The 72,089-nt window shown below is 27.6% G+C and overlaps 3 protein-coding genes across 5 annotated transcripts; all 3 read left to right on the top strand.

The window, feature by feature from the left end:
* Positions 1-3,086: 3,086 nt before the first annotated feature.
* Positions 3,087-7,727, top strand: LOC127261734 (auxin efflux carrier component 7-like). Of its 2 annotated transcripts, none has more exons than XM_051290084.1 (5): positions 3,087-4,425; positions 4,522-4,819; positions 4,919-5,162; positions 6,928-7,004; positions 7,118-7,727. In XM_051290084.1, exons 1-5 carry the CDS (start codon positions 3,150-3,152, stop codon positions 7,182-7,184), a joined length of 1,962 nt encoding a protein of 653 aa, XP_051146041.1. In that variant the 5' UTR covers positions 3,087-3,149; the 3' UTR covers positions 7,185-7,727. The 2 variants fall into 2 exon arrangements, with proteins under 2 accessions (XP_051146041.1, XP_051146040.1); XM_051290083.1 differs by having other exon boundaries at positions 3,087-4,437.
* A 23,460-nt stretch (positions 7,728-31,187) lies between these two features.
* LOC127261679 (probable aquaporin NIP-type) lies at positions 31,188-34,628 on the top strand. The gene is made up of 5 exons (XM_051289975.1): positions 31,188-31,307; positions 32,110-32,331; positions 33,348-33,545; positions 33,970-34,031; positions 34,436-34,628. The coding sequence occupies exons 1-5, from the start codon at positions 31,188-31,190 to the stop codon at positions 34,626-34,628; spliced, it is 795 nt and encodes a 264-aa protein (XP_051145932.1).
* Positions 34,629-57,690: 23,062 nt separating this feature from the next.
* Positions 57,691-63,040, top strand: LOC127261813 (quinolinate phosphoribosyltransferase [decarboxylating] 1a). Of its 2 annotated transcripts, none has more exons than XM_051290218.1 (11): positions 57,691-57,771; positions 58,268-58,358; positions 58,453-58,595; positions 59,080-59,213; positions 59,327-59,390; positions 59,479-59,561; positions 59,714-59,797; positions 59,886-60,038; positions 62,069-62,245; positions 62,415-62,482; positions 62,632-63,039. In XM_051290218.1, the coding sequence occupies exons 2-11, from the start codon at positions 58,291-58,293 to the stop codon at positions 62,726-62,728; spliced, it is 1,071 nt and encodes a 356-aa protein (XP_051146175.1). In that variant the 5' UTR covers positions 57,691-57,771; positions 58,268-58,290; the 3' UTR covers positions 62,729-63,039. The 2 variants fall into 2 exon arrangements, with proteins under 2 accessions (XP_051146175.1, XP_051146176.1); XM_051290219.1 differs by lacking the exon at positions 57,691-57,771 and adding an exon at positions 57,790-57,992 and having other exon boundaries at positions 62,632-63,040.
* The last annotated feature ends 9,049 nt before the right edge of the window (positions 63,041-72,089 follow it).

Below are 72,089 nucleotides of genomic sequence, written 5' to 3'. Positions count from 1 at the left end.
AATGAAATGGATTAAGCTCCAAATCAATCTGGCCCATTAAACAACTTGGGCCTTAATAAAAAATTAGATAAGGGTAAAATATATAAAGCCATACAAACTCACTCACAAGACACTTGACTGAATGAAAAAAACAAAGTTGCCTTTCTTTTGGAATTTTGAAAATTTTTAAAAAATAAAAAATTAAATGTTTTGATGGAGAATCTTTTATCATAAAAAATAACTAAGACATATGATATATTTTGAAAAAATTACTATTAATAAACAGTATAAATATTTAATATATATATATGACAGCGGTTATCGTGCTGATTGAATCAAATTAAAATATATTGTCGTAAAAAAATCACCATCGACGATTTAATCAAAAAAACATGTCGGAATCGATTTGTTTTAAGGGTTCCTTGGCTTACTCGAGAAAGGATTCGGACTATCTTATATATATATATACGAATAACTAATATAAAAAAATATGTAAAAATAAAGCTGATAAAACAAAAAAGCTGGAAAAAGAAAAGAAGAAAAAAAAAAAAAAAGCTAGAATTGATTAAAATTTTCAGAAAAATATTGTACAATCTTGAAGTAAAAAAGTATAAAATAATACTTCCTCCGTCCCAAAAATATAATCCTATTGTATTGGACACGAGATTTAAGAAATATTGATATTATATTAGTAATCGATAAAATGTAAGGATAAATGACTTTTTTGCCCTTGTAAGTATATTAGTGTAAAAAGTAGTGGCAATTGTGTAATAATAATGAAAAAATAGAGATAATTTTATGGTAATATGGTTATTTATGAAAATGAGACTATTGTTTTGGAACGGACAAAAGTGGTAAACAAAACTATTGTATTGGAATTGAGGGAGTAACGAAGAAAACCATGAAATCCATGTGTTTTGATTAGGAACTTCTGGACCTTCTGCTGGGCCACGAACTTCCAAATGGTTGATTAGGAACTTCTGTCAAAAAAATATATATTTTTTTCAAAATCATTTTGATTAGGAACTTATGTCAAATGTTCAATACTGAAATTTTTGTTTAAAGTTTTTTCTAATTTTTTTATTTTTTCAACAAACAATTTGAAATACCTGAAGTCATAAATTATCTTGCTACATTAACTTGATCACTTTTACACAACAAATCTGTTTAAATTAGTAAACTTAAAAATTGAGCTTTAATATTACCCATTCAAGCCTATTTAACTTGAAACGGCTCACAATCAACGCAAATGTGTTTCCATTAAATTCAATAATAAAAATAAATAAATTAAAAGTAAGTACGATTTACTTATTTAGTAAGTTGATTGGCTCCATCTTCAACATACAGACTCTATTTATGCCGTTTAACTCAAACAATAAAATTATTATACTACTTTTATTTTAATCAACAATTCTATTTTCTACTTCAAAAAGAATATTCTTCAAATATTTTATTTTATATATTATTTTAAATCACTTTTTATATATACAATTAATATTATCCTTTTAAAAAAATTAAAAAATAAAAAATAAATAAAAGAATTAATATACAAAAATTTAATTTTTTTCTTTTAAAAAAAACCACAACTCCAAAAATAGAGTTGCTACGTTGCAATACCATTATTGGTAAATGGTGTTGCACCGTAGCATTTACACCAAATATGGGGTGGATTTGAGCGTTTCAACTTCATTTTGTGAACAAAACTCCAAATATGGAGTGTGGTTGGAGATGCCCTGAGACCAACCTTAACCGGACCACACCACACCAAGACTCACTAGTCTGAACCAATTTCTACTTTTATGAGTTTTACAATAAGTTTTTACTATTCCATATTCTTTTTTTTCTTTAAAAAAATATCACATCAAACAATAAATTACAGATAAATTTGCAAAAAAATTTCACTATGTGAATCGAAAACTTAATATTGCAATTAATTTTTTTTATATTATATTACAAATTTATTTTACATTCCAAACATCACATCAAACATTATTTTTATAATATCAAATAATTATTTAAATTCAACTTTTTACTATTAAAAATCCAAATTCAAAAATTTCTAAGGGTATGTTTCTTTTACTAAAATTTTCAGGTTTCTATTAGACTTTGCATTTTTCGAAAAAAAAAAAAATTTATACAAAATATCTCATCATACATTATATTAATACCAAATTTAAACTAAAATTTTTTCAAACTCATCAAAAGAAACGCACCCAAAACCCACAAACATACACACCTAATATTTTCGGTCCGGTCCAAACCGGCCTATTATACCCAGTGACATGGCCTACCTCAACTCATGGACCGGACCAGACCGGACCGGCCGCCCGCTTGCACACCTTCAATCCATACATATACACTTACACATGTATATGAGTATATGTATATATATAGTCGGACCGAATTTTCTGTCCCATTAACACAATCTATTTTCCTATTTTTAAAAATATATTGTGTATTGTGTATATATATACATGTATATGTATACATATTGGGTGTGTTTGTTTGGGGTTTAGATTTTGAGTTAGGATTTGAATAGTAAAAATTTTGAATTTGAATAATTGTATAATGTAATATAAATAGATGTTTATGTTATGTTTTTAATGTAAAATTAATCTTTATATAATATAAAATCCTTCAAACAAACACACTCATTATGTGTTTAGAGACAAGGGAATAAGATTTGTTTTTTGGGATGTATACGTATATGTGTATGAGTAATATGCAGACACCCCCAACACCACCCACCCCCCTCCCTTATCTCTTTTATTATCAATCAATCAATCAATCAATCCCACACACAAACTCACTCACTCTCCGATAAGTAGCAGAAGCAGTACGCTGCTCTCTCTCTCTCCTCTCTCTCTCAAGAGCTTTTCTTGCATTCTGTTTCCCAGCCTACCCCTTCTCCTCTATCCCTATCCCTATTCCTATCCTTAACCATAACCATATCCCTTCTCACCACTGCTCCTTCTGCACACACACACATATATACATACACATATACATATATATCGACATACCTTTAGTCAGTAACAGTTACATAACGGCTTTCTTCATACTTGCCTTTTCTGCCCTTGTCTGAATCCTGTCCTCCTTCTTCGTGTGCCTCTGCGACAAAATCTCAGTTTGGAATTTGATCAATTAGGGCAAGAAGAAGAAGAAGAAAGATGATTACCTGGCGCGACCTCTACTCGGTGCTTTCCGCCATGGTTCCTCTCTATGTCGCTATGATCCTCGCCTACGGCTCCGTCCGTTGGTGGAAAATCTTCACCCCCGATCAGTGCTCCGGAATCAACCGCTTCGTCGCCATTTTCGCCGTCCCGCTCCTCTCCTTCCACTTCATCTCCACCAACAACATCTACGAGATGAACTTCCGGTTCATCGCCGCCGACACTCTGCAGAAGATCATCATGCTCGTGCTCCTCGCAGTTTGGGCTAATTTAACCAGAAATGGCAGTCTCGAATGGTCAATCACCATCTTCTCACTCTCCACGCTCCCCAACACTCTGGTTATGGGAATCCCCTTGCTCATCGCCATGTACGGCGACTACGCCGGAAATCTCATGGTTCAGATCGTCGTCCTCCAATGCATCATCTGGTACACGCTCCTCCTCTTCCTCTTCGAGTACCGCGCGGCAAAAATGCTGATTATGGAGCAGTTTCCAGAAACCGCCGCCTCAATAGTGTCGTTTAAAGTCGAATCGGATGTCGTCTCCTTGGATGGACAGGATTTCCTCGAGACCGACGCGGAAATTGGAAACGACGGCAAGCTTCATGTCACTCTGAGGAAATCGAACGCCTCGCGGCGTTCGTTTCACGGTGGCTCCTTCTCCGGTATAACTCCGCGGCCGTCTAATTTGACCGGCGCTGAGATTTACAGCCTCAGTTCTTCCAGAAATCCGACTCCGAGAGGCTCTAATTTCAACCACACGGATTTCTACTCGATGATGGGGATGGGGAGATTGTCCAATTTCGGAAACTCTGATACTGGTAGGCTCTCGAATTTCAACATCGCCGATATGTTTTCGGTTCAATCTTCCAGAGGACCGACGCCGAGGCCGTCGAATTTCGAGGAAAACGCCGCTGCCGGAGCTCATATGAACAATTCTCCTCGATTCGGTTACTATCCTCCTCAGCCTGCAGCTCCGACGTCTTACCCTGCTCCGAATCCTGAAATCGCTTCTTCAATGCCGAAACCTGTGAAATCCAACCAGCAACAGCAACAAGGAAGTAACAACAAAGCGAATCACGACGCGAAGGAGCTTCACATGTTTGTTTGGAGCTCAAGCACCTCTCCGGTATCTGAAGCCGGCGGCGGAGCCGTCGCCGCCGGAGGTCTACACGTCTTCGGCGGTCCTGACTTCGGCGCTTCCGATCAATCAGGTAGGTCAGATCCAGGAGCTAAGGAAATCAGATTATTAGTCGCCGATCATACTCAAAATGGTGAGCAGAAAGGTGAAAAATGACAGAAAACTCTCTTACTCTTACCTTACATTCTGCAACTCGATTGTTCACTAATTCTTCTCCGGCGTCGAACAGCGGTTCCGCAGACGGCTTCCGCCGGCGGCGAGGAGTTCAGTTTCGGCGGTGAGGAAAAGGAGAGGGAAGGCGGTGGACCAGGCGGTGAGCTGTCGAAGCTGGGGCCGACCTCCTCCACGACGGATGTCGAACCTGCAAAATTGGGCGGAAATGGCCACGATGGTGGAGCCGGAAAACACATGCCGCCAGCTAGCGTGATGACGCGCCTCATCCTGATAATGGTGTGGCGGAAGCTTATCCGTAATCCTAACACCTACTCCAGCCTGATTGGCGTGATCTGGTCATTGGTCTCCTTCAGGTAATTGAACAAAAATCCTAAACCCTAACTCGCTCGATCTCTGAGCCATGGAATTGACTGATTCGAGGTGAATCGGCGTTCGATTGGGGTGAATTTCAGGTGGAATGTTCATATGCCTAAAATCGTGGATGGATCGATCCACATACTGTCGGATGCTGGTCTGGGAATGGCGATGTTCAGCTTGGGGCTGTTCATGGCGCTTCAGCCGAAGCTAATTGCGTGTGGGAACACGGTGGCTTCGTTCGCCATGGCGGTTAGGTTTTTGACAGGTCCTGCAGTAATGGCGGTGGCTTCCATTGCTATCGGCCTTCGCGGCAGCCTTCTTCACATTGCAATTGTGCAGGTCACTCCCTCATCCCACTCATCTTTTATTTATTTATTTTGAAAAAAAAATAATTATCATATTTTTCTTTAAAAAATATATAAAAATTATAGCAATGAAACATAAAAAAAAAAAAAAAAAAATGGTAAGATAGTCATAAAAATTGAAAAACAAAAAAAAAAATAGTAAAAGATTATGATCCATGGTTTCGTAAAAAAAAAAATATTGTTTTCTTGTATTGGAGATTTATAAGCATTTTGTTCTTTCTTATATTCCTTCTTACACGTTTTTCTAAAAATATTAATATACTACTATATTTCTTTATTATTTTTATATTCTTTATGTAATTTTTTATATCTCATAAAATTTTTTTTTTTATTTTCAACAATTTCACTGAACAAACACATCTTTCCTAAAATTCATACATATCATCATTTAAAATTTATGAAGAATGTCTTAAATACTTATATGGTTACAAAGGAAATTGTATATTTGATTAACTTTCAATCTGATAAATTATTGTTGAATTGTGCTGAATAACTTATGATATAATATCTTAATTTTTACCATTACATTTTATAATTAATACTATAATTAATATTAAAATTATTGATTTTTAACTATTTTCAAAATTTTCAAATTTCAAAAGTCTTTAAAAGTCTTTGTCTAAGTGATGAAATTCTATAATATAATTAAAAGAAAATAGTCATCGCAATTTTTAAATAAATAAAACAATATTGAGCTTATGTATAGATTTTTTTACAAAATACATAAAAAAATTCACATAATTTTTGAACTACAAAGAAAAAAAGTAGTGATCTAAGAAATTAACATAAAAAATTCACATAAGAAATTTTTGAACCACAATATTGGATGTAAGAAATTTGCCTAAATTGTTAGTTTTATAGATTCCTTGCAATTTTTAAATAAAATAATATATATATATATATATATATATTGGGCTTATGTATAGATTTTTATGAAATACATAAAAATTCACACAATTTTTAAACCGTAAAAAAAATAAATAATAATAAAAAAATTTAAAAATTATAGCAAACCATAATAGGATGTAACAAAATTAGTTTAAATTGTACTATCTTTCGTCTCTTAACAATCTATCTATTTTTCTATTTTGGTCCTTCTTGTAACAAAGTATTTACCTAACATTAAAGATATCCTTTCAATTTACAATATATTACACAAATATCATTACTTTTATGTCATTAAATACTAACAAGGGTAGTTTAGTCTTTTTACCTTTATTTCTACTACATCCTAATATAATACTAATATTTTATAAAACTCCGTGCAAAAAGTAAACGGATACATAAATAAGGGACTAAGAGAGTATTTTGTAAATGATAGTCCGATAGTGTGAGGTTATGAGTTCAAACACCCAACGTCTTTAGAGTGGTTGAGGATTCTCCGTTATACTCCCTCCGTCCCAAACACCCTGCAACACTTCTTTTTTTGGTATGTCCTAAACACCCTGCAACATTTTCAAAATAGGAAATAATTAATTATACTTAATCTCTACCCCACACTTTATCTCCTCATATCATCCAAATAAAAAAATAAAATATATATTTCTTTCTCTATCATATCACCTAATTTCTAAATTATCCTACTTAATACTATCCACCTAAAAACTCGTACCAAAAGAAAATGTTGCACCTTGTTTAGAACGGAGGGAGTATAAAATAAAAAATGTTCTCTTAATTTTGCTTTTCCTACACAAAATTTGTCTAATTTTTATAGTTATTATTATATTGTTACACCTCAGGCTGCTCTTCCACAAGGGATTGTCCCATTTGTATTTGCCAAGGAGTACAACGTTCATCCAGCCATTCTCAGCACAATGTAAGAAAATCATCTCCCACACATTTATATATATATATATATATATATTAAATCTAAATATTTAATTTCTATATGTAAAATGTAGCTAATTATCGACTTATAATACAATTCAGGGTCATCTTCGGAATGCTGATCGCCTTGCCAATCACTCTGGTTTACTACATTCTTCTTGGCTTGTAAGACCATTTTCAAACAAATTAAAGTTAATCGGAAGTCGTCGAAAACTAAGTAAATTATATATGTACGTCGGGAGAGAGGTTTCCACTGTCGGGGGCTGATCTGATCATCGATGTCGCGCTGGCTTTCGATCAAAAGCGAAAATTCAAGCCGTAGACGACGATCATCTCCCGATGATATATATATATATATACCGAGCAACGAAAGATCGAGCTCTTGTAGGAAGGAATGATGACGAAGATAACACGGCCTAGGCTCGAATATTTAAAGCGCTTGTTGTCCAGGAAGAACTCAGGGAATCGAATTGAGATTATTGTTGTAGGAATTTTTCTTTCTTGGTAATTATTATTATGTATGATATGATGAATATAATTAGCCTTTTTTTTTTTTTTTTTTTTTTTTTTATTTTTTTATTTTGTCAATTGTGATTGTTGATGTATTAATTTGTTGGTGTTTTAAGTATTGGTTAACTTTGATGTAAAACACTTTAGGGTGCATGATTATTAGTCATTGAGTTAGTGAAGGTTTTATTTTATTTTGCATGGATCTTTGATTTTTATTTTTACAGTGTCATTATATATATATATATATTGTTTAATAAAAAAAAAACTATATTTATATTTTGACGGCAGTTAGAGGGCTGACTATGATAAATATATAGTGTATTGATTTGATTAAATTAGCATATTAACATGAAGCATCTAGTATTTCATCACAAGACAGATAGCACATGATCAAGTTAGTATATTAATTTGAAATAATTAATATTTAATTACAAAACAAATGACATGCATATTATGTATTATATATAGAAACATGTATTGTATGAATTATATACTCTCTCTGTCCCATAACAAAGTATCCATTTTTTCATTTTAGTCCGTCCATAAAAAAGTATCAATTTTCTTTTTTAGTAACTGTACTATCTACCTAACATTACAAATACCCTTACAACTTACAATATATTACACAAATGTCATTGCCTTTATATCACACATACTAATAAGGTTATTTTAGTCATTTTTACTTTATTTCTACTATATCCCAATATAATACTAATATTTCTAAAACTACGTGTAAAAAACAAATGGATATTTAGTTCTGGGACGGATGAAGTATTATGTTGAAATCAATATATATTGTTCTACATAAAATTATATAATGTGCTATAGTATATTTTGTATTAACATTTGCTATATGGGTGATATATTGTATTTGTGCTTATAATCTGCTTATTATATTATTGTGTTTAAATTAGAATATATTATATGCTAAGTTTAGTTATATAATGTGAAATCGAAATATTTTAATATTTTTTTATTAATTTTTTTTATTATTATATATCTATATTTTGATAACGTGAAGAAGTTACAAATTAAGTTTGACAAGAGTAATGACAAATAAGACCTGAAAGCATCGAAAATTTGAAAATATAAACTTGAATAACGTGACGTTGGAGTATTATTTTCAATAACTAAATGATGAATAGTTTGGATATTATATTACGAAAAAAGTAGTATATTTTTGTTTACAATTGTAATGATTGAAAAATAGAAAAAAAAAATTTTAAAATTTTCAATCCCTATATATTTATATATCATGTTGAACTTAACAAATAGTAATTAGAGCAACGATTGTAGATTTTCATTTTAAAATAATATCAACTTAATATACATTCAAATAATATCAACTTAGGCAACAATAAAATCGAACATTCAACTGTACTCATAACTTAAAACAAAACACACCGTAAATGTGACTTTTTTTTTATATAAAATAAAATAAAATAAAATACATAAAAAGCAACATGGGCAATAGTATTATTGAAGAGGTTGATAGCTAGAAATAAGGAAGACAATGCAGAGGTGGTTGGCGTTTATTTCTTTCATTACAGGTCACTATCCTTAATAATCAATAATAATCAATCTATATTATAGGGTTAGGGGGGGTAGACCCACCCCACACCCACCCCGTGCATGTGATGTTTCTCATACACACACATGCATGCATGCACGCACAAATTCATTGAACATGTCATCGCCCAGCATATATGTCTTCAAATTTTAAATTGTCATTATATATATATATATATATAGATATATACACGCACGTGTTTGTTTGGATTTTACAGTGTTTTGAATTTAATACTACTTCCGTCCGACTCTAAGAGTCTCATTTATTTTTTGCGTGTTGATCTTTGAATATTAATTATTACTATATGAAAACGTAGTACAAATTATGAGAAAATGACAAAAATACTTCTATTAGTGTCTTATAATACTATTATAATAATATTTATGTAAAAAATTATACAAATATAAGAATATTTTTAATGTTAATTACAATGACGCAAAAGGTAAATGAGACTCTTAGAGCATGACGAAAAAAGTAACTTTTATAGAGAAAATAATATTGGGTTTGTGTGCCCACAATTTTCTTTTCGAATCAAAACACTAAACAAACAAACCCATGGTTATGCTATTATTCTTTTGAAAGAGTTTCGACACTAATAAAAAATCGAGTAAAAGTAAGTATTTAATACTACTTCCGTCAGCCTCTAAGGTTATTTTTACCTTTTACGTCATTTTACTGAATATTAAAAATATTTTTATATTTGTATAATTTTTTGTACGAATATTAGTATTATAAAACACTAATAAAAGTATTTTTGCATTTTTTCCCCTTAATTTGTACTATATTTTGATATAATAATTAATATTAAAAAATCAACACTCAAAAAGTAAATAGAATCTTTAAAGCTTATAGCGGGACAGAATGACTATAATATTTGGTAATTTATTTGATATATTTTAGGTATACTATTGATAAATAATATTCCCCCATCCGATCAAAATTATATTAATTCTTTTTCATTATTTTTTAAATATATAAAAACTATATATATATTTTTTTATATAATTGCATTAAATTATCTCTTAATTATAAATTTACTTTCTACTCTACTCTACTTGTTTTTTACCGACTCTTATTGTATGTAAGAAAATATAGAAGAAGACAGCGTCAAATTGGGAGAAAATTACAAAAAAGCTCTTTAATGTATATCTCATTATCACTTTTATCTTGCATTTATCTCGTTGGCAAAATATATATTACATATTTGCAAAAGTCGCTATTTATATCCTTTAGTCGCGCGTGACATTCACACCATGCGTGATCGCGTGCGGCCAAATGATATAAATAACAACTTTTGCAAGTATGTGGAATATATTTTGTCAGCGAAATAAATACAAGATAAAAATAATAATAAAATATATATATATATTATATGAGATATTTTTTGCATTTTTCCCTCAAATTGGTAGTAGAAAGACACAAATGAATCATGATATATGTGTGTTTATTTTGTGTTTTTGAATCAATGTATTTTTTATACTCCCTCCGTCTCATAACAAAGTATCCATTTTTCCATTTTAGTCTGTCTGATAACGAAGTATCTATTTTCTTTTTTAGTAATTGTACTATCTACCTAACATTACAAATACCCTTACAACTTACAATATATTACACAAATGTCATTATTTTTATATCACATACTAACAAGGTTATTTTAGTCATTTCTACTTTATTCCTATTATATCCTAATATAATACTAATATTTCTAAAACTACGTACAAAAAGCAAATGGATACTTCTTTTTGGGACGGATGAGGTATTATGTAACAAAAAAATTATATTGATAATATAAAAATATTATTTTATATTAAATTGCTAATCTTTATATATATATATATTGTATTTTTCTCATAAGTATAGAATTATGGTATCAAAATAAATTGAATAAATGCATTGTTCTAAGATTTGTATTTGAGTTTTAAGGTCGAATTAACACACTAAGGTATTTGATTTGATTATTTTGAAAAAAAAAAAATTAAATTAATAATTCAATATCAAATTAAAACTTAAAAAAATGATGATTTATTCTTCGAAGTTTGGTATCATTTTTTATTTTTTTTTTCAACGTACAACAATTTTATTTTTGTTTTATAAAAATAATTAAATTTTTTCATAAAATATTAAATTAAAATAACTATGTATATATATATATATATAACACAAGTAAATCACGTGTCCTTTAATCAAATCCTTATCCCAAGATTCATCTTTATTTTGGATATAATATTATTTTATAAGATAAACAAATCATTGACTATTAAAATAAATAAATAAATAATATTATTATCCTTTTAACTATGGGTAGGCGGGCCATCAATTAAAAGGGAAGCCTATGTCATGTACGGATCATATAGCATATCCTTCACTCTTGGATGGATGCCTAATGATAATTAATAGGATTAGTAATTTTTTATTTATGGAATAAATATATATATATATATTTTTTAAATATTGGATAGAATACTTATTCTCTACTTTCTATATATTTTTATTATTATTTTGATCAATCTTATATAATTTGTTTTTTTTTTTAAAAAAATATATATATATAATTATATACTTTAGTTATATTTATATTTTATAATTTATAATTTTTAATGTTTGAAAAATTTTAGATATTTAATTTTAAATTTATTAGATATAGATATAAATTTAGATTTAGATTTAGTTATATTTATTAGATTTAAGTTGTTTAAATTTGATCTATCGAATTTGTTTTATGGTACTTATGTATAGGCCCTTATTTTGATTGTTGAGTATATCCCACATTGAAAAATGTGTGGGATCTCCCCTACTATATAAGGTGAAGGACCACTCCACCTATCACCAATTGGTTTTAGGTTGGATGCCCGGATCCTTTCTTTACATTGATAATCTATAAAGCAATTTTTAAGATTTCTGCAAAATATTTTAATACTTAATTTTAATTAAATTATTTAGTTATTTTAATCATGCAATAAGTATTTTACTAATTCACTTATTTATTATTTGCTAATTATATTTTACCTAAATTTTAATATTAACAGTAATATGGACGAAAATGCTGGAACGGAGGGAGTATTTATTATTTTGATTCTTTAACATAAGTCTAAAGAAATGTTATTTTTTTTAATTTATAGTCGTTAAAAGTATAAGATGATACTCCCTTCGTCCCATGTAATATGGGTGTATTACTGTAGACACAAGAATTTAAGTAAAGTATAATTAGTAAGTAATTAAGAAGTGTATTAGTAAAAATAATTGTAGATTAAGATTAAGATAAGTAAATAGTTTAATTAAAATTAAGAAAATTATAAAATTTAAAATTTAAAATGCGATTAAAGTGCATAATTATATTTCCAAAAATAGAAATGACAAGTTATGTGGGACGGACGAAAATAAAAAATATGGACAAATTATGGGACGGAGGGAGTATTAAAATATTGTCATATATGCTGACATGGATACTGATGGCAGCACGTGGGATTACGAGCATAGAGCAAACTTTGGAGCAGTTCTTACAATTTATTTAGGGTGTGTTTGTTTGGGGGTTTGGATTTTGAATTGAGATTTTGAACACTAAAAATTTTGAATTTGAATAGTAGTATAATGTGATATAAATAGGTGTTGATGTGATATTTTGAATGTAAAATTTCAAATTAGTATCGTGTTGAGTTGATCCAATCTGCACATCTTATCAAGGAGACAATAAATATTTTTATATAACATAATATATAATTGTGTAATATAGAAGCATATGATGTGCAATTTATATATTGTACTATGTTGTATAAATATATTTATGTATTGTATATTGTATTATAATATACCGTCAGATATCTACGGTCTATTTTTATTAAATGTACTAACCGGATCAAAACAACATTATATTTATTTGATTCAATCACCACAAAAACTAGATCGATATACTTCATTCGTTCAACTCAAAATACTTTTTTTTTTTTTTTTCCATTTTCGTATGTTCCATTAAAAAATACTCCATCCGTCAAGCTATAAAGTATATATATTTCTATTTTGGAACGTTCAATTACAAAGTAACCATTTAATTAAATACACTACTTTTTTTTACAAATACCCTTACTTTACATCACATCAATACTTTTATACCAAAAAGTAAAGGCAAAAATGTCATTACACTACTTTTACCTACTCATTATAATTAAAATACTATTATTTCTTAAACTTCGCGCTAAAAATAAATGTATACTTCTTGCTTGGACGGATGGAGTATATTTTTCCTATTTTAGTAAAAATAATCATACACTAATACCAAAATACTCTTAACTTACCCATGAGATCCTTTGTCCCAAAAATAAAATCTATCCCCGCACACATAATGTGTATATATATTATACACACACTAATACATACACATTATGTGTGTAGGGATACGGGGATAGGGTGTGTTAATGGAACAAAAGATTCAATCTGTTTAGCTTATACTTAAATTACAAACATACTGTTACATATACAGTTATTTTATGCATATAGTCATAGAGCAAAAATGACAAATTTGTTTATATATTTTCACTAACCAATAAAATATTATTATTATTTTTAATATATTATAAAATTTGAAAAAGATACATTTGACACGGATGAATATATATATATATATATATATTTATTTATTTATTTATTTGGTGATGATATGAGATGATGGGTGGTAGTGCACGAATGGGCATATTGATCCATAACCATTTATTAATTAATCGATGATAGGGCACCAAATTTTAACTTTTAATTATTTTCAGAGGCCGTACGTATCAAAGTTCTGTTTCGTTATAAGTTTAGAGTACATATTTTCAGTACCATATTTTTAATTTTATTTTAGTTATTTTTTAATAATTTTGAAAGTTACATTTAAATTTATTGTGTTTTATAAAATAATTTATATTAATTATACAGAAATATATGTATTCTTTATTTATATTATATAAAATATTATCTTTTAAAAAATAATATCAATATTGAATATACTTTATTAAATATATATTATTTTTTTATTGGCTAAAAATTGTACAAAATTTACCTGTAGTTTCATAAAATTGCACCAAATTTTTCGTATTTTTAAAATTGCGCCAAACTCCCTCATGGTTTCATAAACTCCGCGTCTAACCACCTCGGTGGTCCTTATTTAACGGTATTTAACCTAAATGCGCCCAAACTGCGAATAAATTTTAGAATCTCAATTTCTAAACCTCTAAATTAACATATATATTTATTTTTCTTATATTTACAAACCCAAAAAATGTAAAAATAAACTCTTAAAACCTGAAAAAAAAAAAAAACTATATTTTAATATATTTACTATTTTTGAGACTAAATATAAGAAAAATGAATATATTTATAATTTTAGGGGTTTAAAAATTGAAATTCTAAAATTTATTCGCTATTTGAGCGCATTTAAGTCAAATATCATTAAATAAGGACAACCGAGGTGGTTAGACGCGAAGTTTATGAAATCATGAGGGAGTTTGACGCAGTTTTAGAAGTACATGGGATTTGGCGCAATATTATGAAACTACAAGTAGGTTTTGTGCAATTTAGCCTTTTTTATTTCACATAAAATATTTATTTTTTTCATTTTCGTTCATCCTGCATAATTTTTTTTTTTCAAAAAAATATTATACACATTAATAAAATTTTAAATTTCATAATTTGTCATTTTTAAATATTCCCTATCTACATAGACGTGTATATTTTCAATGTTTTACTAGGACGGAGGGAGTGCATTATACATGTAATCAACATATATTTATACATATCTCAACATATTTATAATACAATATATGCTATATTATAATTCAACATATATTGTACTATGTTTAAATATATCTAGTAACGGGTATGACATATGTTGATCGGGCCAAATTAACACTACGCTGACTTGGCCGGATCAACACAGTTTCCGCGGCCTCAAATAATATGCTCCCTCCGTCCCACCTAGCATGACCTACTATAGACACAAAAATTTATGATAAATAGAATAAGTAAATAATTAAAAATGTATTATTGAACATAATTATTTTATATTATAAATAATTATATATTAAGATTAAGATAACTAATTAATTTAATTAAAATTAAAAAATACTATAAATTATAAAATTTAAAATAAAATTAACTGTTTAATCATTTTTAAAAAATAAAAATAACATAAAATATAAAACGAAATAATAATATAAATACGATAAGTGGAACTGATAGTGTATTATTTAAAATTAAATTTCCCACTATAATTCTTACCTTCTAATCAAAGCACACTCAAAATTGTTACTAGCATATCTTTATATTTTTACCATTTTAGGATAATATTTTTAATAAAATATTACTCCCTCCGTCCCATAATTATAATTTGGGTTGTATTTAACATGAGATTTAAAAAATATTGATATTATATCAGTAGTGAATAAAAAGTACGGATAAAAGATTTTTTTGCTCTTGTGAATATATTAGCGTAAAAAGTAGTAGCAATTGTGTAATATTAGTGGAAAAGTACGAGTAGTTTTATAGTGATATAGTTATTTATAAAAATAAGACTATTATTTTGAAATAAACAAAAATAGTAAATAAGGCTATTGTATTGAAACAAAATGAGTATTATTTTTCAATTTATCATTAATTGAATGAATACTTTAGACCGAAAAAAATAATACGACAGTCTGGGCCAGCATAATGCCAGCTCATTATTTGAAATAATAATAATAATAATAATAATATGTTTATATACAGATAATTTGTAGAGAGTGAGTTAAAAAAATAGACAGCAGGTTACATATATGGTACAGTGCATTGTGTGTGCCTCTTCCTTCTTAGCTTGACAACAAAATTATTTAATTTATTATACTCTCTCCCTCCCATAAAAAGTATTCATTTTTCTATTTTATTCCGTTATATAACAAAGTATCTATTTCATTTTTTAGTAACTGTACTATCTATCTAACATTACAAATACCCTTACAACTTACAATATATTACACAAATGTCATTACCTTTATATCACACATACTAACAAGGTTATTTTAGTCATTTATACTTTATTCCTACTATATCTCGATATAATACTAATATTTTTAAAACTACGTACAAAAAGCAAATGGATATTCTTTTGGGACGGAAGGAGTATTCCATTTTTATTCTGTTCACAAATTAATTGAGCTTTTTTTTTATTTTTTTTTAATTTATTAAGTACTCATATCCTTTATTTTGCAATATTTAACATTGAATTAGGATAGTGATATATGTTGATTATGAGACTTTGGTAGGGAACATCAATGTCTATTCCAAGTTTGAATATATATATATATATATAGATATACCTATGAATGCATGTTAAATTTAATTTTATATGTGTAAAATTTCATTCATTTTTATATATATGACATCCATAATATATATATATATATTTACTTATTTAAAATAAAATATAGAATATTGATAATGAGTTTATTGGGCTACACTCATAGTCTACATGATACCTGTAAAGATATACTTGCAAATAAAATGAATTTTATAAATATTAATTGACATTATCACTAAAATTTGCATTTCAAATGCGGGAGATTATTCTTTTATAATAATTTATTAGAGACTATATATTATTTTGTATACATTTTTATCTATATGTATATATTTTGTAGTATTTTTTTTTTTATGAGAGAATTTGTATTCAGTCATTTTTTATTCTCTAAGTCTAAGGCATATAACGGCGCTGGGTTGGATGATTTTGCAACACCAATTTTGGTGTTACACTTCCTTTTTTTTTTTTTTTTTTTTTTTTTTAATTTTTAAAATTTATTTTTTTATTTTTCTAAATTTTTAAAAAAATTATTATAAATTATAAAAATAAAAAGTTTAAAATAATATGAAAATTTGAATATTTGAAGAATAATAGTGAAAATTAGATTTATGGTTGAAGTAAAATTACTGTAGCAACAACATGTTTAAAGTTAAAACTGCATAAATGGAGTTGATGGGTTGAAGATGGCCTAATACTATAAAATATTATCTCCGTCCCATAAAATCAGTATTACACGTCTTTTGCGTAATTATAACATTAAAAATATCTTTATATTTGTATAATTTACTTCATAAATGTTATTGTATTGTATTATAAGAAACCAATAGAGGTATTTTTGTTCTTTTATCTTGATTTGTACTACGTATTTATATAATAATAATTATTCAAAGATCAGCATACAAAAATGTCATAGTACTCTTCTTATGTGATGGGATAGTATTATTTCTATAAATTAATTTTAATGGATAATATAGGTTTTAGCCGTTCCCTTAAAATTTTAATTCTTTCGTACTTGTAGAGAAGAACACTCTTAAAAATCTCTCATTTGTTACTATCCATTCAATCCCATTTGGAAAAACAAAAACCAACTTTTAGATCTCACAAGCTAAGAATAGGATTAGTACTCAAGGGTACGAGGTTAATGTGTAATAATTCCTTAAATAACTATTATGAATAAAATACTTTAAAAACACCTTCACTTTAACAGAAAATTTTTTCATTGTTTCACGTCACATACTTCTTTAAGGATGTAAGGGAACTCGACCAACATAGGGTTTGGATTTTTCAAAGTTCTCTTACATGAATGAGATTCTTGAAATAAGTATATCAATGACGACTATGAATTTAGATGACTGAAGACAGCGACAGTGTGATACCCCAGAGTTGAGTACATATGAGTAGAATTTAAACGGAATAATTGGATTATTTATGTTAATAATATGCATACTTCTTTTTGTGAACTCATTTGAAAGAATTCTAGAGTTAAGCGTGTTTATTTTATGATAAGTTTATAATTTGTGACCATTTGAGAAGTTTTCTGGAATGTACATACGTGAATACAAAGCGCGATACAATAATAAAATATTAGAATATAACAATAATGCTACAATACATGCCAAACCTAACACAATATCTAATGTAATGTTCTTTTGTAGGTTTTACCACAAGATTTTATTATTCCGACTCTATTTTTCCTCAAAATATATCAAATCAAACAATTACTTTTCTTTTTTCATATTATACTACAAATGTGATTTACATTCAAAATATCATATCAACCTCTATTTATATCACATCAAATAACTATTCAAATTCAACTTTTTACTATTCAAAAATCCAAACCCAAAAACTAAAACTCACAAACAAATACACCCTAAAAATGCGCGATTAAAATAACAAAATATTTTCTACTTTACAAAAGACTGAAACAAAATTTCAAGTGAAAAGAACCATGGTATTTATTTTATTGCTAATATTTAATTTATAGTGTAATATATAATTAAAATAAATTTAATATATATATTTAAATATTTTTAAAACTATATCAAAGAAAACATATTCAATATAAATATTATTTTTTTAAGAATATTATTTTATATAATACAAATAAAAAATATACAGACACATAATTAATATTAATTAAGTTTATATAAAAAAATAATATATATATTTATTAATTTAGAAAAGAGATAAAAATAAAATATTATGAATAGATCCTACTTTTGAAAATTATTTGAGAAAAAATATTGGGAGTGTAGTGTTTGACCTAAAGCTAACTAAATAGATTTCATATTATTCATATTTTAGCATAAATATATAATTATTTTTTTGAAAAAAAAATATTTTAAATAAATCCATAAAATTCATTAATTAATTTCGTTTGGCAACTTGATGTATTTTAAATCTACAAAGTTAATGTGAATTTCAAATTCATCACTTTGAGTATTTTAAATACTTTTCATTACTATATGTTTTTTAAAATATTTATTACAACTCAAAAAAATAAATTTTGATTATAAAATATTTCAAATTTGAAACAATTCAAATTTATTCATTCAAAACTCACCCTCAAATCCAAATACTCTCTTGGCTCGAGTGAAAGGTATTTATTTGACTTTTGCATACAGATTTAGATATATCACTCTCTCCATCCCTAATAATTTGTCTATATCATTAGTAAGTATTAAAAAGTGTATTAATAAACCTAATTATAATATAATAAAAATAATTATGAATTAAGATTATTAAATAGTTTAATTGATATTAAGAAAATTATACATTATATAATATAAAATATGATTATAGTGTATAATTATATTTTTTTAAAAAAAAAATGACAAATTATGCGGGAGAAGCCAAAATGAAAAAAAAAAAAAAAAAAAAAACATTCTATGTGGAAAAGACGGAGTACTATTTTATAAATATGTAATGTAATAGAGTAATATATAAAATCTATTTTACTATTGGGATTAGTGAGATTAAAACAATAAGGCAATAAAGTAATAAATATGTGGTATTTAATTGGGATGTACTTTTATTAAAAATATATATAAATAGATACATTTGACTTGGAGAAATAAAAATGAAAAAATTAATACATTTGACTCCGACAAAAAGAAGTATATCAAACCAAATTGGGCCTTATGTAACTTTGTTACATTACGGGTGTGTTTGTTTGGAGGTTTGGATTTTGAGTTGAGATTTGAATATTAAAAATTTTGAATTGAAATAGTTGTACGATGTAATATAAATATGTATTAGATGTGATATTTTGAATGTAAAATTAATTTTTAGAATAATATAAAAATAAAAAATAGGTATTTGATGTGATATTTTTTGAAAGAAAATTTTGGATGAATAGTAAATTTTTGGCAAAATCCCTCAAACAAACACACCCTACATATCTTCATGTTAGCAGAAGTATTGACAAATGCACTTAATAATATTGAAGTTTTGAAAATTTTTTATAATAGTAAGAGATGGAATACAAAATAAATATTTAATGTGATATAAATAGGTGTTAGACGCAATATTTTGCATTAGAAAGAAAAACTCTTTTTATGTAATAATATTATAATGCGAAAAATAAAGTATAGTTAATTTGAAGCTTTTATTTTTATTTTTTTAAATATAATGATTAATTAATAGTATCAAAATTATTTGAACACACATATATATATATATATATATAAATAGAGCCTAATTTTTCTTTCCCAAAAATTAAACCAAATCATATGCATAGCTCGACATTCCGACAGATCATGCATTCATCTAGACGACAGAAACTAAAAGTACAACTGCCATCCAAGAATCGACATCGATCAAACATTACATACATAACATTTTTTTTTTTAAAAGTTGTAAGAAACTACGATCAATCAAAAAAAAAAAAAAAAAGTAGCATGTGCATTTTCACGTTTGTGGCCGGGGGACCAATATATATGGGCAGCGCGCTACATGCCGTCCACCACCATATGTTGCCCTTAGCCGGCACCCCGTATATAGCACGGAATTCTATTACGCGCGCGCACACACACGTGTTGTTTTAGGACATAATAGCCCACTTGTCTTGTCTCGATGAGCCGTGTCCATACCATTCCCATGTGAACCTTTTTTGGGGTTTTATTGTCGCCTTTTCTTAAAATTTTTTTTTTTGGGGATTTTTTTTTTAATTGAAAATGACGAGGCTGAAAATTTATATAATGAAATAGTGATGGATTCCTAAACATGGATCTTGATGGATCGATTGAGCTTTTTATTTAATTTTTGTGCATTATATATATATATATATATGTATGTATTTATGCATATTATTGATGGGATAGAATTCTTTCCAAGTTGATCATGTAGGGACTACTCTATAAGGCAATGTTTGGCACCAATTTTTATTTATTTATTTATTTTAAATTAATTAATTGATGGATGGATTGGAAATGAAAAGTAACACACACATACACACTTACGTATATATGGATGTTTGTATGTATATGTTTTCGAATTTAATTAACTACTCTCCCCCAAAATGTCGTCTACACACTTTAATTATTAGGACATGAAAAGTGAAATTTTTATATGTAACTTTAGAGGTCGATCGAAGTTGGATTATAAAGTCGGATTAATTAAAGCCCGGAGACTAGGAATAAGGTTAGGGTTTTATTGGTATTCGAAAATTGTAGGGTTTTAGGTTTAGTAAAAATTTTGAGCCAGACATAGATCAATTTGATTGAACTGAATTATAAATTTCATGTTCCTTTATATTGAATTATTTATCATATCAGTTGAAGATAAAAATATATATATATATATATATATTTTGGCAAAATTGTTCTGCGATTTCGAAACTCAGCGCGAACGTTCTATACATTTTAAAAATTGTATGGCGCTCACTTATAATTTCAAAAACAATGCATTAAATCCTCCTGTCATGCAAAAAAATATAAATGAGAAATTATTTTTACATCATATAAAAAATATAAAAAAAAGGTTTCATTTAATATTTTTAAAAGTATAAAAAAACGTCATACAATTATTAAAGTATACGGGAATTTACGCTGAATTTTTAAACTATATAAAATTATGAGAAATTTTGCCATACATGTTTTTTTAAAGACATGAAATAAAAATATATTGGTAGAAACTAGAAAATATATGCAAATTAATAGAGTGATTATTTATATATACACAAAACACACATGTATATATATATATATATATAAATGTCTTTCCTCCATTTATATATCTAATTTATGTATTAAATTTATTTATCTTGACAAGCTAGTATGGATCATTCCTCTAGCCCCCAAAAGCTCCAACACTTAAAAAATTCTTACTATTATTATTATTTATTTATTTATTTATTTTTTATTATTATTTATTATTATTAGATGTATGAACAAGTGGAAGTGGTCATCTGGGCATGCAATTGAATGGATGAATAATTGATGAATCCGTGAGTTAGATGAAAATAAATACAAGAAAACAAGTCTATATATATATAGATACATATTTATGTATGTATAGAATGAAAGAGAAGTCATGCTCAGTGTAGGGTGAACCACGGACACTCCCTGCATCCTGCTTTCTCTCTTGGGACCGCCTTTATATCTATATCTATATCTATATCTATATTTTTTTAAATCAAAATTAATATTAATATACTCTCTCCGTCCCATATTTAGTGTCTTTCACAGTGGACACCAGAAGGTAAAATAAGTATAATTAATAAATAATTAAAAATATATTAATTAAAATAATTAATTTATAATATAAATTATTATAAATTAAAATTAAAATAATTAATTATTTTAATTAAAATTAAAAATTTTAAAATAAAATTAAAATGAATAACCATTTTTTTTAAAAAAAATAAAAAATAATATAAGATGTGTAACGGGCAAAACCGATAATATGAATATGATAATAAGACGGAGGGAATAAAATATATATATATATATATAATTAAATTAAAAGGCTAAGGCTAAGGCTGGCCCCGCCCACACTAAAAAAGACGGGCTTTTGCTGCATGTTTCCATTCTCAAAATAAATAAATTAAATATAATAAAAATAATAATAATAATAATAATAATAATAATAAATATAATTAATAATAATGCAGCTTTCCTGGAATTTCATTTTAATTTGGTATATGCATCTTTCGTTTGGGGCCCACACCATCCATTGATCCCACTTTCTTCCCTTTTTCTCATCTCCTCTCTCAGCTTTTTTTTTTTTATTTAATTTTCCCCCTTTTTTTACTATATATATATATATATATATTTTTTGAGGATGATAATTTTATTTTATTTTTTGAATTTTTGTTATGTATTATTACACCTTATTTTACGATATAAAAATTCAAAGTTAACACTTCCCCTCATATTGTATGAGTATCCGTAATAATTACATTTTTTTATTACATCTCTCTCGTTATTTTTTTTATAATAAAATATATTATCTCTATTGAAAAATACAGTTAATACTCATTTATTACTTTTATTTAAAATTCATTATTTCTATAAATATATATATATATTTAATTAATTAAAATTTTAAAATTTAAATTTATCAATAATTTCTTTATACAAATTCAGATTTATTTTAAAAAATCAAGACTCATCTACGTATTTTTCAATAATTTTTTTTATATATCTAATTTTAATATTTAAGATTTTTAAAAATTTTTATATTCAATCTCTTTCAACTAGTTCTTTAACAAAACTATTGGAAACAAAAAGTTATTCTGGCAATATATTGATTCGAGTTTATTTCAACCATTCAGATTTTTAAATTTCACTAATTTTATAAATTCGAATAATTTTAATATTTCATAATATAAAATTTTATATAATATTATTATATAAATTAATATTTTAAATATATAATATAATATCACATAATAAATATTATTTATATATTATTAGATAATAAAAATATATAAAAAAATAAATTATTATGATGAATTTTATAAAATTGTAAAGGCATTAGATAAAAAAATAATGATGTTATAATGGGTGTTAAAAGAAATAATTTGAATGTTGATGTGGATATGATGTGAAAGAAAGATAAAAAATGTATTTCAGCAAAGACAGTGACGGTAACGGATACTGTAAGATGAATATATGTTACATATGAATTTTGCATATGAATATGACAAAACACAAATAATACTCCCTCCGTCCACAAATTAATGTCCTACTTTCTTGTTTGGGACATCCAACAACTATTGTCCTATTTCTTTTTTTTAAACACAAATTTATATTTTTATCCTTTATTCATTTATTACTTTTCATTTCTACCATACAATCAAGGGCAAATTTGTCAATTCATAACAAAAAAAAAATCACCTAAAAAATCGTAAAAATATACTTTAAAACAATAAAAACTGAATGAAAAGAGTATTATAATAAATTAATTATCATCTCGACTAAAAATACTACATTTAAAAAATACATTGTTTAAAGGTGACTTCTCATAACATACATTATTTATTTTTTATTTATTTATATAGTATAGAGTAACCAACAAAATATATAATTTTCATTTACAAAATCCCACATTGAAACTAAAAAATAAAAAATCACCAATTAAGCAAATGTACAGGTAGGACAGGTGGTCCATCTCGCCTAGAGCTGACAATGGGTCGATTCGTATCGGATTAAATATTTTAAACAGGTTAAATTATTCAACCATAACCTAACTCGTTTATTATCATGTCGGGTTCGGGTTGACTCGTGTTGACTCGTATACATAATTAAGTCAAATTTCTTGATTCAAATTAAATAATTTTTTATTGTGTTGTCGTGTTATACTAGTTTTTATTGATTTAAACTTTAAATTAACTTATGATAAAATTAATAAATTATGATTATTTTACATATATAATAAATATATTAATCAATATTAATATATTATAATCGAGTTGTCGTGTCGGGTTCGAATTGAGAGTCTCAACTCTAACCGGACTCATTTATTATCGTGTCGGGTTTGTACCAACCCGTATACATAATTGGGTTGAAATCTTTGACCCAAAACCCAATTATTTTGTGTTGGGTCTTGTCGAATTGTCATATCGGATCAATTTTTGTCAGCTCTAGTGATGGCCTGTGTTTATATTTAATTTTTGGATTCAATTTTTACAATTCATAAATGTTTCTTTATTGCACCTATATATATATATTTTTTTAATTTTTGTTAATTACATTAATTGAAAAATATTTTTAAATATTATACTCCATCCAAACTATTTATGTCACATTATTGGAATATAAAAACTAAAAAATAATAATATTTTAATATAAAATAAGATAGATAAAAATAAAATAAGTTATTATAAAAAAATTTATTACAAAGATAATACTAAATTAGTAGAGTAAGTAAAATAATAATACTAATTCAACAGGATTTTTGAAATTTTTGAATATTTTCAAAGATAATAAAAAAAATTTAATATTTAATTGAATATATTATAAAAATAAATAAATAAATATTTGATATAATTTTTTTTAAAAAAAAATTAAAGAGTAATAAATAGTGTAAAAAATATGTATGGAAATGGAAAAATGGATGGATGGTGCAGAAGCAGCAGGTCTATTTGGAGTCATTATTAAGTAATAAATAGAAAGGAATATGAGTATGGGTTCGACATTGACGTATGTATGTAATGTAATGTAATAATTTAAATATATATATATATAAATTAATATAATATATGTAATGTAATAATATAATGTACGTACTCAAATAGCTTGTGGCTAAAATTACACCCAACCCCAACCCCAATCTCTTATGGGGTCCACACACTTATTTAATTAATTGGACCAACTTTTTAGTAATTATTTTTCGGACTGAAGTTGTCACTATATTTTCAATTTTTATTTTTATTTTTATTTTTATATCATTTGACAATATGCTCAAATATTTGTATATATATTTTAATAAAAGAAAATGTATTTATTATGTAAAATAGTATAAAATGATAATTTTTAATGTGAAATATGGTAAATTATGTAAATAATATAAAAATAGTAAATATGTGTAATGTATTAATATTTTTTTTAAAAATATATATTATGTCATTCAAATTTATTTTCACTTTTTTTTTCATTTATTGTCATTTAAATTTATTTTTGTTTATCTTTTTAGTAAAAAATACTTTTACTTTTTCTTTATCCAAAAAATTAAAATTTCTATTTTTATCTATTTTTTTAAAACTCGTGCCCGATCAAATAAGTATTCAATTGGATGACGAAGAAAATATTAAATTATTTTGACAAAAAGAACACAGGAATAAAAAAAAGTACTGAAAGATAGTGATTTTTTTGTTAAAAAATAAATTGAGAATATCTTTTATAACAATTAAAAAAGAAAAGTTAGTATAATTTGAATTACAGAGATAGTATTGCATTATAAGAGACTCATTTAATTTTTTTTTATTTCTAACTTTATTTAATAAATAAATATATTTATATACATTGAAAAAAATAAAATTATAAAATTAACTTATATTAATCATAAATAAAAATTGATATTTTTATTTATTTATATTATATATAAAATTTTATACTTTATAAAATGATATTTATATTGTATATATATTATCGAAATATAATTTCTTAAAGAATTTAACCACGTTTTAATTTTTTAAATAATATATTGATGTGATATTTGTAAGATGAATAATATTTTTTATTGAAAATTATATAAACCAAAAAACGATAACTTTGGTTTCAAATATAAACCAAACAGATTTAATAAAGAAGTTGTCTATAAATAAAAGCTCTGTTAAATATAAAGTTTTTATTTAAAATTTTACCTTTTTAAACAAAACATAAAAAATCTAACATTAGTTTACATATTTTATTTATTAAATTTTTTATTATTATCACAACTTTTTAAAATTTTAAAATTTGCAGTACTTAGTGGTGTGGAGGTTCACTCGTGATCGTAAATTTATGATTTAAATTCTGATGCTTCAGGTCTTGATTTTCATCACATTATATAATTTTTAAATTATTTTATTTAATATTATCCACATAAATTCTTATGCAAAAATAAATATTGCACCATATGTAAAATGGAAATAATATATAATATTATATCAATTAGACTATCTAAATATTTATCTTAATTTTAATTTATAATTAATTATATTATATTGTAATTACTTCTATTAATACATTATTAATTATTTATAATCATATTCATCCTCAATTTCTGTGTTTAATAGTAATCTGGATACGGATCTGGGACAGAGGTCGGAGGGAGTATACAAGTAGTCTTTACTGAATAAATTTTTTTCAATAAATATTTAGTTTTTATTATGTTGCTCGATTATCTCTATTTTTGTACACATTCGTCGGGTTATGTGTAGAGCTGTTAAATGAACTAAGCTGTTCATGAAGGTCTGGTTCGGCTCGATTTAAGCTCATTTACAAACGGAAATGAGTCAATCCGAATAACATAAATAGACTTGTTTTATTAACTAACAAGTTCGAACCTTATCTGCGAACGTTTGTTAATATATACATGAAATTATTAATTAAAAAATAAATAAATGAATTAAAAATAAAATAAAATATTATACTTATCTGAACAAGTTCAAACGAATTTAATCGAACCGAATACAAGCTCGAACAATAAAAATACTTAACGATTTGAGTTCGAACACTACAAACAACTTCAAATATTTAACGAACGAACACAAATCTTATTCACAAAAATTAACAAAGGAACACAAATATTTAAAATTATGTTCGATTCAGCTCGTTAACCGTTCCAATTATTCTTATTTTGGCGGAGCAGTGATGGCGCCATTATAAGGAGTGGGGCTGCAGCTCAGCTACCGCTGGCGCTGTTGATTTTGCTGCTGCTGCGGTCCAATTTATTCATTATCAAAATATATATATATATATATAGAAAATAATAATAATAAAAAATAAAAAAAATAATAAAAATAAATATATATATATATATATATATGTATATGTATGGCTAAGCCTTTCCAGCTGTGTGTGTGTGATGATGCATTTGAATTGATCTTCTATGGACCCTAAACTTTTGCTTGTCAATACCATAATCATCATTTCTAATTTCCTCATTCGACTTATTATTTGGATATATACATGTATATTTATTTTATGTCTATATAATTCTCACTCCGTCCACACACAAAGTAAACATTTATTTTTGACGCAGTATTTAAGAAATAATAGTATTTTAATTATAGTGGATAATTAAAAATAGTAAAATGACATTTTTGTTCTTGCTTTTTTGTGTAAAAGTAATAATATAATGTAAAGTAAAAATATTTGTGGAAAAAAGTGAGGTATTTAATAAAATATTTACTTTGTAATTGGACGTTTCAAAATATAAATATATGTATTTTCTAACTGGACGGAAGGAGTATATATATACCTCGTTTTCAACTTAAAGTATATTTTTATTATTTTTGTCAGTCTCTCTCAGAAGTATATTTTTTACTACAATAAAAATAATAACATATTAATATTGAAATATTTTTTAAATTTTATAAATTTAAAATATATTATTATACATATAATTAAGTTATACATAAAATATTTTTTTATGAATGATCTGATAGTATAAAATAATCTCGTGATCGTAAAATCATGGGTTCAAACACCCTAGTGTGATTAGGTTAAAAAAAAAAAAAAATCTAATCCGGCCAAGTCAGCATCGATTCAGCATATGTCATACGCATAGTCATCATATATTTATACATAGTACAACATATGCTAAATTATATTATGACATATGTTGAATTATAATATAACATATGTTGTATTATAAATATTGGAGGCGGCTACAGTGCTTAGCATACAGTGTTACTATATACAGAACGCAGTATACTTTAATGTAATACAAATACAGCACATGACCTAACTGCTATAGTCTCACACAACACATATAATACTTGATTTTAGCACATGATATACTCTCATACAACACACGCTATAATTATGAATTAGCACATGTTTTTATTACAAACAACGTATGTTGTATTTGATAAAAACGTGTGATGTTTTCATATTACTCTAATATTTCCCGTAAATGTACTAAAAAATATATAAATATATATTAATTACTTGTATAATATATATTGATTTGGTCAAATTAGGAGTTAATCCATGCCAAAAAAATTCAAATTGTTTGGTTTTGGTGAAAGGTTGACATCGTAATAAATAAGCACAAATTAAACAATTCCATCATGCGTGATTGACTGTAGTGAAATCAGAACATTGGGATTGAAGTCTTTATTTAGGGTGTGTTTCTTTGATGAGTTTGGAAAAAAAAATAATGGTGAATTTGGTATGAAAATAATATTTGATGTGATATTTTATGAGAAGAAAAAATGTATTTTTTTTTTCGAAAAATACAGAGTCCAAATAGTAAAATTTTGGGAAAATTTTAGTTAGGATTTTTAGGACCGGACCATAAACTATGTCCTAGGATAAAAAAAAATAGCACTACATTTGGTCGTTTTGAATTAAATATTGTCTCTGTTTCGGTTTAATTTACTTTTTGCATGTTTATCTTTGAATAATAATTATTAAATTAAAATATAGTAACAAATTAAGAAAAAAATTACAAAAATATTTTCATTAGTGTCTTATAATACTAATAGAATGATATTTGTACAAAAAATTATACAAATATACAGATATTTTTAATATTAAGTATAATGAAGCAAAAGGTAAATGTGACCCTTAGAGGCGGACGGAGGAAATATTATTTTAATATAATATTTTTTTATATCTACTTGGTATGTTAAATGACGATTTTTTCTTTCATGTTTGAGTTCGGCTTATAGTCGTTCATTAAGAAATATTAGTTAAAATTTTTATTTGAGTAAAACTTATTTAGTAATTATTTTGTTTATATTCGATTTGACTCGGCTTGTTGAAAGAATTATTTATTTAATTTTTGTTTAAATTTAAAATTAATTAATAATAATTATATTTTTTATTAATAAGTTTATATAAAAAAATTAGAATTAAGTATAATGTTTATAAAGATATATATACTTATTAAATATTAATTTCAGATTTTAACAAATACTGTCGAATATTCGCGAACACGCTCAAGCTCGTTCGTGAACATAACGAACCAAAATTTATATTTGTATACGGCTCGTTTAACTTAAGGAATTGCTTTTAATGAGCTCAAAGGAGTCGGACTTACGAATTGTTCGTTCGTTTTACCATTCTACAAATATCCTCATATTTATATTAAATTTATATCAATACATTTAAAAATATTTTACACATCGTAGAGATAAAATAAGTTTTACATACAAAACTATCACTAAAATATAATATGTATTAAATTCTCTACATTAAATAAATATATATTTATAAAGTGGACGATGGAAGTATTATATAAAAAAATGGGTGTGCTTATTTGTGCGATTTTGGTCTTAGTTTTACTATTTTTTTTTAAAAAAAAAAATCTCCAAAAACATCAAATCAAATATATATTTTTTATTTATTATATTACATTAAAATTTAATTTTACACTCAAAATATTGCATAAATGTATATTTATATCAAATCAAATAACTATTTCAATTCAAAATTTTATTATTCATAATCAAAAACTCAAAACTAAAATTTTATTATTCATATTCTTTTATTATAAATTATATTGAATAAATCGTGTATATTTTAGTTTAAAATAGAAAATAAATATTTTAAACCCATTGATTGGGCCCTTTCCATAACTGATTATTTATGCATCTCAAAGCCCATGATATTATGGCCTGTCCTTTGGTCTTGGCCCAAAGTATACTTCAATTTCCAATTTCAAATTTCAATATTATTATTATTATTATTATTGTTGTTGTTGTTGTTGTTGAACTGGTTTTTAATAAAATATTATATTTATTAATTATATAAATAAAAAAATTAAAATCAAAACATTAAACCAAGCACACACCAAAATTTGGAGACACCCTAAATTAGAAAAATATGGAAAAGTTTTTTTGAGATCGAAATAGTAATGTTCATTTTATTTGGATTTTAACTTATTATAAAAATTTAAAATGTATATTCTTTATAAAAATATACTAGTATTTAATTTTATAAAATATCATAACAAAATATTATTCAAACAAAATTTTAAATTTTAAATATAAACAAAACAAACCTTTTAGATAACCATGTCTTCGGTTATATGTTTGAGAATTAGGTTTTGATTGTTGAACAATAAAATTTTAGATATAGACAATTCTTTTATATAATATAAATATATATTGATATACTGCTTTTAAAATTAATTTTTTAATATAATATAAAAAGCAAAAAATATATATTTTGGAAATATATTATCAAATAAAAGCTGAATACAAACACTCGAAATGAATTTTATATTTTTTTAAAAAATAAAGTTATGTATTGAAGATGACTTAATTAATAAATAATTTATAATTAACTATAATGTATTCAACTTAATTGTAAATTATTTTATTCTATAATTATTTAATTATTAATATTATTATTGAAATTTGTCCACACATTATTAGTTGCATAGGTATTCTGTAAATCAGTGCAACCTCCCATTTCCTACTTCTCCGGCGATGTGTAGCAACAAACAATATTATGTCTTCTTCACTCTAAAGGTTTCTTTGATATTTCTTCTTCCCAAAAGAATAAAAAATAAAAATAAAAAAATAAAAAAATAAAAAAAGAAAAAAAGAAAGAAAGAAGGTGAATAAATTAGTCCATATAGAGGAAGAAAAAAATAAAAAATAAATAAAAATAATGTCTTCTGATATGAAGATTATCGAAGAAGGGATTGTACCTTCGGACGATAGCCTCGGAAAAAATTCAAGCAATGAGAATGAAGACTCCACAATTTGTGCCTCAAACAATGTGGTTGTCGTCGCTCAAAAAGTATGTATGTGTTTCCATATTTCTTTATTTTGTTTACGGCACGCTGTTAATTTTTTTTAAGTAAATATAACACTCTATTTACATATTTCCAATTCTTTTAAGAGCAAAAATTAGGTGTTGATTAAAATTATCAGCACTCATCATAGTAATATATATCAAACATATATAAATTTGTAGTACATATATAAAATAGAACTTACAAAACATATTGATACTTTATACAACAAATATTGTCCGTTATATTTTCATATGTTATGTATAGAATTTTTATGTGCTCATTGAGACAATCAGTATAATATTGATAAATCCTCAATCAACATCCTAGCCGAAGCATTTGTTAAGGTTATTCATCTATCCTATCATCTCACACACACACACGCACATATATATATATATGAGGTCAAATACTTATTTTATTTTTATTTTTTTACAAAATATCACATCAAATATATAATTTATTATTGATTCTAAAATTTTCAAATTACAAAACTTTAAAAAACCGTATGTAATGGAGCATAGGGGCATCAGATCGTCGGCCACATTTTTCCTCAGTCTACCCAGCCCCTCTCTAAAAATGATATATATACATAATGTGTATATATATATATGATATATAAATATAGATAATGTATACATCTATATTACATGTGACTGAATGAAGCTAAGGGAAAATAGGGCCGACGATCCGATGCCGAGCGTAGGTGTTAAATTAACATGACCATATTTTAAAATGAAATATTATTGATGGTCGTTGAGTATGTACTTTGCTCAACGCTTTTCTAATGAATAGTTATATTATTAGGTGATTGCCGAGGTGATCGGAACATATTTCTTGATATTTATAGGATGTGGTTCAGTTGCCGTGAATAAAAAGTATGGATCGGTGACATTTCCAGGGATTTGCATGGCTTGGGGGTTGATAGTCATGGTCATGATCTACTCTGTTGGCCATATCTCCGGCGCACATTTTAATCCTGCGGTCACCATTTCATTCGCCATTTTTCGCCAATTCCCCGCCAAACAAGTAACCAATATATATATACACACTATAAATTTTATGTTGTAATTGACACATTTAATCATTAACTTGCATGAAAATAATTTTGTTTTGTACTCGAAATTGTACTATTGATTATTTTTTTTCTATGTAATGTATATTTTACATTCTCCATACGTCACTTTACTACAAAAAATTTGAAATTTAGCTGCAAAAAAATTGTAGCAAAAGATAATGAAGTCATAGCAAAAACGTTTTTGTGACGAAACTCATTATGTCGCCTATACTGTGTTAGTAAAGGTCTTTGACGACAAATATAACTTTCGTAACAAAAAAAAAAAATTGTAATGAAAGTAAAGAAAAAATATATAGTTACAAAAATATGATTCCGTAGCTAAAGCTCTTTTGCTATAAAATTAAAATTTATAACAAAAGAGTTTTAACAACAAAATATGTATGATTTTTTAAAACCAAATGGTTTTAGCTATAAAAAATAATTTTGTAGCTAAAATTTTTTTGCTATGAAAATAAATATCTCTAGCAAAATAATTTTAGCGACAAAATTAATTTTGTTAATTTATTTTTAACGATGGAATTAATTTATATTGCTAAATAACACATTTTTATTACATAAATATTTCGTAGTTAAAAATATTGTAGATAATTAGATATTCTATTGTAGTGCTTTTTGTAAGTACTCATGAATGTCACATGCATATACATGATCATTAGAGTGACAATATGGGTGTGATATAAGATTATTGTCTTATAAAGTCTCTTTAAATAACAAAAATAGTAAGAGATGCTATTTTGTGCAATTTTTCATTAATTTTGACATATAGGGTTTGTTCACTTTGTGTTTTTTTATAGATATATTTTCTATATTAAGTATTAAAAATTGTATTAGTAATATAAAAAATAATATTTAGTATTAACTTCCTGTGAGTGAGTGTGTTAATTTGTGTATATTATATATTTTTTTGATAAAATTATAATGAATCGTTCCACTTAGAAATATTAAGTGAACAAACTCCAATATATAGGTCCCTTTGTATATTTTGGCGCAATTCACCGGATCAATACTTGCGAGCGTGACTTTGTATTTGGTGCTTGATTTACGGAAAGAAGATTATTTTGGAACTGTACCGGTTGGATCCAATGTTCAATCCTTCATCGTGGAGATAATTACTTCTTTTCTCTTGATGTTTGTTATTTCCGGTGTCGCCACCGATAACAGAGCAGTGAGTATTGCCTATATATATGTCCAAACTGTTTAGTTTGAACATTTTAGTTTTTTTATTTGAATTGAAATTTTGAAAAAAAAAAAAAAATCCATAATCAAAATTAAAATTTTAAGGTTGATTCGTGATTTCTTGAATCTCTAAATTCACAATTTCAAACTATGATTTATGATTGATTGTTTTTAAATTTTTTGAAAATGAATGGATTAAAACTTGTAACTATTTAACTGGAAAATCAAATCCAAACCATATTGACATTGGAATAGGTGTTGTTAAATTTTTATTTTTTTAATTTTTACAAAATGAATGGATTAGATTTACTAAGCATTATTATAAAAAATTCAAATTAATTGTTAAATTTCAATTTAAATTAAAATGATCAAAATGATATATGTATATGTCTATATAATGAATGAAAATGCAGATTGGAGAATTGGCTGGAATTGCTATCGGAATGACAATATTGATCAACGTTATTGTTGCAGGGTAAATTAATTAAACTATATATTTATATATTATGGTTAATTTAATTATTCATGTATTTAGAGTGTAATCTTTATTATTTTCTTTTTTTAGAATTGTTTTGAAAAAAAAAAATTCAAATAAAAATAAATATTTTATAATGTAATACTTTCTTTTCTTTTAAAAATATGCTTTTTTGTTTTGTTTCTTCAAAATATTTTCATTTAGTTATATAGTAAAAATTCATTCTAATTTTTACTATTAAAAAAGCAAAAATAACAAACATTACACACTCACATAAAAAATTGTGCCCAAAAGTATGAGTGCATTTTTTTACAAAAAAATAAATATATATTTTAAAGAATAAAATTAAAAGAAATACGTGTTCTTTATTATTTAGCAGTTGTGTTACGGTGTTGGTAATGTAGGCCAGTGTCGGGAGCATCGATGAATCCGGCAAGAAGTATTGGGCCGGCAATCGTGATGCATGAATACAAAGGGTTGTGGGTGTATGTGGCCGGCCCTTTTTTAGGGACAATTCTAGGGGCTTTTACCTACAATTTTATTAGATTCACCGAAAAACCACTCCGAGAAATAACCAAAAGTGCATCATTCATTTAAGCTACTTGATCATCTATATCTTTTGTTTCATGATCATACCTATGTATATATATTATATAGGAATGGATTGATACAATATGTTAAAAATATCAAAGCATATAATATATTATACTGAAAGTTTTTGTATATATAAATGTATATTGATGCATAGAAAATTTGGTATATAAAAAAATTAATAAACTTGATATTTTTCAATATAAAAATACAATTTTTTGATATTTTGGATATGTCCATATATATATACTAAGTAAGAGTACATGGTACATCCATACAACATTAAAATTATTATAAGAAATACATTTAGGCTTTCGATAAGAAAGGGTTTGTTTGGATAGGTGTAGTAGTGAGCTTGTGGTTTGAAAAGTAAATTTAAAATTGATATAAAATAAGTATTTGACTTGTTATTTGAAAGATAACTTTTGTACTCAATTATATTAAATAAACAATAAAATGTAAATTTTGAAACCATATAAGAAACCAAAATTATAAGTAAAAACTTAAATCAAACAATCGTCAATATTATATTGAATGCATTTTTTTCAACATACATATATCTCTTATATTTTATACAATAAAAAGTTAGCATAACCAAATTACTTTTATAAATAAGAGTGAATACCCTTATACCAGATTGATAGCGAAACAAACATCTAGGAGTAATATATTAGACGTTGCATTACTTAAAACAATAGTTGTCTTTACAATAGTTTGTTTATATTTATGATAACCATATTTATGATTTTATTTGGACACTATATAACTTGATCAATTCTAATGAATTTTTGTCTAAGCATATCATATTTTTGTAGTCCTTCTGTGGATGTTATTATCAAGATTTATAGATATTTTTTGTAATTGTTTTCCAAGTGTATCAAAATGAGGTACATAAAGTGCCACTTGATTTGATTGACGGAAAATATGAGATTAAGAAAAAAAGAAAAAGATTTAAAGTCTCAAGATATCTCTGTGACCCTATCTTAGCAGGTGATAAGTGAAGAAAGCAATGTTTTTTTATATTTATGTTTATTTCAAAATTTTATGAATGCATTGATAACACATTGGGTGAAAGTTTGTTTGATAGTTTACAATTTTTTTCTATTTTAAGTTCCAATTATTTCTAATTGCAAGTACCTTTTTACATTAAATTATGATATTCAACGGACTAGTTGAATGATTATTCAACATCTCAGGGAAAAAAGTAAAGGTAAAATAGATCTGAAATTTGAGAAAGTGAAAGATGCATTTCAATGGAGCCGCTTGTCTACTTTAAAATATACTTGTTGACTGTGGTGGCTTGTCTTGTCTACTTTAAGATATACTTGTTGACTGTGGTGGCTTGTCTTGTCTACTTTAAAATATACTTGTTGACTGTGGTGGCTTGTCTTGTCTACTTTAAGATATACTTGTTGACTGTGGTGGCTTGTCTTGTCTACTTTAAAATATACTTGTTGACTGTGGTGGCTTGTCTGAAAAACTACAACAATTAGACAACTTCCCTTGATTCTATTCATATAATTAGTTTCATGAAAGTTTAGTAAACAGTTAAGTTTCTTGTGCCTTTAGTTCTCTAGGTGTATCTTTGAAAAAAAATGGGCTATTGAACATTATGATGCTGGCAAAGATGCACTTAAACTCAATCATTCTGAAGCTATGGTATTTTTGAACAACTGCAATATCGTTCGTTCCAAGATAAGTTTCTCATCGCAAATTAAAATTTTTTGTATTTTGGAAACATTTAGCAGGAAATTTATATAAATACAGAAATCACTCTATTGTATGCACACTGAGCAGTAATGAAACGATGTGGTGATGCATATTAGGCATCTCAAACCCCCAAGGCTTTTGACTTGCTTGAATTGATAATTATATGTTGCCCAAACAAAATTATGAACATGAGATTATAATACTTCATAACGTTCTGAAATAAGAATATCTTTCAAACGAATATATTGTGTATCCGGTGGTATATTTAGTAATTAATTTTAAGGGTTTCTTTTTTTTTCTTTTTTTTTTTTTTTTATGGAGCTCAAGTGCCACATAATATTTTTGTAGTGTTGACTACTAAGTGTGTATTTTAGTTTAGGTGAAGAAGGAGATTTAATATATTGTGTGGAGTATAATTATTAGTTTGATGTTTCAATAATGTTGGCTTTGTTTCGGTTTATAATATATGTACACGTTCTTGTCATTTAGTATTATTGAAGGGGATAACTATTGTTGTTGAAAATTAATAGAATAGTTGGCTGAATTGTAATAAGTACGGTAGTTCTTGCAGTCATGTTTGTTGATATTTATTTTATCATTTACATTCACTCGATATGTATATTTGGCACCTATTCCACCAAAAATCAGCTTCATGTAGAAAGTTTTTTTATTCTTTTTATTTATAGTTTTCTTTACATTATCAATTGTAAACAAGTCTCACTATCTTGAACAAGTTTGTTACACTAAAAAAACAAAATAGTATATTTGTAACGGAATTCTGTTCCTAAAGTTCACATAGCTAACGTAATTTTATCCCCAATTCCGTCACTAATAACATTAGTAATAGAAAAATTGGATTTAAGAACAAAAAAACATCGTTACAAAATTGATATTTTTTTATAGTGTTACTTCAATTTTGATTTCAGACACACTGCTCATTCTACCAATGATCGCAAGAGCGGAGACAATTAAAGATGTATCCCTTGATTGAGTAGTTATACAACGATGTACAATTTTTTACTTTGATTAGTTTCAATGCATTGACTAAATGATTTGCAATATAGAATGATATATATTACGATTTCAGTGCTTTTTCTCCCATGATTCTTACTTGTTTTTTGTGGAGACCCTCTTCCACTTTGCACCCTTGGTTTTTGATATGGTTTGTCGCGAAATTTCGTAGGTCTATCACCTTAAATATAATCATTGGAGTTGTTGTTAAAGATTAAGGAATTTGTGTCTAACTTCTATCATGCGTTATTACTTCTAGTGCGATGTATGATGTTGATTGTAATTGAACAACTTAGGCTTTGATGCTTTCGTTGTGCCTCAAATTTAATTTCGTATTATTTATGAAAAATATCTGAAAAGTTATTATTTATGATATTTGTAACATAGTAAATACCGTAAAAAAAAATGGCAAAGTTATCAAGTTGTAACAAAAAAATCCATCCATCATGAATAGCATTTGTACTATTTTTTTTTCTTACGGATGTTATTGTAATAAAAATATTATATTTTTTTATGACAGCTTAAATTTCGTAACAAATACCTTAACAAAAAGATAGCCCACACGCGTCTGAAGGGTGTTGATTAAAATGATTTGTTACAAAAATTATCGTGACAAAAAGATTTGTTACGCGAGTAAATGTTACACCCAAATGTTATAACAAAATCGTAATAGTTTTTTTTTTTTCACGAAAATGAAGTTTTTATTACGACATTTCGAACGTGGCGAGAAAGCTATTTTTTCCTAAACACATTTAATTCTAACGTATCTATACGATTTTTTTTTCTATTTAATAGTAAAACACCTAATTAATGAATAATATTTATTTCTAGCAAGCACAAAATACATTCAAATACATTTTGAAACAACTTGTAATTAAACCCTGCAAAATACAAAGTAAAATATGTGACATGATGGACATTTTGATCAATGTCATTCTATGTGACATTGACTACTACTACTAGAAATATGTTATATTGTCCCAGATGGGTATATTGTTATCGATATTATATATGAAGTTAAAGAAAAAATATATATATAATTTTATTGTCACAAAATTGCGCAACAATGGTTGTACAAAAGAATATTATTATTTTTGATTTATTATTCGTTAATCTACTGCAATTTTTTTTTAAAAAAAAAAAAATCTTTCAAGATCTATTGCAAAATTCCATAATAATAGCTACAGGATTTTTTTTTTTTTCTTGATTTGTCTATTTCTGCAACAATATTTTGATATAAATAATGAAATTATTGTTGAAGCAATCCACACAATGTAACAACTAAATATTAAAAAAGATTATTGCAAATGTCCGCAAAAATCTTTTGAAAACAATAAAAAATAAAAATATTTAAAAATAAATTTACCACCAAGTTTCAAGAAAAAAATTAAATATATTAAAAAATTTCACATAATTCCACAACAATTATATTAGTGGATAATAACAATTTTTTCTTAATTTAATATTTTATAAAAAGTAGAATTAATATTTTATAGGATTAGGAATATAATTTTTAAATTAAAGTGAAATAAGTATAAGAAATGTATAGAGTACATAAATGAAATTTGTGTATATAATGAAAAACATTGAATATAGATTTAAACAAAATTTGTATTTATTTTTTTACTAGATATGGTATGAGAACATTTTTTTATAAATAGACCGCAAAAGAAAGAAAGAAACATTTTTTAAACAAATGTGTTCACCCAATTTCGTTTTTAACATACTTTATGATTAATATTATTAAAAAATATATAACAATATATACATTATACAATATAATATTAATAAAATATCCATTTATAAAAAGTCAATAACTTAATATAAAATATTATTTTTTATATATTAATATGTTTCTTTGTATCTACATAGAAAATATTTCAATCTAAAAATACTAAACAAACACACTTATTTAAAAATATTAATAATGTATTTAACCACTTTTTTAAAAAATATCGATTTTATGAAAAATAAATATTTATTTGTATAAATGAAGTATTTATATATACACCTATATTTTCATATATATATAATATTTGTTGTTAATGACATATAAGAATATAAAAAATATTAATTTTATTTATTGATCTATTTATTATTATTTTAATAGTAATTAAAAATATTAATTTTATCACCTTAAGTTAAATTTAAAATATAGAAATCTTTGTTTTAAAGTTATCTAATAAAAAAAATAAATTAATAATTCAAATTATTGAACAAAATTATTGAAAATTAAAATGTATTTAAAGTTCTTTAATATGATATCATAACTTTGGGAAAAATAAATAGAAATTGATTTTATAAATAATTTTCAATTTTGTCTTCCACGTCTAAAGCTAGAGTTTCCAATGATATTATTTAAAATATTTCAAAAATTAATGGGCAACACCTTCTATATATTGATTACATTTATTTATTAACAATTTTGAATACAGACTAATTATATATAATATATATATAAGTTGTCTATATTATTCTCCAACTCACTTTAATGCATATTAGATTATATTATTTATTATTTATTCAAAAATTATAGAGATTGGATTTATGAAAGTTATGATCCAAATACACAGCGTTTATATTTAGAATTTGAAGTAAAAATTTTACTGTTTTTACAATGGACTTTACAACAAAGAAAATTGATTAATTATGATATGATATTATGTTTATGCAGTATATATAAAATTATTAAATATAAATTATTAAATATATTAATAAAGACACTGGTTAATAAAGATCGTGGAAGAAACTTGTAGAATGATCTTTAATGATGCAAGACCTTAAAATTGAAAAATGGACGAAAGACACCCATTAAAAATAAAGAATTGACATAATTAAATATGGTCAATATATTCGATAATATGCTTTAAATTTGTGATAAACTACTTTGTGAAGGTTGTGATGGAGAAACATAATTGTCCATTATTATTGAATTGATTAAAGGCAATCAGAGTATATCATAGTCATATTATAATAATATGTGCAAGTTATTAGAACGATATCTTTAAAGGGTCATCAATGGTCATCCAACTTCTATTACTCAAAACAAAGTAATGAAAAATATGGAGTTACCCAACATTGAAATAAATTATTGTCCACAAGGATCTGTCTTGTTTTAGAAAGATGGAATGAGTTTACAAAAATGCAAATACTATAGTGTGTCACATTGGAAACAAGGTAGATGATTGAAGAATATTTTCTCGTCACAAATAATATATCTTTTATTGAAAAAGAAATTAAAAATTTTGCATGAATTCTTTGAGACAAAAAAATAATGATATGACATTATCAATACATAATCAAAGTTGAGTTTATGAGTCATCTATCTATCTATCTGATGCAAAGACGTTGAAATATTGTGATAATATATATCACAATTTTTACCAAGATCCATGGAATGTTCTATTAGAACTTTCCACGTATAGTTTTACACCTTACGGAACATATAAGAAAATTGTTCATATTGGTTGGTCATTCTTACTTCATATAATTTGTCACCAGATACATGTATACAAAATGAGCATACATTTTGTTTTATTTTTAGGGATTTTACCATCCGTTCATTGACCACACATGACCATGTATTTCACATTAAATTTTCTGTAGTCCACAAATTATTTTGATTATTTAGAATGATCATGTGCCAATGCACTTTATTCTCATTGTACAAAGGTACAAAAGATAATGTACACATTAAGAAAGTGCATGACAAATGATAATAACTTCTCTCAGTATATTGACAACAATAAGTTCAAGAATTTCTTAAGTGTATGTTTGTGGACATTCTTAGTTGACGTTTATTTCTTGATATAAACGTTGTAATCATCTATATAAAAATATATTTACAAAGATCTATTTATTATATATTAAAGTTAAATTAAAATATAATTATAATATTTTATCATTTTGTATATTATTAGAAAATATAGATCGTGATTATACCATATTGTGCTATAAATGCAATAATTCATATTTGAGAGTTTTGCGATAAATGCTTGTAACATTCCTAAATAATGATATGCCAAATCATAAATTTATAAGACTTATAGTAGACAACATTACGTACTTTTGTATCCTATATGAACTACACATAACAAAAATATTACACTATATGGTCAAATATTTATATTACTTCGTTATGTCTATATAAACAAAAGTTTTAAGAAATTTTCCCTCTGTCTATTGATAATAAATTTCTACCACCATAATCATGTTTTTTATTTAATGTGATTAGAGCATATCATTTACAGTTGGTTGCATATTTATATTTTTTGTCTAGGACTTCATTTAAAAGAATATACAATATAATTAACACTACAATCAAGAAAGATATAATTAAACTAAAAACTTATGCATGTTATGTTTGTCTCTTGTATGCAATTTTTTATTTTTCTATTGAAGGGTTTTAAAAAATAGTAAAATTTGAATTTTCTTTCATTGTAATTTTCTTGTGATAACATCCAGCAAAATAGAATATTCAATTTTCTTTTTCTTTTTCTTTTTTTGGTTCACAAGCTTATGTAAATAATTAATCAAAACTAAGAATTTTATATACAATAGTTTCTCAATATTCATTTAATAAAATATATTCTTAACCATCGGCTTATCCTTGTAATATATATATATATATATATAACAAGTACTATCACAACAATCATGAATATTTATTTTCAGACACTTTCTCTATCACATTTTTATGTTTTTTTTTATCTCTCAATTTTTTTTCTATATAGTCTCACTGTTTGAAAACATCTATCACCATTTTCATCTCATTTCCTCTAGTTCTTATCTTATGTTTTATTTGTTTTGATTGATTAACTTAAAAGACTAACTAATGCAACTCTTTCATTTCCAAATGTAAAATGCGTCGATTAGTATTTCAATCATATACATTATCAACTTAACGTATATTCATGCATTAGAGTTAATAAATTTACATAAATAGAAACAAATTATAATATATTCATATAACTATACCTCTATGTGTATATGATTTGTTGCTTTAAGAATCAACTATGTTTCTTGTGGTTTAATCATTCATACTTCGGCATTTCTTGTGGATTTGTTTTTTCATATTTGTTGGCGATGATATTTGGGTGTGACATTTGATTCGGAGGTTTTCAATGTGTCTGTAATGAAATTATTTTTTGTGGCTCCCTTTTTCGGATTGAATCATTTTTCTGTGAATTTTTCATGAGTAGGTAGATCATAGTCTGTTATCTTGGTTTTTCTTTAGCAATGTTGTATTCGGAAACCATTGTTTATAATGTAGTGTTTGATGCTCTTTAAATTTTTTGAGTTATTAATGAGAACAATGTCGTCATACATTGTGTTTGTTTTTTATATTTGTATTGATTTTGTATTGGAGTGGGTTTAGAATAGAGGATTATTAATAGAAAAATCATCAATTTCAAACCAATCAACCACATGCGTATGGAGTGCAATTTGTAAGCAAACTATTAATGCCAAAGAGAGATTACCGTGGATTTGATTGTGGAGTCATGCGGTAAAGGCTCTAGGCAAGACCTCGGGCTAAATTTATGTAATCCTTAATACCGCTAAGATGACTTTGAAAAAAAAAACTTAAAAAATCAAAATTTTGTGTAGGATGAGTGGAAGTTCAGGGACACAATCTAGTATTAATGACAAATTACTTCTTTCTGAGAGTTGGTTTTTAGATTAATCTATGGACATAGAATTTTTATTTTTGTCTTTTCATTGACAGTTAGTTATATGCAAAAATTTACAACTTTGTCTTGCATGACTAACATAGTTGTTTGTTTCTATTTATTAAAATTTGCAACTTAGCCAGTAAAAGAAAACTGAATAAAGATAATGCAATTAAATGAGTTCTAGTTTCTATATGCCAAATTTACTTGAACAAATTTTCTAATATGGACCAACTAAGGTGTTATTTCTTTATATGAACAACTCTTGTGTCAAAGAGAAGATCATAGTTAAAAGTAGCTATGTGTCTAATTTTCAACAATGTTGTAAGTAGTGAAATGAAGCTAAAGAAAATTATAACATACTCAATTTTTCTAAGTTACAATCATAGAGTTTGGAGTAGTTGGTTGGAAAATTGTGAATACTAAAGGAGATCATGAATTTTTATCTTACTAGTGGGACCATTTAAAAAGACTTATGTTAGGACTACAACTAAGTAAGAGTTTAGACTCTTTGGATGTAGCTTGGTTGAATCCCAATTAGTCTCGGTTGTGGATTTTGATAGGTTCAATACCAATTACTACACCTGAAAAATAAATTAAAGTTTAGTAGATACCGTTTTGTAAATATTTTATCTTGTTAATATGAGAGTTGTGTTGTATCATATCTTGTATAAAGATTTCTTGAAATGTAGACATGAAAAAAAGAAATTATAGATTAAAATGCATGAGACTTCATTCAACAAATAAATGGGAGATATTTAAATATTTTCTTACATGATGCAGACTGAGTTAATATCTATTTATAAGTATATAACAATAGCATGTCAATGTGGATTGAAGGGCTACACATTCAAAAAAAACAGAACTCTACAGTGATGCAATATGTTAGGGTGGACAAACATGATTGCAAATGCTAGCACTCACTTAAATAGTGATCTTATTTTCTTTGTTTAATGGTACATGAAATGACGAAATTGCTTGTCGATTCCATTTTGAAGCTTCTTAGAAGGATTGTTGTATTTACGGATTTAAAATATTTTATCCTAAACATTACTTTTGTACTTCTAAAATTCACTTTTTGTAGCAAAGCCTCTAGTATTTTGTCAACAATATGGCAATGGATCCTAATGGATTTTTTTTTTTTTTGAGTGCGCAAAATAATTTTATATTTATTAATGCACTTCATATTGAATTTCAGTTTCTTTCAACCATAGTAACTATTTTTCTCTATATTTGTAAAATTACTTGGCTTCTGTAAGCTTTTCGTTTCATATTTCCCCGTATATTCATATAATACCCTCGGAGTACTCCCAAATTGGGCCGGTGCTAAGCCAACTCTTGTGAATGAGCCGGTGCCAAGCCATTCGAGGTTGAATATACGTTAAATGGATTGAATAGACTACTCATGTCAACAATGTGTACATTTCTTTTCGGAAGCCATATTGAAAAAATTTTAGAGTTAACCGTGCTTGCTCTGGAAATAATATGAGGATGGGTCTTCCAAGTGCGCGTGAGTGAGGACAGAAGCGCGCTGGAAGGACTCATGTTGACTTGTGGGACCAGTCTACGATCCCGACATGTCTGGCTTTGCGTGACTTGCGGGCCGGGGTGTCATAATTCAAGATTTTGGAAAACTGACTTAGATTAATATTCAGTTGAAGTTAAAGACAAAGTCTCTGATGATCATAATGTGTAGCTCAAACTAGGAGTATGCCACAATGATGAATGTCTTTTGACTTATTAACTTTATTTATTCAGAGACGTCTGGGATCGAGATCCATAAGCCATTGACGGTTAGTGTGCATGACTATGTAATGGTGTTCAAAATTATCACGTGATTGAGTAAACTATATGTATATTGCTTATACTTGATCCACCCACAAGAAAGTTATTGATAGTTGCAAACATTTTGATGTAAATCAAATCTCGTGTTAATTTATTCTCTCGTAGCTTGGAAAAACATGTGGGCAAATGGGTCATATTATTCATACCAAAACTAAGTTCGTGTTCAATTTAGGTTTGTAATAGTTAAGTATTTTAGTGATTCTTAAGAGGAGTTATTTTCTTGTTATTTATGTGATTATGAGGGCTGACTTTGTTTTATCCAGCGTATATGGTTTCTTGGTCACCATTTGTTCTATTAAATATGTTCTCATTGCTATGACCGAGTTGATTTGTGAGTATATTCATATTTTTTATTGGTCAAAGATTCAGAAACTTTTTATTGTTGATGTGTAACTTATAAAGAAGTTTATTATTGTTGTTGATCTATTATTTCTATGGTTGCCTTATTTGGAACTTAGTCTTAATTGATATTATATTGTTAAGGTTGAAAATACTCAAGATCAGGATCGGGTATAATTGTTTGATTTACCAATGTTGTATTTTGGTTTTATATGCTTATTTAGTAGACATTTTGAAGAAGGATTTGATATATATATATTTTATTTTTTTATTTAGTTTATAGTTTTGTATGCTATTGTATTCTTAATTTGTTTCACATGTTGAGCAAAGAGAAACTCTTATCCAATGCGACATTTGTGAAACATATATGACGTGTATTGTAATTTATAAGTCATTATTGATAGTTAAAGTAATTACTTTTGTTTATTCATTATTTATTGAGTGACATTGTCAATTACTTTCCTAAGCAGCACAAATTTTTATGATTTATATTTTAGGTTATAGCCTCGCCAAAATGAAGGTGTTAGTCATATATGTTACGGTCCTAGATGCCTAATAATCCTTTCGATGAATGTTAGTGCACGTACCTTCCGTGAGGTAGTCCACATCGATCCGATTGAGTGGACGTATAAAGATGTACATAAATTTTCTTTTAAGTTATATTTTCTTAAGATCTAATCTAATTCATTAGGAAAATAATTTTTTTATAAGTTTGCATCTCATTGCACCTACTTTGCTAGTGATGTTTATAAAGAAAATGATAAAATCACAAAAAAAACAAAATAAATGTGATAGCTAGCCGCAACTGATTAAGGATCGGCAGAGGGATTCACACCCTAAATAGATTCAACATATTGCAATCCCATCACACCTTGATTGATGAATGTATTATATGGCTAGTATCCTTCGAATCCACGCACAATATAGGAACTCTAGTCAAATAAATTGTACCATAAGGCACCTTTTTGAAACTTTACCTTCAAGAATGAATCACTTTCATCCTCACCTTAACTGCTGCAAGAATATTGAAGCGCAGAAAGTATCGCATCAATAAAGGATTAGTAGATAAATCCAATTAGTATCTAACAAACCAATCCAAATTAATCAGTCTTGAGTTCATATATATTGAATTCGAATTTCTAAATTATTCCCACATGAATGAAATGCAAATGCTCAGACATTTCCTGAAATAATAATTTTGATGTCAATTGGGATGGTGTCCAGCAGACCAGGCCAACTGTCGAAGCAATTGTTATGGTAGTATAATAATAATAATAATAATAATAATAATAATAATAAGTTAATTCTCCAATGCTGATAGCCAATGGAGGTTGCCCTAAAAGTACATTGTGTTCTCAAAATCTACCAACGGAACTGCTGGCAGTACAACACTGTGACTCCATCTATTTGTTTCTAACGAGTACATATCCATTGCAATATTAGAACTCGGGTCGTCCAAAAAATGTGACTCTCGCATGCAAAGCACTCGATAATGTTTCATATCAATACTGGAATCAAATATCAAAACATGCCCCGAATTCAACTGCAAGATAATTGTGGATGGTCGCGGGGTGCAACTGAGAAGATGAAGAGGTCATTTGTAGTTGTATTGTAGACCTCGTAATTGTCTTGTTTTGCATACTTCTATTTTAGCAACATGAGACTGTTGCAAGATTATAATATTTTGCCTGAAAAGCTAGAATCATGAAAGATGGCTTGCCTTAACATTGCCGGATTGGATGGCCTCCTTGAATAGAAAGGAAAGTAATGAAGAATTCTCATTGTTGTCATATGATTCTTCTATAACAATCCAATAGTCGGATTGGGTTTTGGATGTCACCTTTGCCAAAAATGGTAGCTTTCGGCAATGTCTTTCCATATTTTGAAGGCGAACTTGAGGCAAACAAGGGATGCCATGGGCAGGCGCAACAGAATTTTCTCTCAAATATCATGTATCCATATGCTACAGTTACGGTTTTGGTTTGGCGTGTTAGAGAACATTGTTGGATCAGCATCATTATGTAGGTTGTCTTAGGAATTTTTGTATTTAATATGAAAAATCGTGTTCTATGTTATTCGTCACAATTTTTAGGTTGTAACGAAAAGTTTTTTTAAGAGCATAAAGTATTTCTATCGATTTTTTGTTATGGTCTAATTTTGTAACAAATAGTTGTTTCACGAACAAGAAATATTTATATAATATTTTTGTTACATAAAAAATCAAAAAAAAAATTATTTTCATGAGCATGAAGCATTTATACTGAATTTTTTTTTACAGATAAATTCATACGAAAGAAAATGATCCTAACCTTTTGTTACGTAGCAAAAACTATAACAAATAATTTTTTCGCATACCTTTTAAAGGCATTAAACATCAACTTATTGTTACGACTATTTCCACTAGAAATACGTTTTTTACTCGACTTTTTTTAGTGGTCAAAATTCATAACAAAGTCAACACTAAAGGCTTTTTACTATGAAACTGCTGCAAATTGTTAAATTTCTGATAATGCCTCCTATAAGGTTGTACTACAACAGGTTCTGTAGCAACTACTCAGTTATTACACATGTATCTGAGCCATATTCATGAAAAAGAGATGAAATGTTGTAAGTTCTCGTGATCAATTAATCACTATAATAAAATTTTATGAACATTGAGGTTTTTAGAAATAGAAAACAGTTAGTTTCTCTATTATCTCTCATCATATATATAATATTCTTAATTATATTTATTTGAATTTATGGGGTCTCTCAAAACTGTATTATTTACTTGGAAAGAATATAATTATGTTGATTGATAGTTTTCTATTTATTTTCCGAAGCAAAAATTTATAACACTACTACCTTAAAAAATCGGATGGCTCTTATGGATGATTTATCATGCAAGAAAATAACGATAGATATAATTGACTGTAAATTATAGTGTACAATAGTGAATTCAATAAATTATGGCAGTACATGACAATACGAGGCATAAAATAATATTGAGGAAGCCTTAATTGATCGAAGATAGCATAATTGGTCAATTGAATTTGATTGAAGAGTTTGATATATACTCTCAAATGCTCGACTATGGCATCATCGTGATTTATGGGCCGAAGTTATCTCGATATCTTGCTATATTTAGTAAATAGATCATCACATTATACAATCGATTTCAGCTTTGAATGCACTATGCGTAGGTTCAATTCTTGTTGTTTTTCTTTAATCCTAATTCTAAAATAAATTTGGTAAGATAATCTCATGTATTTCTTTTTTTATACATATTTATGGACATTTAACGATGAAAAATTAGCTTTGAGGATTGTAATATATATTTCCAAGTTATTCATCTTAATTTAAAGGTTAATCTAAATATTATTGTTTATAGTATGTATAGGGTAAATCACATAAAGTAACTTTAAGTTGTCTTCATGATATCTTTTTTTTATTAGTTAGCATAAAGATGAATAACATAAAATTAGAGAGAGAGTATAGAGTTACCTATGATGTTTATACTTGCTGTTAATATTCATAATTTTCTTAATTTTCTTATCAAAGTCGACTAACAAGAAGAATCAAACATCTTTCTAGATATGCAAAAGATTTTATGGTAACATATGAATTGTTTATGATACTTGAAAAGTATGTCACATTTAGGTTACATCAATTTGGATTGTTCTTGAGACATTGAATATAGGCATCTTTTTTTGGGTTATATTATTAGTTTGTGTGGTTGTTTTATTACATTGAATTATTCTTTTTAATCAATTACTATTTTATTAAACATAGAAACAAAGTATATAGCAACCATAAAAGGTGTTAAAAAGGCGATTTGTCTATGGGTCTTATTGTAAAGCTTGATCTTGTTCAAAATATTCTTACAGTATTTTATAATAGCCAATGTGTAATAGATTTAACTAGATAATCGGTATAATGAAAAGATCGAACATATTTTTGTGAGACACTATTTTTTTTAGGTACATTAAAAAAAAAAAAAAAATTCTATTTTTGGATTATTAATAATCCAATTCATCTACTCGATTCTTCATTATCCGAGTTTTTTTTTTTTTTTTACCTAATTTTGAAATTTTCACATTTACCTTGTATTCTTATCTATTTTGTGATATTGTTATTCTTCAATTGTTTTTTTGTTTGATTTTGTTAACTAATCAAGGCAAATTTAACGCAATCTATTAGGAGGAGTGAGGAACACCTACACTCCGAGTTTCATTTATTTAAAAGAACCTGGTGTACAGAGAGGGAGCATTATATAGACACTACAAGAAAAAAATTATTTTTGTAACAAAATTTTTTTGTCTCTAAATCTACTTTTTCCGTTACTAATGACATTAGAGGCGGAATTAGGAACAGAATTACGTTAGCTACGTGAATTTTAGGGACGGAATAGGAATGGAATTACGTTAGCTACGTGAACTTTAGAGACGGAATTCCGTTACAAATATATTATTTTTTTGTAGTGAGAGTTACGCCATGATCTCAAATGATCTAACACAACATATGAATCAACCACAAAAGGAAAGCACTGTGTTCTCAAATGAACACTCATAAAGGTTGTCAACCAAACACAACTCTTAACAATCACAGTATAAGAAAAATACAACCGAACCAAGTATATGGCGATTCATTGACATAAATCGCATCAGGTGCTTTCCTTAAAGCTTGTACACCAGGAATCCACTGTGCAACCATGAAATCACACCAAATCAAACAAAGTACCTGCGGAAGAGAATAGAAACGCAGAAATCTAACAATAACAAGTTTTAAGATCAAATAATAGAGCGAAATGAAGGAAAATCGATACGGAGTGCGATCCAAGTAATCGCGTGAAATTAGTGCACAAGTGAGCGATAGTGTATGGTAGAGTGATAGGCGTTGATGATCTCGTGCGTTGTGTGTGTATGAAAAGGTGTATGTACGAGGGTGTGTAGCGATGGCAATGAGAACTAGGGCAGAAGAAGTGTTCTGTGTTGTATATTAAATTATATTACTAATGTATATATATATATATATATATATATATATATGGGTCAAGCCCATAAGGAAAAGATTGGAATCAATTTGGATGCTTCTTTCAACAGATTCTACAATTTCTAAATTGAAAATAGAACTTTATGTTATTATTATTCTTATACATTTGTGTGAATGAAGTTATGGGTTTGTGTTGTGAATTTAAAATAAAATAATTATTTATAGTACTTTATATAAAAAATTTGATATATTTTTATAAGGAAACATATATAATTTTATACACTAAAGAAATTGAAAGACAAAATCAAAATGAGCATAGCACCCTCTTTATGTATTATTTCAACTCTATAATTTAAAGTTTGTTTGCGCTACAAATAATACTAAATTTTATTCTCAATTAATCTAATAAACATATAAATAACAAAAAAAAAAAATTTAAAATAGTTAACAATTTAATACAAAACATTATTTATATATTTTTTTTATACATTTTTTCATCCCTCACACAAAAAACAACTATAACTAAATAAATACACTTTCTTTAAAAAGTGTTTTTTTTTTATATATTACTTATTAAAATTTATAAATATTTTTCAGGCTTGATAAAAAAAAAAAAAAAAAAAAAATTATAAATTTAAAATTATTAATAAGTTCATAAGTTGGCCTACTGAATAAATTTTAGCTCTTCTCCACAACAAATCGGATTCTTTCAAATCCAACGATTGATAGGATTTGATCGAGCTTTTTATTTTTGGATTGTATTTGAATTGAGACTGTATTTTGTTTAATTATGTGTTTGAGTTTTGAGGTTCAAGAATAGTAATATGATGATTAAAGAAAATAATTTGATGTAAATAAAATATGTTTCATATATGAAAAATTAAAAAAAAATGATATTAAAGTATAATACTCCCTCCGTCCCGGAACTAAATATCCATTTGCTTTTTACACGTAGTTGTAGAAATATTAGTATTATATTGAGATATAGTAGAAATAAAATAGAAATGACTAAAATAACCTTATTAGTATGAGTCATATAAAAGTAATGACATTTGTGTAATATATTGTAAGTTGTAAGGGTATTTGTAATGTTAGGTAGATAGTACAGTTACTAAAAAATGAAATGGATACTTTGTTATGGGATGGACTAAAATGGAAAAATTGATATTTTTTTATCGGACGGAGAGAGTATATACTCCCTCCGTCCCATAAATATAGTCTTAATTGGATTGAACACGAGATTTAAGAAATATTGATATTATATTGGTAGTGGGTAAAAAGTATGGATAAAATATTTGTTTACCCTTGTGAGTGTATTAGTGTAAAAAATAGAGGCAATTGCGTAATAAAAATGAAAAAGTAGGGGTAGTTTTATGGTGATATGGTTATTTATGAAAATAAAACTATTATTTTGGGACGGACAAAAATGGTAAACAAGACTATTATATTGGGACGGATGGAGTATTAAAATAGATGTCATATATATAGTATAATACTCCTCAGTCCCATAATTAGATATCCATTTGCTTTTTGCACGTAGGTTTAGAAATATTAGTATTATATTGGAATATAGTAGAAATAAAATAAAAATGACTAAAATAACCTTATTAGTATGTGTTATATAAAGGTAATGACATTTATGTAATATATTGTAAGTTGTAAGAGTATTTACAATGTTAGGTAGATAGTACAGTTACTAAAAAAAATAAATATTTTGTTATGGACATACTAAAATAGAAAAATTGATATTTTGTTATATGACGAAGGAAATATAAAATATAATGAAGAATGTAATGAGTTTATGAAATTAACATTTCTAATTATAAAAGAAATTATGAGAAAATATACATGATACAGTAGTCTTTTTCGTACAATTATATTGCTTATGTCTAGAAGATGTGTTGATAAGTCACTATGGTAATTTTTTATTATTAGTGTAAAAAAAATACATATTTCTTTTGTCCATTCAAAAAAAAAATTATTTTTTTATTTTAATCTATTCATTCAAATCTTCTTATTTTTAGTTACATTTCACATAAACACAAAAATATTCTCACTTTATTTTCACAGTATTATTTATATATAAAAAAAAAAAGAACAAAATTATTTTTACATGTCTCACTTGTACTCTACCTTAATCAAATATTAATATACTAAAATCTCCATAAGTAAATGGAAAGATAACTAATTGAAGGAGAGAACGAAATAGGGAGGTGTATTCAATTGGGATTTTAATAAATTTTTTTGAATTTTAAAAAGTATATGAATTTATGTGGATTTAGAAAATCCACGTAGTCTTGTTGAGTTTGATGGATTTTAGCAATTGATTTAGATGGATTTCTACAGATTTAATTGAATTCTTTATGATTTATATGAATTTTGGAATTTTAAAATAATTTTTTTGTAAATATATATTAATTATATAAATTTATATCAAACAATATTTTAAAAGACTTGATTTTTAAAAGTCTTAATTGAATACACTCATATTTTGAAAGTCCAACAAAAACCTATAAAATCTATATTGAATACATTCCCTAAGTCTCATTCGTTTGAATAGAATTTATTATTGTTTATTAATATTTTTATTGATGTATTTTTTCAACAATAAAAAGTAAATTCGAAAATAGAAAATTATCTTCGAATTTGATATATTTAGCGTCTGAGATTAGGAATCTCTAAACACTGTACGGTACAGAAAATAAACTGGAAAATAAAACTACAGACTGGAAAATAAAGTGGTGATCCCCAAAAGCAATTCTCTTGAATTTGATGTCGATTGAAGATGATTGAAGATAAAAACTCTGCATCCTTAAATATTCCTTCAAAAAAACGTTTCAGAACCGTCGCTAGCAACCGCCGTCAACCGCTCACAATGAAACGTTTTGAAACGTCGTCTGGGCGGTTACGGCAACCGTCCACAAGGTCTCCCTCTGTCGACACGTGTCTTACACCGTCTCACTAAACGCTTATACCAATTCTAGAACTCAACTGGCCCGACCGACCATTCCAAAGACTAACTGGTCGCTAGACCAAACGACTTTATTGGTCGCCCTATCAAGCGACCAACATTTGATCTCTCCAGACGATTCAATGGTCGCCTCAACCAAGCGACTTGTTGGTCCAACCGCAGATCTTCCGACTTGTTGGTCCAACCGCAAACCTCCCGACCTGCAGACTTTCCGACCTATAGACCATCCGACCCGCTAACCAACCGACCTGCCTATCCGACCGTAGACCTTCCGACCTGTAGTCCATCCAACCTGCAGACTTTCCGACTTATGGACCATCCGACCCGCTAATCAACCGACCTGCCTATCCGACCGCAGACCTTCCAACCTGCCTATCCGACCGAGGACCAACCGACCTGCCTATCCGACCGAGGACCAACCGACCTGCTTATCCGACTGCGGACCAATCGACCGGACCAACCGACCGAGGACCAATTTTTCTTCTTTTCCACCCGACTTCGTGTCTAACTTCCTTTAAGATCCTGCTATCCTTATTTTTATTATTATTATTATTTTTGTGTATAACAACTTGCCTCCTCCTCAAGACTTCTAAGCGCCATTTCTTATAATGTTTAGGAGTTAGCAGGCCGTCATCCGAGGCCACGTCAGCCTCATATCCGACCTTCAACTTTCGAGGCTACGTTGGACCCGACCTCCATTTATCGCGGACTGGTGCTGGCTTGTACATTGGTCGATCTTGCACTACCATTTCTTCAACACCTCCTCCCTGACAGAAGTCGTGATCGTTTTCCCTAAAAAATGATTCTAACCTCCCTGCCTTTGACGCTAAACTGGCCAAATCTCGAACGTCGTGGGCCGTTAAAGCCTCCCGCAGTCGTGTATGCATATTCCTGACCACCAGGTTAGTCATTTCACTCTCCTCAATGACTGTCGGGCAACGCCCCTTCATTAGACGTGTCCTTTCGATGAACTGTGAGGTTGTCTCTTCTGGAAATTGTTTCAGTTCCAACAAATCGGAAAGAGAGACGGCTGGTAAAGGGTTGAAGAATCTAGCATGGACCGCCATCTCTAAACCTTCCCAGGTTTGTATTTGCCCAGGTGGCAGATTTACAAACCATGAAAAAGCTGTTCTGGTAAGAGACAAACCAAATAGTTGCACTTTATAAAAAGGGTTATTAACCTCTCCTAAATGTGCTGTGAAACGACCCACATGCTTTATGGTGGAGGATCCGTCTTCTCCTAAGAAAACATGAAAGTCTGATGGTCGATAATTCTTCGGGAGAGGATACTCATTGATGATTCTCTCTGGAAATGGCCTTTGATACGCCGGTCGGTTCACCGTTTGCGGGTTCATTCCGAAATGCACCCGCAAAACTTGAGCGATATCCTCCGGATCTACCCTGGGTGGAACAAAATCTTTCCTAGAGAAGGTTGGCTCGTCTGGGATGGGATTATGAATCTGATCTCTCAATCTTTCTTCTCTGGGGACAGTTGGCTCGGGTGGGATGGGATTATGAGTCTGTCCCCCCAACCTCTCACTCGGTTGAGTATTATCAACCATCGGTCCCAAATGAACATTATCTGGGAAAGTTAGAGGAGTCTTCCCTATATCTGTTCGGTTGAAAGTTGTGACGTTTGGAAATGTACTGTCAACGTATGTTGGCCCTGCAAACGTTGATCCTGGAAAAGTTGTCTGAAAGCGAGAAGGTGACAAGGCTGGAGGCATGTTTGAATGTAGGGTGAATCTGGAGAACGCTTGATCCAACATGTTCTGCATTAGATTTTGCTGTTCATGCAACATGTTCTGCATGACCAAAGTTTGCTGATTGTTCAATTGTTGAACATAAGACAACCAATCGGTAGGAGGTTGGGGAATATCCCCTGGATTTGGCATGATAGGCGGTGAAATATTTTCTCCCACCGGTGCTGATGATGATTAAGGTTGCGAGTCTGCCATATCGATCTTTCTGATAATTCGGTCGGACCTTAGTCGTATGAAATTCTCTGTTGATGTAGGATCAGCAATCTTGCCTTTCTCCCACTGTGGTTGCCAAATTGTTGATGTATTTCTTCAACAATAAAAAGTAAAATTCGAAAATAGGAAATTATCTTCGAATTTGATATATTTAGCGTCTGAGATTAGGAATCTCTAAAAATTGTACGGTACATAAAATAAACTGGAAAATAAAACTACAGACTGGAAAATAAAGTGGTGATCCCCAAAAGCAATTATCTTGAATTTGATGTCGATTGAAGATGATTGAAGATAAAAACTCCGCATCCTTAAATATTCTTTCAAAAAAACGTTTCAGAACCGTCGCTAGCAACTGCCGTCAACCGCCCACAATGAAACATTTTGAAACGTCGTCTGGGCGGTTACGGCAACTGTCCACAAGGTCTCCCTCTGTCGACACGTGTCTTACACCGTCTCGCCAAATACTTCTACCAATTCCAGAACTCAACTGGCCCGACCGACCATTCCAGAGACTAACTGGTCGCTAGACCAAACGACTTTATTGGTCGCCCCATCAAGCGACCAACATTTGATCTCTCCAGACGATTCAATGGTCGCCCAAACCAAGCGACTTGTTGGTCCGACCGCAGATCTTCCGACTTGTTGGTCCAGTCGCAAACCTCCCGACCTGTAGACCATCCGACCTGCAGACTTTCCGACCTATGGACCATCCGACCCGCTAACCAACCGACCTGCCTATCCGACCGCAGACCTTCCGACCTGTAGACCATCCGACCTGCAGACTTTCCGACCTATGGACCATCCGACCCGCTAACCAACCAACCTGCCTATTCGACCGCAAACCTTCCGACCTGCCTATCCGACCGAGGATCAACCGACCTGCCTATCCGACCGAGGACCAACCGACCTGCTTATCCGACTGCAGACCAACCGACCGAGGACCAATTTTTCTTCTTTTCCACCCGACTTCGTGTCTAATTTCCTTTAAGATCATGCTATCCTTATTTTTCTTATTATTATTATTTTTTGTGTATAACAATTCTTATTAATAAAATTATATACTTATATATACTGTATTTATTTTAAAGTAATTTATATTTTAAAAAATTATTAACAATATATATTGTATATTAAACAAATAGTTTGCTCATATGGTGTTTTTAAGCTACATAATTCCCTATATATTATTTTTTAAAAAGTGTAACGAGTTGTTCATCTAATTGGTAGCATGATTTTTCATAAGTATTACAAAAAATAAAATATATATTAACACAATATATATTATATATTTTATTTACTCACAGAAAGTTAATAATTCAATAAAAAAAATATATTATTTTTGTATTATTTATAAAAATTTTCATATCTAACATGAAAATACATTATTCAAAAATACGAAGTGCACATATCATATACGGGTGTGTTTGTTTGGGGGTTTGGATTTTGAGTTGGGATTTGAATAGTAAAAATTTTGAATTTGAATAGTTGTATGATGTGATATAAATAGGCGTTGATGTGATGTTTTGAATGTAAAATTAATTTTTAGTATAATATAAAAAATAAAAAATAGGTATTTGATTTGATGTTTTTGGGGGGAAAAAATTGGATGAATAGTAGAATTTGGTTGAAATTCTACAAACGAACACACCCTATATATATTAACACAGTATATAATATATACACTTTATTCGTTCAAAAAAATCAACTTTTCAACCAAATTTTTTTTTTTTTTTTTTATTAACGACACAATTTTTCATACCTAACTTAAAAAACGAATTCATCAATTAATATGTGATTAATTTATATGATGTTTAAATATTATTTGGATAAATTAATCCTACCAATCTAATTATGATTAATTATTTTTAGTTAGCATATTAGTATAACAAATTTTAATCAATATCGAACTTTAATTTATTATACTCCCTCCCTCTCATCTAATCCTACTCATCTAAGATATGATTAATTAATACTCTCTCCGTTCCCGATACCATCTCCACGTTGTCGTTTCTGTCCGTTCCACATACCATGTCATTTTTCTTTTTTTAAAATGATTACACACTTTAATCTCATTTTAAATTTTTTTATTTTATTTTTTTTAATTTTAATTAAACTAATTAGTTATCTTAATCTTAATTTATAATTATTTATATTATAGGATAATTATTTTCACTAATACATTCTTAATTATCTACTAATTACACTCATTCTGAAATACCGTGTCTACAGTATAGCAAGACACAGTATCTGGGACAAAAGGAATATAATGTTTAAATATTATATATTATATAGTTAATTAAATTAATTTATATTTGTTAAATATATTTTAATTTAATAATTTTGAATGTTTTTGTAATTGTACTTAACATTAAAAATATTAATTTACCTTACAAATATTATTGTATATGTATTATAAAAGACTAATAAATATACTTTTATTTTCTTTTCTTAATTTGTACTATGTATTAATATTAAAATTAATATTAAAAAATCAACTACAAAAAATTAATGACAACCTTCTTACGGAGGAAGTAATATAAATTGTGGCTGTTTAGTTACAATTAAAATTATAAATTAAGTAATGAAAAGCAAATAAAACCTAAAAGCCGCCGGCTCCATCGTCTTCCAGGCGCCTTCCCCTCGTCGTCGTCTTCCAGGTCAGCTCTCTGCTTTCTTCTCCTTCGTCTTTCTCCCATGTCGTCTCCGCCTTCTATGCCCTCGCCTTCCTTTACTCTGGCTCCGCTGTCTCCTCCTCCTTCGCCTTCGTCTTCTTTATCTTTTGGCTTCCCAAAACTTCATTCCGAATTAAAATCCTATCGTCGCGATGTGGTGGCCTTCTTCTCCGCTGGTTTTGCCTTCCTCATCCTCGTATTTTCTAGTAAGTTGATTTGCAGGCCTAGGGAGTAGGCTAGGGCTCGTGAATTTGTTGATAAAATAATGGATCTCTCGCCATGCACTGTACAAGCAGCGCTGAACAGTCCCAAACCCCAAAACAGAGCCTCAAGCATTTGCAGCAAATTCGTATTTGCTGTTTTTCATTCCAATTTGATTTTGGACAAATTACCGATTCTTATCTGTTGTAGTTATCATTGATGTTGTTCTTGATGTCGTTTCTTGATTTTGCTGTTCCATTTTTAACTCGCTTTGAAATAGGTTACTGACGGAGTTGGCGTATCATGCTACCTTTGGCACACACACTCTCTTTCTCCCCTTTTCCAGCTTTCAAATCCTCCACCACCACAAGGTTTTAAATTCCCTATTCAATTTGCTCCCCAATCCGCATCATTTATGTTTAGCCTTTATGTGGCGATTGATGGATAGAGACTTTGACTCTGTAGGTTGATTGTGAAAATGTTATCATCGGCCATGAAATGTGGGGAAAATCAGGTTGGGTCCCTGGTGCTGAACCCTCCCTCACACCCAACTTATGACCTTAAGGGAGTTATACAGCTTGCACTATCTGAGGATGCTGGTGATCGAGGTAAAGTTTATTGCCTACTAGTTTTATGATTCTTTTGTAAAGTTTATGCTGGTGATCCAGGTTTATTTGTTGATCACTAATAAAATCCGCAGAGCAATGTCGTAGCCTTTTGTCTTTAAAATCCTTCATTGAAATAGTGTATATGTGTTGTTGACTTTATTGTCAATGCTCAATTGCTATAAATTTGAACATAGCTTCTTTATGAAGATGAAATTGAAGATTACGGAACATCAATTTTATTTGAGTTTTAGGTTGAAATTGAAAATTGTGGGAGGTCAGTTATGATTTGAATTTCAGGTTTTGCTTCCGATTTTGTGGCCTATATATCTAACGAATGGGCATTCGTGTGTTTTCTGTAACTTTTTATTTTGCCTTTTGTATTGGTAAGGTTAGAATTTTAAAATATACATAGCACTTAGTGTAAAAGAGTGATCTATCCAAGTTTCATTTATGATGAATCACAAAGTATTTGTCTGAAACATAGGGGATGTGACTTGTAAAGCAACCATTCCCGATGAAATGGAAGTGGAAGCCCATTTTTTGGCAAAAGAGGATGGGATTGTAGCTGGTATTGCACTAGCTGAAATGATATTTAATGAGGTTGATTCATCACTAAAGGTAATTGGGCACTTGAATCTTTGTGGTTTATAGTCAAATCTACTCTTGTAATCGTTTATCTTACAGTTAATGAAGAAATCAAGGGAAATTTATGGTAGTTTTTACATTCGCAGATCGATTGGTCGATAAAAGATGGTGATAGTGTTCAAAAAGGCCAGCAGTTTGGCAAAGTACATGGTAAGTGAGATGCAACTCTTGCCAGATCATACTGTTGTGCAAACACCTGTTTGACAATGTTGTAGAGCCGCTTAATGAAATGATGCAGGAAGAGCCCACAGTATAGTTGTGGCTGAGAGGGTGGTTCTTAACTTTATGCAGAGAATGAGTGGAATAGCAACTCTAACTAAGGTGATTTTATATTGGTGCTAGTTTCTTCTTTGTGTCTGGACTCTGGTTTCCAGTCTATTCTGTATTATTCTAATGCAGAATCTAAGCTAACCTTTTGTCATACGGTGTTTATTTCGTGTGTTTGAAATTTATGATATTCAAATTTCTTTCAGGCCATGGCAGATGCTGCACATCCTGCAAAAATTTTAGAGACCAGGAAAACTGCTCCAGGTTTACGATTGGTGGACAAATGGGCGGTGTAGATCACGTCACTCTTGCTTCAATATATTATCATTGTTCTATCATTTTTGTTTATGCTTATATTTTTGCCTAATTATTTTATAGGTCTTAATAGGTGGTGGGCAGAATCACAGAATGGGTTTATTTGATATGGTAATGATAAAAGATAACCATATATCTATAGCTGGAGGTGTCACAAATGCGTTGAAATCAGTGGAGCAGTACTTTGAACAAAATAATCTTCGAATGGGCGTTGAGGTACCACTTGAAAATTCTCGTAGGTATTTAAAGTGTTCTTCACCAAAACATAATGGGTTTTTATATTAGAACATTCATTTTGACACATTTTTTCAATTCAAAATGTTTTGTGGAATGTAATTCACTGTTTTATTCACCAGGATTCGGATACATATAATTTACAATTACAGGTCTATTTATACTAGGAAGCAAATTGAAAATCCTGCTTTAGTTCTTCTATCTACAATGATGCCTATTTATATAATCAATAATTCAATACCCCTCTCAAGTTAGAAGATATGTATTGATAATGTCTTGTTATGTTACAAATATGGTTGATGTGTGCTTCATTCAATGCCTAATGGAATATATCCCAAAATTTATCTTTGAACTTGATGTATACTGTAACGATAAACTTCTCAAACCTTGTCTCAAACACAACCATAGGGTGTGCTTGTTTTGTGTTTTGAGTTGAGTTGTTTTTTTTAGGTTAGGTATCGGAAAGCGTGTTGGTATTATAAAAACTAAGATTTGTATTGAATTGTTGGTTTTTTTAGTGGATAGAGTTTATATATTATATACTTTTTGTAAATATATGTATAAATTGTATTTTTAATAATGTTAATCAGGAAGTGTGTCGAAAACTTTTGGTTGGATGACAAACCCGTGCTTTGTAGGAGGTAATTTTATTTCTTATTTTGCTAAGACACAAGATTGTCTCTTACGAAAATACAATATCCTATCCTGACATACATATTATCTCATCCTTCATTGATCATATTATGTTCAGTGTATAGATGATCAAATGTATTTTTTGGACATTGTGGGTGTGTTTGGATTTGGTTTGGTACTATACCCAAACTTTTTCCCCCCAAAATCATATAATCAAATACCTACTTTTCATTTAATATATTATACCCAAAATTAATTTTTCATTCAAAACATCACATCAAATACTATTTGAATTCAAATTTTACTATTCCCAAAACTCCAAACCAAATCCAAAACTTATCAAAACACTCCCCTGTGTTTTTATTGTTGGTGCCAATCTTGTGTCTTTTCAATGTAAGAAACAAAATGTAGCCTCTAGATTTGTTGCTGAAGCAAAGATTAGAGTTATGGCAAATTCGATATGTGAGATAGTATTGGTGCAATAATTGATGAAAAAGTTGGTCTCATACTTGACCTTCTAGCAAAAATGTGATATTCAGTTTGCTCTACACATTGCATCTAATATTGTATTCCATAAACAAACAAAAGATATTGATATCGATTGTCATTCCATTCATGACAAACTTTAAGAAGGGTTTGTTTCTACCTAATATATCATGTTTGAAGATTAACTTGGAGATATACTCACTAATGGTTTGAATTCCATGAGCTATAATTGTAACAAGTGGGCATGATCAATACATATGCATAATTAGAAGGAATTGCTAACTACAGAAATAAGCATTAATATAGATAGACTAATTAGAAAAGGATTTTTTCAGGTATTTGTGTTTTTATCCTAGTATAATTGGGACTCCAATGGTATATATATAGGCACCTTAGTGTGATTAATATACATGGAATTACATTCAACTGTTCAATATTGTTTAATGTATTTTGTATAAAAGAGTTGTTACTGTCTATGCGGGTGGTGATTTCTACCAATGATATGTGAAAAGAACTTCTCCTCCTTATGACTGGGTGACACTACACCTAGTTGTTGGCCTTAGTACTTTCAAGTAGTTCATAGGCTTGAGGAGGTGGCCAAACTAGTTTAGTATAAGGTCAGTGCTTTCTTCCAAATCTTGATTGTGTTTTGCGTGTGGGTTATGGAGTGCCAGAATGATGAAATGCTATAGTAATGATTTATTTGTTTGTGAAAATTGAGTATCTCATTGGATCAAGGAGACACCCAGCCAACTACTCATGCATTTCTCAGTACCTGTCATTGCATGAACAAGTATACCTAGCACTTTGTTCTCATATTAGTAACTTCATATGCGCTTAATAAAATGGTTTGTATGACATTTGTGATCAAACTGATCCCCTTTGCCTGACAGGTTGAAACCAGGACTCTGGAGGAAGTTAAAGAATTACTTCATTTTGCATCCACAACAAAGACTTCATTGACGCGGATAATGTTGGACAATATGGTTATCCCCTTGTCTAATGGAGATGTTGATATATCCATGCTTAAAGAAGCTGTTGAATTAATTAATGGGAGATTTGAGACTGAGGTATAATTTTATTGGTTTTTATCTTTTTATTTTTCTTTCTTGTCTATGCAAATGCATAACACCAGTTATTATCCACACTATTTTAAAGCATTTATCAATCCTAAATATGTCTCTCAAGTTTGACTGCTCTGCATCTATTTCATTTGACTTGTGGTTCTTCTAATGGCAGGCATCTGGCAATGTCACTCTTGACACCGTAAACAAGATCGGATCTTCTGGGGTGACCTACATTTCTAGGTACAGAATACTTTGATGCTCATTCTCTATACTGTCTCTGTGCATTAAATTCCTAATTCCATGGAATTTGTTTGCTTGCTTCTCTGGTTGACCTATCTGAGAAAGAGTGGGTTTCTTAGAATCATTATTGGTGACATTTTGGTTTGCAGTGGAGCGCTGACGCATTCAGTTAAGGCACTGGATATTTCTTTGAAAATCGACACCGAGCTTGCACTTAAAGTTGGAAAGCGGACAAAACGAGCGTGATGATTCTTCAGTCTTTCTTTCTCCAGTTCCTCTACTATATTTATTTGCATCCATATAATGCCAAGCTGTACAAAAAGTAGTGCAGCACTATGCAAATAATTTTCATATTTTCAGTTAGGTTGAAAGAAAGTAGCTTTTTGTGACAAGTAGGAGCTTGCATGCACCACTTCGCTACTCATTCTTTCTTATGGTTTCCATTAATAGTGATATTCTTGAAAATATGTTGTTGGTTTGTATTGAATATGAATTGAAATAAAGTATGTCTTGAACCCCACAAAATAGTTTACTAAGCTCAGTTCAAGAAAAGTGTCTTTTGTTTGTTTTGAAAATTGTACATTTGATCTGAAAATTGGCGATAGGAGGGATGTTTTTAACATAGTTGTCAATAGTTCACTGTAGCTCCATTGTGGAGTGAAGCAGCTGTCTGCTGCCGCTGCCACTACCTCACGGTGAATTTATGCACTTGATGCAGTAACGTCTTGTTGTGATGGGGGCGTGCAGGGCGGTGCACGTCAAAGCAAGTGCAGTAGTGTCTTGTTGTGGTGGGGGCGTGCAGGGCGGTGCACGTCAAAGCAGAGATAGTCCTTGCTGTTCGAATAGTCAATCTTCTTACACCAATTTAGTTTATTTTGCCCATTAGGTTTAGGTTTTGCATATAATACTAGACTATAATTTATTAATATTGTAGTATAATATAATATCCGTTTTCTCATCCTTTTTTTAAGTCATTGTTCTTTTTTTCTTTCTGTTTTCATATCAATTTTAAACAAACCGTTCGATCTTCTTCAATATGTCGAAAGCCAGTTGTGACTTGGTAAAGCCAACATGAGAAAATTTAGATATTGCTTGGCAATGGAATAGCTTGAAAGATATGAATAATAGAAAGTGCTACATGTGATCTTCTGTTTAGAAGCTACGACACTTTTGGTGGTCTGAGCTCCAGATCTTTGTAGCTATTGATTGAAGGGATCGATCTTGGAATCGAATCTTGATGATGATTCTGGGAAAGGTTAAGCTCTAATCCAAGGCTTTGGGAATTCATTCAGGAATTCATAATAACCTATAGATCTTCTGTTGTGTTATTATATTTCCTCTTGTATATAGTTACTTATACAGCCTCAGGTGTATATTGTCCAAATTTCTCTTACTTTTTGCACATTGGGCATCTGTTTTACCATTGTGTTATTCTTGGGACAGCTTTCATGTTTTCTTTGCTTGTATATGATCAATGGTGATTAGTGTGTGTTGCAACTGCAAAAAGAACCTATCAAAATATTGTATCAAATATGATTGTCAGCTCTGAAGGCTGATGTGTGGAGCTGTATTCAAGGCCTTGCGCCGTTTGTTGGAGTTGAATCTGTCATTTAATGGAGGAAAACATTGCAACTACTAGTAGTCGTGCGATCTCTGTTTTGGTAGTAAGAGATTTGGTGCTCATTCTCAATATGAATGTGGACTGGGTACAGTGATGCTCCCATATTGAACCCTTCGTCTCCCCCATCTATACATTGTTCACCTACCAGTTAAAGAGTTCCCATCACTTTCCTACAGAATTTTATTTATTTAGTTACAATCCATGTTCATTTGCTTGGTGTTGAAACTTATTTGCTCATTTGTTGCAATATCCTGATTGAAGCACCCTGCAAATGTTGAGATCATTATACTAGATTTCCTTAGCCTGTTTCCAATCTGGATTCGTAGAAAGTGCTAATGATTGATATTCAGCTTACTATTTATGACTGAGATTTTGTTCATCTGTAGTGCTCTGTTTGAATCACTTATGGTACAGAACATTTGATAGCTGATTATAAGCAAAATTTATGCTATGATAATGTCTTTTAATGCAGGGTCAGCGGAGATGAGGAAGAGGGTGCCCCCTGTCACCTCTTCATTGCACAGGGCGAATGCTTTAACAGCGTTTTTGATGCACATTCATGTAGTGCTAATGCTAACCTTGAATTTTGTGGTAGTTTCATGTCTGTAGGGTCAAGCCCTTCAACCAGCCCCTCTAGGCTCGATGATTCCACTAGAGGTCGGCATTATGTACAGGTAAAGCAAGCGGGAACCCAAATCAAAATGATGGTCCCTATGACGAAGAGCAAGCTGTTTTAAGGAGGCCTGCTTGTTGAACGCAACACCGGTTAGTTCTCTTTTTTTTTTTCTTTCTCCTGGAATTGTTTTTTCGTCTGCTTGTTTAGGATATGAAGCTTTCGATCTCTTTACATATTTGGAGCCACAAGTCAATTAAATTACTAGGAATATTATTAGAGCTAATATCATTAAGTTGCATAAGACAAACAACTAGATTTGGTGAACAATTTCACGGATGGTTATCTTTGTTTAACAATCCACTATATTTACGATGATTGGATGCTACAAAAGGAAATAATATATTTTCTTATATGCCACCACCTCTTTCTGATATTGTTTTGTGTGATAAATTTGTGGTTTGTTAACTATTTGGAGAATTGACAAAAATGTGTTTACTTACATTAGATAATGCATAGACAAATGATGAGTTTGCTGAAATTTTTGGGCTCTAGACTTGTTAAGTGCAAACTTATTTGTCATGCTGATTTTTTTTTTTTTATGTGTTATTGTCGTATTATGAATCTTATTGTGCATGAGGGTTGAAGAAAATTGATGAATCAATTGAAAAAGTTTATGTATCTAACAAATATATTTGTTTGGGGGTTTGGGATTTGAATAATAAAAATTTTGAATTTGAATAGTTGTATGATGTGATATAAATAGGTGTTTGATGTGATGTTTTGAATGTAAAATTGATTTTTACTATAATATAAAAAATAAAAAATAAGTGTTTGATTTGATATTTTTGGGAGAAAAAATTGGATGAATAGACAAACACACCGAATTGAATGTAATTTGATGACTTATGTTCGGTTTGGATGGGCTTTTGGAAAGTATTTGTTTGCTTCTACTTAATATATATATATACATATATAATATATTTATGTTTGTATGGTTTTTAAATTAAAATTAAAATTAAAATATAGTTGTATTTTAATATTTAATTTATATATTATAATTAAATTAGAATTTAAAAAAATATAAAATTTAATGATATAGTAGATAGTTTAATAATTTTAAATTTAATTTATAAAGTTTCAAAATAAATTGTAGAGTAAAATTTATTTAAACTAATTATATTTTATTTTTATAAATATATATTATAATTAAATTGAAAGTTAAAAATATAATTTATAAAATTTTAAAATAAATTATTAGAAAAGTTTAATAAAAATAAATAAATTTACATTGGTAAATTTTATTTGGTAATTTTAATTGTTTCTTAATTTTATTATATCCATATATTTTTATTTTTTTTTTATAAAAAGTTGCTTTAGATTCGTCCAAACATAAATCGAAATGCTTTTGGCCAATTTGATTGTATGTTTGAAGAAATTTTTATAGAAGCAATTTTTAGCAAATATTGTTTTAATATAATAAAATTGAAAGTATTTTTAATCATAATTTATGAGAAATCAATAGTTATTTAATCATTCAATATGAAATATTGTTTATTGACAAAAAGATAATAATTCAATATAAAATATTATTTTTTAAACTATCAAAATAATTCTCCATGTCTAATAGTATAAAAAAACACATACATAAAAAAATAAAATTATATATCATATTTAAAAAAAAATAATAATAATGTCTGAAGATTCAATCATTTCTCTTGCACTGCCCCTTCCAATAGGTTTCGAATATAAAAATTATTTATTGGCACATAAAACATCCAAAAAAATAACAAAAATATAAAAAATATCACAAAATATCATAAAAAACTCTACTCCGGAAATGAAGTGGAGTAACACAGTATATTACTTAAATAATTTGGGGTGGGGGGGGGGGGAAGGATGTGGGGTGGAGCCCCTTCCCCCATTTTTTGCCCAGGTCTTACTGAACTTACATTTGATTTATTCTTTTAATTTTTTTTTCAATGAGGTTTCTATTATCTATGTCATTTATTTAAAAGAAGCATAAGTCATTTGAATGTGGTTGCATCATTAAATTCTTTCCCAAAATTGAGAGGATTGTCTTCATTTGTCCAATCCCAATAATAAGTATATATATATTATCTGCCTCAAACTTAGGATAGCATCAATCCCTGTAAATGGAATGAATTTCTCTTGAAATAATATAAATATATATATATATATATATTTAACCATATTTTGTACATATATCTACAACAAATAAATAGATCTTGCATTTAGTCGAGGAAATGAATCGATCTTTGTACCTAAAGCTGCTAACGAGCCAAGTTTTTTTATGTTTAAACTTGACTTGTTAAAGGTTCGAGTTTGATTCATAATTGTTCATTAAGAAATACAAATTGATTTTTTCTTTTAACTTCTATTTTAAGTAATTTTTATTAAATTTAAATTATATTAAATATAATACTATAAAAATATATATATATATATATATAGTAAATGTGAAAATATTAATTTGATTTTTCAATAAATATAATCAAACATTTGCTTAGGAACACGAGCTTATTCGTAAACATAACAGCTACTCGTATTCAACTTATTTAACTCAAACGAGTGTAATCGAGGCAAACTTGCAAATAGAATGTTCATGCTGCCAAAGCATCGAGTCTTGTTAGTTTGTACAGCTAGATTGAATCTTCCATCATTTTTTCTTTTTCTTTCTTTATTTTAAGTTAATAATTATTGTTATTTATATTAAATTAAATTTTGATTCAATTTAACCATTCCAAAATACCAACCTCAATCCAAAACCTTCAAGCAAACAAATGCTCTCTACGTTCCATATCTATGTATCCATTTGTTTTTTCACGAAGTTTTAGAAATATTAGTATTATATTGGGATAAAGTAAAAATAAAGGTAAAAAGAGTAAATTAGTATTGTATGATATAAAGGTAATGACATTTGTGTAATATATTGTAAATTAGAAGGGTATTTGTAATGTTATGTAGATGGTACAATTACTAAAAAAAAAAAAAAAAAGAAATAAATACTTGTTATAGGACGGACTAAAATGAAAAAATAGATAGATAGTCAAGGGACGGAAGGAGCAGTAGAATTACTAGGAGCACCAAAAAAAAAAAAAAAAAAAACTTATATGTTGTGAAGCCTAACTTATATGATTTTCTATACATATTGCTCTTGCTAATCGATTTGTTCCATTCAAATCATGAACTTTCATTCGAGTTTCATTCTATTCATAAGCTTCTGCATTTTTTTTCAATAATTTTCTTTTAATAATTATATTATGTCTAATTAAATAAATATGTTTGTTTTATACAATAGTGATATTATTGGAGATAGTAAAAATATCATATGTAATGATGAAAATGTATTATTATTATTTTTTTAGCTCTCAATAAATATGCATCAAGTGGATTTATATGTTGATATGAAGCAAAAAAATATTCAAGTTTTTTATCCCAGTGATATATATCAATAATGAATCAACATAGAGCAGTTATTTTATGTATCTAACTGAGCGCGAGGTCTCCTTGTGTAATCACACAAATAGAAATCTTGATCACAAACAACATAACGGTACTGAGACGAGACATCCGCGAGTTATGTTGTTGGTAATAATCTTTCAAATTTTCGAACATATGTTCCAACCGATCTGGACATGGATGGATTTGGACATATAAATGTTAAGAGTGATTAATTCTTCGAATGATGATGACGACGAAGAAAATGAATATTTTGAGGACGACAACATAAATGAAGGTAGAAGTGAAAGACAATATTGTTGGTATTTCTAGGGTGGTATATATGTTTGGTGTCCATACTTGATATGTTTTAAGTATATGAGTAATTTTCTTATAAAAAATATCATATTATACGTATATTTTTCATTTAATATATATATATATTTGTATGACGTAGAAAATTACTGCAGTTACTCTTCGAGTGTATTTTAAGTAAATATCTGATGAACTTAATAAAAATTCAACTCTCATGCCACTATTCACCTCATTCATTTTTCTTTTATACTCCATCCGTCCCAAAAGAAATATCTTGTTTTTTCATTTTTGTCCGTCCCAAAACAATTATCATGTTTCCTTATTTAGTAACTAGTCTCAATTTACAACCACCCCTAATTATTACTCTAACATACTTTTTTAAATCCTTAAAAAAAAATATAATTTAATCTTTTACATTCTACTTTATACTCACTTTCAATTAAATATTATTATTCCTTAGGTCTCGTGTCAACTCCCAACAAGACATCTTTTATAGGACGGGGTAGTATAAAATATAACATACTCTCTCCGTCCCGGTGCAAGATTGTCATTTACTTTTTGCACGTAGATTTTTTAATATAAGTATTATAATGAGTTATAGTAAAAAGGACGAAAATATCCCTGTTAGTATTGTGTAATATAAAAATAATAGCATTTGTGTAATATAGTTTAAGTTGGAATGATATTTATTATGTTAGCTAGGTAGTACAATTACTAAATTAAAAAATGGTAATCTTATTTTAGGACGGACGAAAATGGAAAATGATAACTTTTGATGGATGGAGTATTTATTTATATCAAATCAAATAGTTTTTAAATTCAAAGTTAATTAATACGAAAAAAAAAAAAGCATAACAAAATACAAAAACATATAAATATATAATAAAAAAATAGGGGGAAAGGATAGGGAGCACCATGTCACATACAAATCTTTCAAAATTTACCCTCTTAATTCAAATATTTTTTTAATTAATTTTTTATTTTTGTAACCCACTTCAAAGTATTTTTTTTTTAAAAAAAAATAATTATATACTAATATCAAAATATTTTTAATTTTTATTTAAATTACAATCGTACCATTACATACACAATTGTTTTATACATAAAATTAAAAGACAAAAATATCAAAAAATTTTATATACTTTCACTAACTAATAAAATACTAATATTATTTTCTAATTTACTATAAAATTCCAAAAAAATTTTGAGAGTAATATATAATTATATTAATTATGTGAATTAAAATAATTAATTTTACATAATTCAACATAGGTGTGATACTTATATGATAGCACCATATTTTCTTCCTAATATTAATCATAAGTTGTTAAAACAATGTGACCCACAAACATGTTAATTTAGAAAAAGAAAATCATAAAAAAATAATACGCTATTCGACCGATGACCCATTTGATTATGAATACAGTATTTTAAATAATATAAAATAGTAAATTATTAATAATAAATTATGATATTACTATTTTATTATTTTTTCTATGAATAGTATTATTGGTATTTTAAATATTTTTAGTATTATATCTCAACAAAATATATGCAATATATATTATTTTATAGATAATAAAATTTTATATAATATAAATAAATAAATAACGCATTTATTTATTTATAATTAACATAAAACTAATTTTATAAAAAAATGAACACTTTTAAATATAGATAAAAATATTTATTTATTGAAAAGAAAAATAAATATATAAGAGTTTTGAGTGTGTCTATATGTATCTAAAATATTAAAAATTTAATTAAATTTATTTATATTTATTAAGTATAGTTAAGATGAATAAATTTATTAAAAATAAAAAAAAAATATTATCTTTTAGGTGCCGAACAAAAAATAAAAAAATATCATTAAAATAATAATAATAAGTTTTATATAAGTTTTAAATTAATAATAATATTATAATATACTCCATAAAACAATATATATCGGTGAGGTCCACAAAAAAAAATTATTAAAAAAATCATACAAAAATCCACATCATTCCTCGTCATATATGTATATATATACACTATACACATATAGGTTCATCATCAAGCATAGAAAAATGTATTTAGGTGTGTTTGTTCGAGGGATTCGATTGGATTTACATTATTTATTTAATTTTTTTTAAAAAAAATCAAATCAAATACTTATTTTTTATTTTTTTATATTATATTAAAAAATTAATTTTACATTCAAAACATCACATCAACACCTATTTATATCACATCATACAAATATTCAAATTCAAAATTTTTACTATTCAAATCCCAACTCAAAATCCAAATCCCCAAACAAACACACCCAAAATCATTTAGAATATAATAATATATATATATATAATTATATACTTCCTCCTTCGTAGCTAGAGGGTGTGTTTTTTCGATTGAGTTTAGAAAAAATTAATATAAATTTAATATTAAAATAATAGTATTTGATAAAATATGTTGTGAAAGAAAAAAATATTTTTAAAAAAAAAAATCATAAAGTCCAAATAATAATATTTGAATAAATTTAGTCAAAAAAACAGACCATGTTATGTTATTGTATATATAAAAACTTAAGAGAAATATAGTCAATAAATAGTTAAAAATGAATTAGTAAAAATAATTCATAATAATAAAAATAATTACTATAAGTTAAAATTAATATAACTAATTGATATAATTGAAATCTAAAAACTTATAAATAAAAGAAATTAAAATGTATAATTTTTTTTAAAAAAAGAGAGTAATATCAAATGTGGAATGTATAATACTTTTCCGTCCTTTAACAATCTATTTATTTTTCCATTTTGGTCCGTCCTATAACAAAGTATCCATTTTCGTTTTTAGTAATTGTACTATATAACAAAGTATCCATTTTCGTTTTTAGTAATTGTACTATCTACCTAACATTACAAATATCCTTCCAATTTATAATATATTACACATATGTCATTACCTTTATATCATACAATACTAATAAGGTTAATTTAGTCTTTTTATCTTTATTTCTACTTTATCCCAATATAATACTAATATTTCTAAAATTCTATACAAAAAGCAAATGAAAAAATAAATATGAGACGGAGGAAATATATATTTTATCCCTTCAAAAAAAATAATAATAATAATTCATCATAAAATTTATTTTTTTTATATCATCGATACAATTATTTATATATAACATAAAAATATATATATATATATATCCAAGAACTCTAAACAAACATACCCATTTCAATTCAAAATCGCCAACTTGTATTGTGTTTACAAAAATATAGATACATATATATAGTAATGAAAGTGTAAAGTACAATAAAAAAAATTATAAAATACAAAAAAATAAAAAATAAAAAAATCACTAGATTGCCCCAAATAATTGATTTTTTTTTTCTTAAAAATATAAATCATATGCTATCTACTTTCTTTTATTATCAAATTTTAAATTTTTTATGTTTAAATTTCTTTCAAAAGAAATATATATATTTTCTTTATAAAATATTATATTATATATTATTTTAATATTAAACTCAAATTAAAATTTTCTTTAAACCAATCAAAACATACCCTATCTGATCCAGGATTTATGATTCAAAAGATACATATAAACC

The sequence above is a fragment of the Andrographis paniculata genome, unplaced genomic scaffold (assembly GCF_009805555.1).
Source record: "Andrographis paniculata isolate CXL003 unplaced genomic scaffold, ASM980555v1 Contig64END, whole genome shotgun sequence".
In the NCBI taxonomy this organism is placed as follows: Eukaryota; Viridiplantae; Streptophyta; class Magnoliopsida; order Lamiales; family Acanthaceae; genus Andrographis; species Andrographis paniculata.
This window is presented reverse-complemented; position numbering and strand designations above follow the sequence as displayed.

Coding starts and splice junctions, on each gene's coding strand:
- LOC127261679 (XM_051289975.1), top strand. CDS start 31,188: ATGAAGATTATCGAAGAAGGGATTGTACCTTCGGACGATAGCCTCGGA. Junction 32,332..33,347: donor GCCAATTCCCCGCCAAACAA/GTAACCAATATA, acceptor TCCAATATATAG/GTCCCTTTGTATATTTTGGC. Junction 33,546..33,969: donor TCGCCACCGATAACAGAGCA/GTGAGTATTGCC, acceptor ATGAAAATGCAG/ATTGGAGAATTGGCTGGAAT.
- LOC127261734 (XM_051290083.1), top strand. CDS start 3,150: ATGATTACCTGGCGCGACCTCTACTCGGTGCTTTCCGCCATGGTTCCT. Junction 4,438..4,521: donor TCAAAATGGTGAGCAGAAAG/GTGAAAAATGAC, acceptor GGCGTCGAACAG/CGGTTCCGCAGACGGCTTCC. Junction 4,820..4,918: donor TGGTCATTGGTCTCCTTCAG/GTAATTGAACAA, acceptor GGTGAATTTCAG/GTGGAATGTTCATATGCCTA.
- LOC127261813 (XM_051290219.1), top strand. CDS start 58,291: ATGCTACCTTTGGCACACACACTCTCTTTCTCCCCTTTTCCAGCTTTC. Junction 59,214..59,326: donor AGGTTGATTCATCACTAAAG/GTAATTGGGCAC, acceptor TTACATTCGCAG/ATCGATTGGTCGATAAAAGA. Junction 62,483..62,631: donor GGGGTGACCTACATTTCTAG/GTACAGAATACT, acceptor TTTGGTTTGCAG/TGGAGCGCTGACGCATTCAG.